The sequence below is a fragment of the Microchirus variegatus genome (assembly GCF_963457635.1).
Source record: "Microchirus variegatus genome assembly, chromosome: 2".
Lineage (NCBI taxonomy): Eukaryota > Metazoa > Chordata > Actinopteri > Pleuronectiformes > Soleidae > Microchirus > Microchirus variegatus.
The window spans coordinates 36072995-36140462 of record NC_139803.1 but is presented as its reverse complement, the minus strand read 5'-3'; the positions used below and the strand labels follow the sequence as shown (position 1 = coordinate 36140462).

The 67468-nt window shown below is 39.9% G+C and overlaps 1 protein-coding gene across 1 annotated transcript; it reads left to right on the top strand.

The window, feature by feature from the left end:
- Positions 1-11809: 11809 nt before the first annotated feature.
- Positions 11810-61046, top strand: mta1 (metastasis associated 1). The gene is made up of 18 exons (XM_083910745.1): positions 11810-11839; positions 26688-26755; positions 30503-30596; positions 43133-43259; positions 45887-45950; positions 46672-46789; positions 48375-48477; positions 49298-49397; positions 49820-50008; positions 52273-52347; positions 52509-52567; positions 52713-53134; positions 54762-54913; positions 55627-55816; positions 56176-56265; positions 56673-56828; positions 58997-59141; positions 60699-61046. The coding sequence occupies exons 1-17, from the start codon at positions 11812-11814 to the stop codon at positions 59104-59106; spliced, it is 2145 nt and encodes a 714-aa protein (XP_083766871.1). The 5' UTR covers positions 11810-11811; the 3' UTR covers positions 59107-59141; positions 60699-61046.
- Positions 61047-67468: the final 6422 nt, after the last annotated feature.

Sequence of the window (67468 nt, the reverse complement as noted above, 5' to 3'; positions counted from 1 at the left end):
TAATGATATGACAACAGCAAGAACATTTAAAAACATTTCGGGTGGTGCAATTTTTTTTGGATTGACAGCGAGACTGATTTTATGCTCTGGATTTCAGTGAACAGATGTAACGAGAGGTAGGAAGACAAACATGCTAACAACTAGCCACAAGCTAAAAAAGCAACCGAATTGTACTAACAATATTATACTATTAACAATATTTAAAAGTGCCATATGTAAGAATGTGGTCAAAAACAGTTACTACATTCAAATTCAAAATACAGAGGTCTTTTAGGTTTAGTTTTTTGACATAACTGGCAACCCGTGGTTCCTCGGCAGCGGAGACTCTACTGACTGCAATGACTGGTAGACGGCGGTAGGTGGCGCCACATGCCAAAACATGATTTCAAAACATAAACATGATTTGCAGTCTCCAAAATATGTTTTTATTGCAAATACTTTGTATGTACTGTTGTTGTTGGTGAGTTCAGTTTGTTATGTGAACATTATTCCTGAGTCTCTGTGACATATTAGGAGGATTTTATGGCCAGTTGCTTTAGATTTATTACATAATGCACCTTTAAAGCCAACTAACTAACTCTATTAAATCCAATATTTAACATAACAGCAAATGTTTTCTACATTCCTCACTTTTAAAACCCCGGTGTGGTCAGTTTTGAGTTTGGCTAATTACACGTTTGCGTCAGCAGCAGCATGTTGTTGAAGGGTGAGTGACTGATGATCAATACATTCTAAAGACGTCTCATTCAGCAGATACATCAGCGTTGATTGTGCTGTGTGAGCAGACGTCAATCTGGACAGACAGTACTATCGTCTGAATAAAGGGACAGTTCTAGCATTTTTGGAAGATGCACACAAAGCGTTTAATTTGAAATTGAAGTCGGGAATAACGTTGGGCCTAAATAAACAACACAAACAATCATTTTGGTGCAAGCTTTCAACATACAGGTAGTATGGCATTTTTTCTCTCCCCATTATTTTATGAATATTTGACATATGAATTGATTCTCACTGGAAAACCCCTGTCTGTCCGGTGCTTCCCTCCACGTCTGTACACACACACACACAGTAGAAGTCACTGTGACAAGGTCTCGCCTGCTTGACCCAGAGTTTATCATAATAATTAAAAAAAGAAAGAAACTTGTGTCAGAATTAAACAGAGAACTGTCTGTTTCATCCACGCAGTTGAGACTTTTCTTTTTTTTTTTCTTTGGCAGTTTTGGTCCAAGTCAAACTGACTGTAAAACATTTTGTTCCACTTGATGTAAAGAAACCCGCTGTGTTTCTCTCACTCAGGCTCTTTAGTGGTGTATAATTAAACCCCTCTCGTAATGGGCGGCTCTGCAGTGGAAAACAAAGCACGCGCTCTACCGGGTTTCTCCCAGGTTCAGGTGTTTCAGGGTTATTAATATAACAAAGTTATCGGTTTTTTTTCCCCCTCTCTGCCTGTTCTCTGCGGGAGAGCAGATGCGACTGATATCTGTCAAAAGCCACCATTCTGCAACGACAGGAATCGTCAAACATGTCCAGAGCGTGCAATTCGATTTATGTGTCAGCGGTGGGAGTGGAGGATGTGTCAATCTCCTTGGCAGATGCACTCACCTCATCATGGGCTAATCAATAGAGATATTGATCCTCTCAAAGAGGCTTTTCAGATATGACACACATCTTTTTTTTTTTATATAGTGAATCATGATACTATCTTGTGGTCCTGTCAGTGTGTTGAAAGAATTATCTACACAACGCTACGTCGAGTTACACCATCACTTATTACTAATTTGAGAAAGCATTGATCATTTTTCCAAATTTACTGGTACACTACATTTAATGTAGATTTATAATCTTGAATATAAATGACAAGGTTACTGGAAAGATGCAGGCTGTCCCTTGTGGCACTTCAACACGTACACTACCGCTCAAATACATTTTTTTTGTGTTTTTCATTAAAAGTCACACTTTTATTCAATAGAAAATATAGTCAAGACATTGACAAGATTAGAAATAATGCATTTTATTCAAAATAATAATTTTGCCCTTTGGTCAAAGAACCAGCAAAACTGTTTTCAGCTGTGCTAACATCATTGCACAAGGGTTTTCAAGGCTTTTCTAATCATCCAATAGTCTTCTAACACGATTAGCAAACACAATGTACCATTAGAACACTGGAAATGGGCCTCTATACACCTATGTACATATTCCATTAAAAACCAGACATTTGCAGCTAGAATAGTCGTTTATCACATTAACAATGTATAGAGTGTATTTCTGATTCATTTAATGTTATATTCATTGAAAAAAAAGTGCTTTTCCTTCAAAAATAAGGACATTTCTAAGTGACCCCAAACTTTTGAACAGTAGTGTATCATGAGCCATTGAATCTTAATTTTCCCATAATCCTAATCATTGAAATTCCCAACGATCCACCTATAGTGTTGCTGGTTTTTTTTTATCATGATGCAGACATGGACTGTGCCACAAATGATCTTCTCTTTGCCGGTTGATGACAACTAGGAAGCGAGAACATACTGAATAGCCACCAGGGGGTGACTTTGCTGGTTGCAACATGACAAATTTGTTTCCCATTCATTTCCCACTTGGATGCACAGTGAAAACCGATTATGGTCCCTTCTCCGGTGGTTGCCATTAAAACTATGTGACAAGCTGTTGAATCTTTCCCACGTGGCATGAGCTGGTGCAGCTCCAGCTCCATATTTCATCCTATAATTATGACAAGCACTCTCGCTGGACACAGACTGAAATTCAGTGCACGGCTTATTTGAAGGCGTTTGCCATTCCATTGATTCCTTTTTCATGTCTGACCGTTGTGCATTTTCCCCCTCACACACTCGTACTCTTACCATCTGCCACTGTTTGAAGATGCAGACACGTTTGGAGGGTCAACAGCTGTTTTCGCCCAAAAATGTGTTGCTCTCGCCTGGTGGCATACAATCCTGAAGTGGTGGGGACTGCACCTTCAGCTGGAAGATTCCCTTGCAAGGTGTGGCCTGGGAACAACCAAGGAGTGACATTTTTTTTTTTATTTTTTTTTTTATTCTGTGACGGCTGTGGTATCAATAACCCACAAGTGCAATATGGTTAATTCCTTTGGATTATGGCCAAGGTAAAGCTTGAGTGTCTCCATCTGTGTCATAACAGATGCCACGATGAAAGACATCTCCCAGAGGCAACACTCACTCCAAACCAGCCGTCTACCACACGACCAGAGACATATTTTTATTTATGTTTTTTCTTGAGGTCAACACTCAGCCCTTATGTTAAGTCACTGCCAGCCTCCCAGAATTCAAACGAACTCACTAAACTGTCATTTCCGCTGTTATGGATGGCTCCATCTTTGGCCTTTTCCCTCTCCCACTGCATGATGCTTTTCAGGGAGCAACTGAGGACAGTGGGCAGTGGATAAGGCTTTGTAGGCAATGACCCCTGCTGGTTAATTGAAGAAACTGCATCTTAAATGATCATGTTTTCAGACTTTTGAGCATCGGGCCACATGGTTGGTTCTCCGGTTTCCTTCCACAGTCTGAAAACATATGGGGAATTAGGTCAATTGGACACTCTAAATTGACCATAGCTGTGAGATATGGTTGTTTGTCTCTATGTGTGACCCTTTAGCCCTATGTCAGCTGATCATGTGGAGGATAAAGCAGTACAAGATGAGTAGGTGGGACTTTTGAGCTTAAAACTGTGGTATGTAATATTTAAATATAAGCAAATGTCTGTTACGAGTGTCATCGTCGATGCTGATTACACCTAGTTTCTCAGTGCAGCGCTGTTTAGCTCTTGTCCTGCTCTGCTCATACAAAAGTGATTTGTTTTATGTGGAGACAGACAACATTGTGCAAGTAAAGCGAGACGACGACAGATTATGACTGAAAACACAAAGAAGCTTCCACGAAAGTTGAAGTCCGCTGCTCAAAATACCCTGTCGTTCAGCAGTTTGTGAATATTTGCTAACAAAACAAACGTCTGATAGTTTTGCTTGACACAGCATACAACTGAATTTAGGTTATTTCTCCTGCATATGAAGGAACTTCACACACATTTTAAGTGACTGAATGATCTTCGGAGTACACTGAACATCGGTATTTAAACTTTCATAGTTCTTAAGACGTTTTTTCTTTGTGTCTTTGTTGGTGTGAGCTTGTGTGAAGACAAGGAAACCAGTTATCTGCTGGTCACCAGTGCAGGTTTTGGTGGGAACAGGAGGTGTCGGGCCTGTTCACAAACACTGAACAGAGGCAGAAAAATAACATAAACAACAAAAATCACAAAAATTACAGACTGCAGCTTTAAATTTGTATCTTTTTTCCACCTAATGGCAATATATAATGAACAAGAATATACTGTTCTGTATACTCTAACTGTGCATGATTTGAGAGCATATATCACTCCGTCTCATCTGATTATGTTGTCAAAAGCAGGACAATGGCTCCCCCTGCTGTTGCTTTTATGCAATTACAACCTGTGTGTCCTCAGCAAGTTTTTCCAGACGGGGGAAATGTCTGCACAGTTAGTGATATTTTTAGCAGTGACATGTGTCTGACAGATCCCCTACAGCAGAAATTCCCAATTAGCAGAGTCAGCAGTGCCTTGTGCCAAAACTCACAACTCATTATCAGGGAAGTCTGCATCAACACAGTCAAAAATTAAGACTTGCGCGACTCGATTGTAGAGGGGTTTTATTATTTCGCACATGAGCTGTGGAACATATGTTTTATTGAAGGTTGTATACCAGAACAAACGCACATGACTGTAACTTAGAGCTCATTAGATAAAGGTAGAAGAGGCACAGACTGAACACATATAGCAGCAATAACAATCAAGTCATCAGAACCATAAAATGTCAACAGCTTTTTTTTTTTTTTTAGCAGATTTGAAAAGTTGTTTTTAGAAGTGCCCCCCCCAAAAAAAGAGAAAAAAGTGCTGCAGCTCGTCACGTCATCGGGCAGGATGTTCCACTTATTTGCAGCAGCTGCAGAAAAAGCTGACGTCCCCAAGGCAGCTGTGCGTGACAAAATGGCACAGCACAGTCAAAAGTAAAGCAGATAATCTGGTGGATGTTATGGAGGTTTTACCGCGGCAGATGTGTACAAAATCTCAACGTGGGCGACGGACAGGCCAAAGCATTTAAAACTTTATAGATCTGAGAACAATCACACGTTCTCAAAGCGGAGTCTTTTATGTTTCCCTCGTATCAGACAGTGATGGACATTCATCTTTATCTCTAGATCGTGTATTTGTTATGGATTTGGACTGTTGAAGAACATATCCTGTCCTTTCTTTTTAGACATGATTAGATAAGATTTTGATTTATTTGATCTTTTGGAACCTCCTTGACGATCATCTGCCTCCATCCTTGTTCCCTCCCTTGTGTCCTCATTGCCCTCCTTCACAACATCAGTGAACCTTCTCTGTGGTCTTCACCTTCTACTATCACCATCCCTCGTCTCAACCATCTTCAATTCTGTCCACCCTGGTCATTCGCAATGAGAATCTCAGCATCTCTTCAGCTCTCCACGGCATACATCTCAACCATAGAAAAAGTCATACTGGTCGACCTCTAGTTCGAAGGGATGTTACCCTGTAGAGACTCACAGATCATCATCACGCAGGCTTGCTGTTGTCCATCAACTTCTGTTCCTCATTATTACACAGATCAAGAGAAATACCAGCCATTACTGCAAAAATGTTAAAATACAATTGAAAACCTGAACATTAACCCCAAACGTAAACCTAAAACTGTCTGAGATTTGGCATAAATTACAGATGTAGTTGATGTTTCCAGCCTTTTTGTAAATCATTTCCAGGGTGTGCATTAGGTTTGCAGTCTTCCTCCCAGTAAAAAAGAAAATCACAAATGAGGAACCACGATCAAAGATTTGGGAATGGGTTCTGCCAGGAAATAAGTCTAATTGATTTCCTTTGTCTTTGCTTCTCCTCGAGCATCTGTTTCACTGAAGTAGTGGGAGGGGGAGGGGGGGGGGGTGGAGAGAGAATAAAAGGAGGATGGATGAGATGAGGAGGGAGACGGAGGAGGAGAAAGTAGGAGAGGCCATCACAGGTCATCTTCCGGGACTGCAACCAAACCGTGGGGAGTTTCTGCTGACACACTTTGCCTGAGACTAATCCAGCTCTGCAGAGCTGGGATTCATCGGGGGAGAACACCTGTGCTGTGCTGTGCTGTGCTGTGCAGAGTTCTGCCTGCATGCTCGCTCTCTCGCCCGCCCGGCTGTCTGTCTGTCTCCATGACTGCAGCAACATCTGGCAAAGGGAACAAGTGGATTCAAAAACATCTGCACAGCAGCGAGCGGCCGAATCAACAAACTGCTGCTAATGAACGTCGTCACAGTTCCCAAATACAAGGCCGCACTGTTGACCACCCCGTGTTCCCCCTTTAATTAAGACCACATTACGTCTTGGCACGGCTTCCCTCCTCCGGCTCACAGGGGGACATTTGCGGCGTATTTAAATTAAAGGCAGCTCACCTGTGACAGCTGTTATATGACATTATATCACGCAGTCTAAACTGTATATTTTTCTTTTTTTGCAGAGTTGCCAAAGAGGAAAAGACAATCAGCAAGACGGGCGTGTGAAATCAAGTGTCCTATCGTGAGCATAATGGATAATGGCTGTGTATTTTTGAAATCAAGTGAAGTATATTGGGCAATGTAGTGGGAAAAATAAAATCTGCATTGGTTAAAGGTGCATTATGTAATAAATCTAAAGCAACTGGCCATAAAACCCTCCTTATATGTCACAGAGACTCAGGAATAAAGTTCATATAACAAACTGAACTCACCAATAACAACAGTACAGACAAAATATTTTCATTAAAAAAATATATTTTGCAGACTGCAAATCATGTTTATGTTTTGAAATCATGTTTTGGCATGTGGCGCCACCTACCGCCGTCTACCAATCATTGCAGTCAGTAGAGTCTCAGCTGCCGAGCAACCACGGGTTGCCAGTTACGTCAGAAAACGAAACCTAAAACTCGGTATTTTGAATTTGAATGTAGTAACCGTTTTTGGCCACATTCTTACAGATGGCCCTTTTAAAAATTGTTAATAATATAATATTGTTAGTACAAGTCGGTTGCTTTTTTAGCTTGTGGCTAGTTGTTAGCATGTTTGTCTTCCTACCTCTCGTTACATCTGTTCACTGAAATCCAAATCTTTAAACCAGGGTTGCCAGTTACGTCAGAAAACGAAACCTAAAAGACCTCTGTATTTTGAATTTGAATGTAGAATGTAGTTTTTGGCCACATTCTTACATATGGCGCCTTTAATGATGTGCTTTAGTTTCCTTCATTTTCTAGTTTCTGACAAAACAGAGTTTTTTTTGTTCACACTTGTATCTTAGTGAGGACACATCCTTACCAACCCCAACCCCAACCCTAACCCTAACCCTAAATCCAGGTCTTAACCCTGAAAAAAGACCTTTCATTTTGTAGGGCCCAGAACAAATGTCCTCACAAGGTCGACATGTCCTCATAAAGACAGTTTTGTACGTGTTTTTTTTTTTAAACACACACTGTGTTGTTCTTCAGAAAAGAGCCTTGAGACACAATACTGGATCCCTCTGATGCAGCAGCAGCAGTGCCAACACTGAGGCTGCACACTTGAGCAGGAGTGCGTTTACTGTACCGCGCACGCGATTGGCTCGCCGCGGGGTCACGTGACGCGCAGACTGTAGTCCCCTGTGTAAGGCCACAGTAACTGAGGCTTCCATATGGTATAGATCAGATGGAGCCTTCGCCACAGCATTCCTGCAGTTCTCTTAGTTCCACGCTGAAAACTGAGCCCGTTGAACCGCTTCCACTGGAACGACTGTGTGATTTATGAGCCCTCCCTTTCACATTAAATCTTAATTATTAGACACTGTCAGCTTATAATCAGAACAAAAGTCGTGTTTTGTAAACAAACAGGACAGAGTATATTGGAAATAGAATCTTATAAAGAGAAAAGCAGTGTTTTCTGTTTGGGAAATTGTGCTGCTGCTCTTTGTTGCTGCACAAAATGGCCCATTTTTTCGACGGTGGATTACGCCGAACAAAACCGAAATCTGCCCACCGCCTTTTTTTTGCCCACATCCGCGGAGGTTGGTACAATTAACTAAGTAGGTCGCTGTAATAAGCTTGATTGTCCTGAACCTCACCCGCTGCTTCCAGGATCCTGTGAATCCTGTAATATTATACCATCACTCACTGCGTATTTAAGCCCCGCGCCACACACTGTGAGGATAATGTGTTGGCGCATTTGATGTTGTGTACAGAGCTGGAGTAAATATATGAGCAATGCACAATAATGGACTAATGAATTAATCTGCACTGTTCTGTGTGCATCACTGACTTGGTACCACGGTAATTGCTCGGGGGGGCTTTTACACATCCATAATATGTTATTTTTTTATGTGCTAAATGTTTGTTTGAAAAGGGAAACTTAACAAACTGAAATGAATTTCAATAAGCTTTAATAGATTGAAAAGAAGAAGAGATATATCCAACTTTACTTTGAGATACAGCCACTATAAACACTCTGGACTCGGTGAACTTAACTTGATGTTATCTTTTAACATTTATCTGGGTTGCCGTCCCCATGGTGAGGAAGCACTCTTGCATACATTCATTAAATTTAACCGAGCCTACCCACACTTTGCAGTGTGGTAACCTGCAGAGGCCCCTGCTCACAGCCCCTGGACCACAGACGTCAACGGACACCACGGAACTGAGGGATTTAGGATCACGGCGCTTTAATAGGATGAGATGTGACGTGAATGCTTGAATTTTTTTGCATCAATTACCAGGTAAACGGATTCGTACGTTTTTATTTGTGGAACTCATGAAGATGAGGGTTAGTGGATGAGACTTGATTTCTTGGATCCTTTAGTTGAAAAAAAGCAGCAACACTTTTACATAAAAGGACTCAGTTAAGTCATTTCCAAAAAACCAAATCGTAAGGAACGTTTTCCAAAGCAGAAGCATGGCTCATGCTGCCAAGAGTGTGAGAGATGACTTTATTATTATCACCATACTGTTATTATTTTTGTTGGCACAGCTACGTTACAGTTTTGTGTAAATGTTTTTTTTACACACAGTCAAACTCAACCTGAATCAGTGTAATCACCAAACTGACTACATACAGTGTCTTATATAATATAATATAATATAATATATAATGCATCAAGCTTTATGGGTTAATCTTTTGTTTCTTTATGTTAAAAAAAAAAAGTGACACAAATGGTACAACTCTGAACATTTGGACATATAAAACTGTAAAAATGTTATTTTATTTGACTGTATTTAATTTCCATTAGGGCTAAATTGACCTCTACGCATGTCATTTTCATTATTAGAAAAATCAACCATCTCCTTTTAATGCGGCACTATTTTAATTGTGATTCTATTCAGAGAGAAATTCTCTGGTTTATTTGCATAATTCACATGAATCTGGAATCTTTCATCTCTCAGCACCCGGGAATAATAACATTTTTTTTTTGCAAAAGTGCCAAAATTTTACTTTTACTTTTGCATTAATCATACGGCGAGTAGTGACATTGACATTTTTTTTCTTTCAATAGACAAAAACAAAATATTAAAACATAGAAGAATGTGTGAATTCTCAAAATGCTACGACCGCCTCCTCTTACCTTACAAATCAACATACCACAGAAAAAGCAGCTGTGAATCCTGAGTCGTCGTCGTCGTCTTCTTCTGAAATAATAATAATCCGTCAGACTGTACACTCTGAGGTGAAACGCTAACCCTTAATCAAAGTTCCTAATCGCAGTCGTCTGACTTTGACTCATTGTCCTATAATGAATGCACGTTTTTGTTCTCTTTGATCTGCCTTTTCTGCCTTTGATCTGCCCAGAAAAGGTTGGAGAAAAACTTGCATTTTCTGAAACATTTCACTTTTCCTGCAAGATAACACTAAAGATTGGATTGTCTGGGGTATGATGATTTGTAAGGAAATGTTTTTTAGGGACTGAGTTGAGCAGCATGGAGTAAAACCTGGTGGAAATTGACTAAAAAAGGTAGGATGACCTAGCAACTGTGGATAACAACAACAACAACAACAATAATACACAAATAATGTAAGTTTTTTTGTTGTCTTTTTGATGTACCGCTGCTGACCACTCTGACTTACCCACAGCAAATTTACACTGGTTTGTTTAGTTTTCCAAAAAATGCTTCAATGTAAATATAAATGTTCCACTTAGGGCTGAAACTAACAATTATTTCCATAATCCATTAATCTGTTGATTATTTTCAAGATAAAATGTTGAAAAATGTTAATGGAGTTTAGTATAGATTAATCGTCGATTAGATTGAACAATCGTCGCAGCCCTAGTTCCACTTATGTTCACTGTGCCTCATTTAAAACAACCTCATACACTCATAGAAATAAGGGTTCCAAAAGGGTTCTTCTACAAGCGCTGAGGTTCTATCTGGAACCATTTGCTTCTGAGGGTTCTTGGTAACACTAATGGTTCCAGTAAGAACTATTGATCCAGAGAACCCTTTAAAACCCCTTTCCTGAATAAAGGGTTCTTGGTAACACTAAGGGTTCCAGGTAGAAACTTTATAAAATGTTCAACCTGGAACCAAAAAGGGTTCTCCTATGAGGACAAGACAGAGAGCCTTATATGGTTCTACTTAGTATTTTTATTTCTAAGAATGTATACTTAGTGTTGAATAACCATTTTTAGTTTATTACCTAACTTGTAATTTATTGTATTGTCATATTAACCCTCAGGCTTCAGTGTAATTTATTCCCCTCTTAAGTCATTAAGGACAAAAATGTCCACTTCCAAGAAATATTCAAGATATTAGCATCGTGTATTTAGACTGGCGTTTAAAGCATTAAAATCCTGATCATTATTTAATATTGTATAGTTTTTATCAGAACTAAAGTTGATCACCCCCAATTGAAAATAAATAAATAAAAATCTGTAGTATTTTTATATCAGTTTTTTGGAAGTGGACATTTTTGTCCTCTAAGGACTTAAGAGCATGGTAAAATAAAATAAATCACAGTGTTCTATTGATCTATATGATCTATTTTTTGAGAATAAAGTTGAAATATTACGAGAATAAACTTGTAATATTAAAAAAAAGTCAAAATACTATGAGTACAAATGTAGTATTATGAGAATAAATTCGTTATATTCAAAAAACGCAATATTACCAGAATAAAGTGTTAATATTAAGAGAATAAAGTCAAAATATTATGAGAATAAAGTCGTAACAGTACGGGAATATAGTCATTATTAATAAGCAAAGACGATCAGCTGGAACCTGTGACAAGATGAGAGCAATTAATTTTAAAATTAAATGAAATAATGATACAACATATCGTAATATTACGACTTTATTCTCATAATATTAAAAGTTTATCCTTGAAAGATTAAATTGTTTTTATTTGTTGTTTGACATTTAGGAAAAAAAAAATAGATTTTTAAAATGTGTCAAGAGAGAGACTATCTTACAAAAAAATGCACTTTTTTCGTTTTTTCATTGTTAAAGCCATAAAGTGTCACATGACTTTAGTTTCTTTTGAATTGTGCCGCCAATTTTTTTTGTTCGGGGGGGGGGGGGGGGGGCGTGGCCACTGGCCGACGTATTCCGGTGTTACTGTCTCTTTAAGAGCTCTCGGCTGCTCCGCTTCGTATCGATCAATCCTCCATTTTCCAACACAGAGCGGCGGCAGTGCTAACACACAGCTCCGGCAGCGAGAGCGACCACAGAGCCACCCCTCTACCTGGAGAGGAAGCCAGGGACCGGGGGCAGACATGGCAGCGAACATGTACCGGGTTGGAGGTAACAACATTTGAGCAGCTTCTCCTTCACATTGTACGCTTTTGTGTCGGGGAGTGAGTGTGGCCACGGTTTCGCCGCGGCTCTTTTATGAATGTAGAGAGAGAGCGTGCTCCGTCTTTTTTCCCCTCCTGCCCTTCTTTTATTTTCCCTAAAGCTAAAACAGCCGTGAGCTTCAGCGGCGATGATGATGATGATGATGATGATGGTGGTGGTGGTGACTGTGTGTGAAGAGGAGGATGGTGATGAAGAGTAGACTCGTTTCTCGCGTGGCTTTTTTTTTTTTATGTGATAACTTCGTCCCCAAAGCTCTAAACTACTACCTGAGTGTGAACGACGCAGCTAAAGTCATGTGCATTGTGTGTCTGTGTGTGTGTTTATAACGCGGAACATGTTCGCAAAAGTTTTCCTTGTCCTTCTCGTGCCAGTGCCCGTGTTTCTCTTTCATAACAACTTGTGAAATGGACTTAACCTGCACACAACCTCCTCACAGTTACACTGAGGAGTGGATGCTTTTGCGTTAAAAGTCCTTGAATAATAATAATGAAGAAAAGTTAAGGGTGGCTATTTTTTTTTGTAATAACAGCTGAGATGAGGACTACAACACATTTTTAAGAAAATATAATTTGGCACATCTTTTTTTTTTTTTTGTGCAGGCAACTACAGTTAATACCTAATTAAGATTCCTGTTCTCCCCTCCCACTCATGTTCAGCTTATGTTGCTCTGATTCAACATCATTTAAACAAAGCACTCGATTCATCAAAAATAAATATATATTTATATTAAATTGGGTCATTAAATTTGATTCTTAGGTCTTGTTCTGACTATTTTTTTTTTTTGCATATTTACATATGGTCCTGTTTAGTTTTTTAAAGTCTGGACACCAAAAGCAATCACATTTGGACACTGGTTGAAATTCGTAGAAGTTTAAAAACAGTTTCTTCAGTAACATCTCAATTTGTATAAGATTAGATTTATTTAGATTAATTATTGTCTTGACCTGCACTCATCACATTCGGCAGACTGAAGACAACATCATTTGTTTCTCGCAGATTTACACAAATATCACACAGGAATCATTTTAACCCTCTTTTGACCTTCTTGATAATCAGACCGCCTGGATTTATTTAGACTTTTATAGCTGTAGAATTGTCAAAAAGTGTTCTGCTTTAGGGTTGGGTTGGCTAACTATAACCCCTTTTTCCAAGATAGAGTTCAATATCTGGCAGTTATTCAACCGTTCAGGAATTACAGTACAGTGCGACACACTGGTGAATCTGGTCTGTGTCTGCAGAAGTCCTGAGGTTCTACCGTAATGACAAGTATATGGACGCAAAGCTCTATTTCTCTGCTTTCTGCTATTCATCCATCCATTTTGGGTATCACAAACGGTCTAGGAGAAGCATGCATGCCAAATCCTGTCGGCAATCGCAATTCCTGTCAAAATAATCGCAATTAGATATTTATTCAACATGGTTGGCTACTCTGCTTGGATTTCAACGGCCTTTTGGACGGCTTACGGACACGCTGAACGTGTTCAGTCAAACAAAAGTCCACCCCTGGGTGTACAACTCACGTGGCCGTGACGACTGCACCGAGCATTGCGAAATATATCGGTCTCCTCTGTCACAGTCCTGCACTTCAACTTGTTTAGAGAGGCCGGTGATGGAAAAACACCTTTTTTTCCTTTCACCCCAACCGGTCTAGGCAGACACTGCACATCTTCGAGTCTTGTAGTGGTACCGTTCTGTCAGAGATTTCTTCTTGTTAAAAGGGAGTTTCTTGCCATTCGTGTGAACTGTTGGGTTTAATTTCTCTCTATAATATTGTAAAGGTGTCTGCCTTACTATGTACAGAGTATTGAGATTGTGTTTGTTGTGATTTGGTGCTGTATAAGTACAATATAATTGATACCAGGACAACCTGTTTTTAAATAGGTTGTTTTGGTAAAAATCAGGGCTGAACAATTAATAGGAGTTTTATCGAAATATGGCTTTAGGACGTTAACGCATCACACATTTACGTGACTCCCGATTGTTAAAATTAGTCTCTAAAGTAACGAAAAACTGCGTTACTTTAGAGACTCATTTTAACAAATGGGTGTTACGTAAACATGACTACATACTCGTCTTTTTCCCATCAGTCGTCATGGAAACGCTTAATGGCGCTAACGGTAACACTGTTAACGGCCAGCACTACTTTTAAATAATGATGTAAAATGCCTCCATTTCCTCTGATCACAATTTCAGTCAAAAATAAACGCAAATGTGATATTTATTCAAACCCGAGTAACAATGTAGGGAGTGTTGATCATGGTCTACCTGAAAAAAGATCTGATTAGATAAAACATCCGTCTGAACATTGGGTGCAAAAAGATAGTGCTGCACATCTTTCACTCCACACAGAGTAATATTAGCTCCCTCAAACAAATCTCAGGGTCAAAAAGTGTGTCTCCGACATCACATTAGAACAGAAGAAATGAGCACAATTTGGGCCAAAAATGAGCCTCGAAATTGACTTGGATCTCCTCCTGAGATCAATTCAGTGCAACGTGAAAACAAAGCAGAGCCCTTGGAAAGATGGCCACCACTTTGCAAGACAATGCTGGATCATCTTGGAAAAGCAATGACTTCCCTTGTGAATGAACCGGGGGGACAAAAGCTGGCTTTGTAACCCTTGATGTCTTTGTTTTCACCGTTCAGGCCACAAGCCACTCTTCCGGTGCCTGCAGCTCTTCTTCCTCGTACTGTATCCCATGCACTCAGAAAAGTAAAGACCGAACCATGAGGCTGACCAACTTAATGGTGTAAAGGGGGAAAAAGACGCTAACCCAGAGCAATGTGCACAGGCGAAAGAAGTTCTAAAAGTTTGATCCTCTCAAGGACGATGTACTGCTCAAAGAAAATTAAACCTATGAGGCAATAAGTGAAGAAATAGTTAAGAGCTGAACTTGAACCCTTTAAAAAAATAGTTTATGTTTTTTTTCAGGTCCGAACAGAAGTCCTTTTGAAACAAGTTTTTGCTTGATGCAATCATTGTCTCCTCTTCACACAAGCTTTTGGAGGATCTCATCATAATGCATTTCCATTGTCAGTGATGAAAGGACAAAAATCCATGGTCGCTGGTGTGTTGATGTATTGAAATATGATCCAAAAATGTCCAGTTTGAGCAACAGAGCTGTGACCGTTAAAGCTGTGAAGCAGTTCCTGATAATTAAGACAAGATTATTAAAATTATCTTGATGGTTTTTTTTTTCAAGGTAGAAATACTGCATTTTCATTAATCTACCATGAATGTACACTTATGTTTAATGCAGCACCTGTAGCCCAAGTTATGTTCGGTAGGCTGCGTCGTATGTTCTCTTATTTGTCAGGCAATCGCTGGCTTTACTTGTATTAAGGGATGTTCCGGTAACACTTTTCTTTTGTATATACCAATATCACAAACTCGAGTATCTGGCGATACCGATATCATTTACGAACTATGACGACACATTTGTGCCGAGTCATTTCAAAGACCTCGTTCTCCAACTGTGCAACAAAAAGAAGACATAAACAGCCCAAACATGACTCGGCTATAAATGCTTTTGCTCTTTTTTTAATTTAAATTTTTACAATCTGTGCATAGTGAAGCATGCCATACATAGGATTTTTGGATTGTATCGGACCGATTACCATCCCTACTTTTATTGTGAGAAAACTGCTTCCTCTCTGTCAACTGATCCCTTATTTTGGCGGAGGATCAAACCTATATCTCGTCTTTGAACTAGTTTAACCCTCATGGAGCCTGCCAGGTATTTAATGTAAACTGAACATTGACTCATGGGTTAAAATGAAACGAATGGTCACTCTTCATGCATCACTCTGATGTATGTTTATAATGAATTTAGTCTAAAGAGGTTAGAGTGCACTCGTTGCCCTGTGACTGATGTTGTTAATTGAGAGATAAAATGCATTTTTCCCCCCCGCGCATCGGGTGATTCATCGTTGTATAACAACATCTAGCATCTGTTCAACCATCTAATATTTGGGTAATCTTCCTCTCCCTCTCTTACCCTCTTCTTCTTTGGGTGTCATTTCATGCGACCAAGGTGGTTTTGGCTGACTATAGGTTGAACTTTTTTTGTTGGCATGGCGACCCTGTGTTTTTCTGCTGGTCACCCTGCTTTGGCACCTCGACTACAACAATGCTCTGTACTCGAATGAATCCCCGTAGCTCTCCAGATTTCTTATTTTCTCAGCAAAAGTTTTCTCTTTTGTTGTGTCTATGTTGGACTGCAGTGGAGGGATATTTTCTGATAAAAACACATCTTGGAAGAGCCACTTTTGTGAAACGTTTAAAGCCTGTTCTATCTTTTGGAAACTTAATGTTTTTGCACAGAGTGAACACTGTGGGCTTTATTTTACTTCACTTTTCACTGAAGGCATTTCTCAATTTCTTTGGGGAATGCTGAAAGCAATCCTTTTTTAAATCTGAACTTGAAAATGTGTGCACCTGTCCTTTTTTTTTTAATCCCTCTTTGTACTGTGGTTATTGGAGTTTGAAAACTCTGGTGCAGAATGTGCTTAATGCACGTGTTATATACTACCCTGAAAGGCAACAGACCTGATGTCAATGCCGGCATTTCTTTTGGTTGCTGAGTGGTTAGGATTGCCTCCATGCTGCCAGTAATGATTCAAAACCTGCTTGGAGGTGTTGCAGTGTTTACTAATCTTCAAACTGACTCGCTCACAAACTTTGACAGTGCCCACACTTTGTTTGGCTGGTGGCTGGTGTTAATTGCCCACATTGGCAGTCGCGTCTCTCACAAATCTGGTGGCTGTTATTCACAGAGGGACGATCTGAGGGGCCTGTCTCGCTGCCACGATCCTCCCAAACGCAGGACGGTCAGTTGAACCGATGCATGGCGGCTATTAGGGACACTTTTGTTGAATTAATCTATCATTGCGTTCCCTTTAGAGGCCAGAATGCACAGTGCACATGCTGTTCATCCATCACAATAAACAGGATTTGCTGCAAGCTAGCAGTCTTGTGGCATCTTTGCAGGACCACAGTTATTTGGAATTCAAGATCTGGTCGTCTAAACTGCTCTGAAATAGTTCTGTGAGAGAGGTTGCTGTGGTTGCTGCAGGACGGAGACATGGAGTTAAGTTTGCTATTTATTCAAATCCTGGTTTGCTTAAACGTCGTTATACGAAACATTTTTTTAACCTTAGCTTCTTGTTGTGGACTGGAGGTCAGAGTAGAATTGGAGAGCAATAAGGACGGTCATCTGCAGTGTTGACTGTGAAATAGAGGTTTCCCTCACCTTATGCAGGGCTGATAAGGGGAATCAATAGGTCAGATAGCCAGATGGAAAGATAAATGCTTGGCTCTCATTCTGCGCAGATGTGAGCAGCTTGGTCCAGGTCTGATCGCTGAAAGTAAGTTGTATCAAAGTGTGAAAAAAGGGTTCAAGATTGATTCAGACGATTAAATTACCTGCCATTGCCATAGAAACCTCCATCTGACTCATAATCTCCTCGGTGGTTGCTGCTCACAGTGAAGGACACACCCCTCAAGCCTCTTTCACACTCCGGCGAGGTCGAATGTGACACGCTGCAATAACGCAGGAAGACAAACTCGTTTACTGGCAACAGAAAATAATTTGACGGGGCTTTTCACCTGTGTGTGTGTTTGTGTGTGTGGGCATTCGATGGGATGCCGGCAGTGGAGGGGGTCATGTGTGCATGGACACGCGTGGGCAGATGTTTACACTCATGCGTTTCCTGCCTCTTTGTGTCCCCCTCTTTGCCGTAGCCCTCGCCAACAACCGTGCGCTCGCTGTGGTTCGCAGAGTTTTCAAATCCCAAAATCAACTGTGTCTGTGTCATCACCTGAAATTGGCTTTGAGGTTTAATTTCATTGTAGCACACGTTCTTGGAAGGTTTTGGCTTCATTTTCACAGAAAGAGACAAACTAGGGCCCCCAGTGTAAACTACCAAAATGAGGATTGTTGGGGGAAAAACAGGTTTACTGAAGCCACCAGCAGAAATGGTTATCTCAGGCGACATTAGCAAATAGTGTATGGAGAAATGTACTGCACATCTGAAATTACTTTTTCTTCACAAGTCAAGTTCTCTGCCATTTGTTTTTCAATTCCAAAATTGTGTTTTTGTAAAGCCTCTGTAGGTAACCAACATTCTGAAACCCAAAAATGTTGACGCCTCAGAAAAGTAGTGAGAGCTCTAACTGGAGAATCTACAATTAGAAGTAAAAGAAAATGAGGTCTAAAATTCTGTTATTAAAAATGGTTAATCTTACTTTTTAGAGCTGAAACATTAATGGATTACTAAATTAACCGTCAACTATTTTGATAATCGATTAATCAGTTTGTAGCTTTTTTTCATTACTAAAACAAGATTTCTGATTGTTTTAGCTTCTTAAATGTGATTATTGTCTTCGTTTCTTTGCTCCACATAACAAAGAAATCATTCAAACTGAATCATTTTGGTTTGTGGACAAAACAAGACATTCGAGATCATCGTCATTTCCAGGTTTGACTAAAACTGATCCAACATTTTTTTTAACATTTTATTGACCAAACGATTAATCGAGAAAATAATCGACAGATTATTAGATTACGAAAATAATCGTTAGTTGCAGCTCTACTTTAATTCCTTAATCCATAAAACCAATCTATGCGTCTCTAACAGTCTGTGGAAGCACTAATAATGCTCAGGTCAACTCTGGTGTGTGACAATTACCTCCCTTATCTCATTTCAATATTCTTTTACGATATGAGACACTTAAACTTTACAAAAAGCAACATTTTAATCACAACATTTAATCACAACAGGTGGTAAATAATCAGACCAGACTGTATATTCCTATTTCGACAACTTGATCATTTCAGGAGGAACAACCCATTTCCCTGATGTGTGTCATTACAGCCTGTGGTGTTTATTTTGTACGTTGTGTACTTGTGTGTTTCTCAGGTGGCAGCACGTGTCAAAACACATGATTTGTTTTTTTGTTTTGTTTTGTTTACAACTCGCATGATCCTAAATTGTTCAGTTTTGTCGTGTCGTTTCCTGCGTTGACTTCTCAATGTATGAAGCCGCTCCGTTTCAAATGGCAAAGATGGGAACGAGCGAGTTGGGTGTGCATATGTACCATACTGCTCAGGGCCACAACCACAGATTATTTCCCCAATTCATCTTTTTGTCTGTAAAATGTATGAAAACGGTCGAGAAAGTGCCGGCTATAATTTCCCCTCAACCCTAGAAGATGCACTCAAATTGCTAGATGTAGTTTGCCAACCCTCCAGAGCCACAAAATACTGAGTCTTCGTTCATCTTTGACCAAGCAAAGCAGCAAATTATCACATTTTGAAAAGCTCGAACTGGCACATTTCTGGAACACTTGCTTAAAAGATTATAAATTAATTACTGAAATTGTTGCAGGTTGTTAATGTACCCGTTTGTGGCGTTTCATCGCAGATTTCCCCCCTAATTTAATTGTCTTACTCGTTTTGCTCAATTATGTCCATCACCCTGTGTGTGTGTGTGTGTGTGATGGCCTCCTGTATCTCTCTCTGCTCAGACCCAGACTCCATCACTTTATCTGGTGTTTTTCTTTCTCCTGACTGTCTGTCTCTCTCTGGCCTGGTTTGAATCAGCCCCGCAGTCTCTCTCTTTTGGGGCTCGGTAACATGCCTTGATTGGCTCGCGCTAAGTTCGACTGCACCGTGACATCACAGCCCGCCGGGGCTAGCTCATTGGCTGACGTTGTGAGCGGGGGATGGAGAGCAGTGTGTGTGTGTGTGTGTGTGTTTGGAGGGGCGGGGGGTGGTTATCCGCGGGTTGTGGCGGCAGGAGGGCTGATGGGAAATGGAGAGAGTGAGTGACGCTGCTCAGTGCCTACAGGCCTTCTCTTCTCTTTCTGCTGCTCTCATTTTGGGTCGCTCTCCAGCTCCGGCTCTCCACCAGGCTTCAGCTCCTCACACACGGTGGAAACTCCACCACTTAGAGCCACCCTGCTCTTGACTGTTAATGAACAGCTTTCCTCCTATTTTCTCCTTCTAGAAGGGGACACGCAACAGGGAATTACAACAGAGTTACTCCATTTTGGGGAGGGAAAATGGGACACGGCGTTCTGTTCCCGTTATGTCCCACCTTAACGGCGACACCAGCTCGAAAAAAACAAGCATCTCAGTGTGTGGCAGCAATTTTCACCCAACTCCACACCAAAACTGAATGTTCGACATGTGGTTGTGCTTCGGTTTCAAAATGGTCATGATGCATTTCTGCTCTTAATTAATGGGTGTCAACGGGCAAACTTTGAAGGCCTCAGTTAAACGGCAACATTTCTGTCACTGGTTTGACATTTCCCCTGTTTTTGAGTCTTCAGTGAAGCTTTAAAAAGAATCATTTCAGTCTCCTGCCCACAACATATACGGTCCTATTCATGTCAAATTAAAGCCTAAGCTGCCTTGATTATTTCGATAATTCATTCCCGTTTCTGAAATGTAATGATTTCCCTCTGCTGGGGTTGTTTCACTCTGTATTCAATCGAGAATACTAGAGCTGAAACAATTGATCGATGACTAAATTAATCGTCAACTATTTTTGATAATCCATTAATCAGTTTGAAGCATTTTCATTATTAAAACCAGATTGCTGATTGTTTTAGCTTCTTAAATATGAATATTTTCTTTGTTTCTTTGCTCCACATAACAAAGAAATCATTAAAACTGAATCATTTTGGTTTGAGGACAAAACAAGACGTTCGAGAACATCGTCATTTCCAGGTTTGGCAGACACTGATCCAACGTTTTTTAACATTTTATGAACCAGACAATTGATCGAGAAAAGAATTGACCGATTATTCGATTGTTGCAGCGCTAGAAAATGCTGATTAGAGCTCATGAACCTGTTAATTTGACCGTGTTCTATTTTGCAAACCGGCAGTGTATTTTTCAAACGTTATTGATAGAGCACAAAACGACCAAGGTGGACCAATTTATCGATTAATTATCCTTCCTGGAAAGGATCACAACAGGAACGTGATCAGTAATGACTCTCTGGGACCATCGTTCTACATTAGTCAGCCCTGTTGATCTTAAGCGATTTATTACCTATTGAGAAATTGATTAACTTTCATTCATGCTATGTTTTGTCTTTGTTTAAAGACAAATTATGCCAGCTGTCTTGAATAAAAGTTTATTTTTTTTGCAACCTTGGTATTTGGAAATGGCTGATCAATCTTTCACTGTAGTCATTCTATCAAATTGATTAATTAATCAATCGGACTGTAATTGATAGATTGGCAAAGGTTTTAATTGTTTCTTGCAGCCTTTATACACAGCTGAGCAATACTACTTTAATCTTAACGTTTACTATGAGCTAGAACGAGTAAAACGTGAAAATAATGTTGTTTCACCAGTCAAATGTTATTTATTTCAGTAACCATTGTAATAAAGATGCACTGGAAAAACAAAGGTGACACGTTTTGTGTGGCAATTTCTGTGGGACCAGTATTCCTTAACCCTAAATATATTTAGGTTACATTTAACCGATAAACATATATGATTTTTAATGAAGAATTTTAACATTTGTGGTTATCAGATTGTCAAATTTGCATGCTTCTGTTGCGTTTCTTTTACGATAAAACAAGGAGCTGCAGATGATGATGTTTGATTCATCAGTATTTTGACTAGTTGTTTAGCTCCGTTGCTTGAGGTTGTGCTCAATAAACGGATTTCGTCTGGATAACTTTTCCGAGGCCACGCTTCCACATGCAGCTTGGTGATCCTGACCAGTCACGCGAGGCCTTCTCTGACCTCAAGGCTGGGGCTCTCTCCCCCAGCGTGTTTGAAAAACGAGCAACTCGGGTATCTTGTCTTCATTTTCCTTCCCCGTGCCGCTCCATTTGGACTTGTCCTGTTTGATATTCAGCTGTGGGAATGAAGATGTCACAGTCACAGTGGAGTCTCGCAGCAAGCTGATACTGGGCTGAAGAGCAGATCAGTGTGATGTGACGATCTCTCCCCCCCCCCCCCCGTATTTTCTGTTGAGGAGCAAATGCGTTTCCCGTAGTTGCCAGAAGACGCTGTCACAGTACTGTGTTTGCATGCTTTTGTTGCTGCTGCAGCTTTGGTTACCCCACCAAAGAGGAAATGCTTAGTTCTTACATCATTATTTACTTGATCATTCAGTGTATACAAAATAATTCCTCCTGAATTGTTCCTACTGTGAGTCAGCCGGGCCTCTGCAAATCTCGAAAAGTTTAAAAAACAACAACATTGAATTCAGTTCAATCAGATGTTGGTTTGATTAATCGCTTGGGCCATAAAATGTAAAAAAAAAACCTTGCTCAGTGTTTGTCAAACCTGGAAATGATGATGTTCTCGAATGTCTTGTTTTGTCCATAAACCAAAATAATTCCGATGATTTAAGAAGCTAAAACTAAAATAGCTAAAGCTAAAATAGTTGACGATTCCTTTAGTAATCGATTAATGGATTAATTGTTTCAGCGCTAAATATAAATCAGAAAATATTCAAGCTTAAAGGTTCATTTTTTTACTAAAAAGATAGGAAAAAGTTATTTTGGTTCCATATTTTTGTTGCAAATCAATGCATAAATAACAGTATATCGACTAAAATCTTAATATTCCCTGCTCAGATCTAAATAACGTAGGTATTATGGAAACAAACCCATCGACCATTAACGATAATGCTGTGCATGTCAACCTAGCATGACAAATATTCCTGTTACGTGATTGGTTCAAAGCTCTGTTTCTCTTTATTGTCATCGTCTGTTGGGTTGTCTGGCAGTCACGGATGAAATTCTATGAAATCGAAGTTCTAGCCGGAGTCGAATCAACTGTCCACTTTCGTTTTGTGTTGAGGAAAAGTAGGGATGCAACGGAAGTTCGCAAGTTCTATTGCTGTAATTATCATGATCATTTTATCGCTCTCTGTCCTATTGAAAACCGTTAGAATTTATTCAAAGAATGTCCTTCACAAAGGCCTGAAATATCATTTCTTGGCTGCTGGAGACACTCAATAGTAGTTTTAATAATGTTCTTTCTATTCATAACGAGACAAACAAAGTAAGTGGGTTATGCTCTCAGGGGGCAGAGGCATTATACTGGGTTTTCTTATTATTGCAATGTTTTGCAGTTTTTATTAACAAATGAGCTTGTGTGATAAAGGGGGGGGAAACTGTCCATTTGAGCCAAAAAGCTTGAAATAATTACAGTAAATATTTAATCTACCCATACATTTTGGGGGTCTAGATGATGTTTAATTGATTTATAAAAATCCCCAAGCTTCCTGGTTATGCACAGCCCAGAAGCACTGAGAAGATTTGAATCAGCTTTCTGCTCCAGAAAGCACTCGGTGTGAAAACATCAAGCAAGGCCACTCATTGTTTCTTTTTCAATGGCAATACTTTTTACATCTAACAGTTTACTAACATCCCTACAGATGTTCAGTAAAATGATCCCTTTATGTTTTGAGTCGGTGCTCACAGACTCAAAAACGGTAATGTATGTCTGTGTTTTAAAAAGCTGTACGCAGCATACTAATCTGATATTAATATTGGTTTTGTCGGCTTGTTATTATATATATTTTTGTCACTGGCTCACTCACTGCAGACATGATGAATACAGCTGCAGAAGAGTCAGACTAACACACTGCAGTCTCAAGGTCACATAATTGACTCTCTATTAGAAGTGTATACAGTCAAACCAAACCTGTGTTCCTGTTAGTCATCGTTTTATGATGAGCTGCAGAAAAGTGTGGATGGACGGAGAGATAAATACGTCCGATTTTGTCCGTTTCTTGACAATTAAACTAAATAATACTGAAGTTCACTGACGATATTTCAGATGTGAAAAGTTGATTCCCAACATTTCTTTTCCTCCTTTCTTCATATTTTGTTTTATTTTTTTGGTTGCCATCTCCGACATTTTTCAGACAATTCCAGAAACCAGGCTTTCAACTAGAGCTGCTGCTAACGATTATATCGATTAATCTGTCGAGCATTTTCTCGATTAATCGAGTAATTGTTTGCGCCATAGTCAGAAAATGTAGAAATAATAGTGATCTTTCTTACTTGGATGTTATATTCCAGCTTGGCTTTTTAAAGTTTTAATCGTGATCTTGACTGGAAATGGTGTCAATCTCCTTCAATATAATTCTAGTACAAATAACAAATCCATGAATTGTGTAAAAGTAAGTTAATACAAAGAGCTGCTACAGGAAATGGCAAAAAAGTTCACAAATTAAACACAAGTCAGTGCTAATAAGAGAGACAAAGTGAAAAGGAAACATACGTAATACATAATTATACATTTGACGATGTCAAAGTAAACCGTAGCTGCTTTTCTGACAATTAACTGTCAACTCAATTGGACATAAGCTAACAAAACAAATCTGCTCCTTGATTAACAATAAACAACAGTTTGATTGTCACGAGCAACCCTGATGGAGATTGACACCAGAGAACTGTGAACGGTTTTCAATATAAATGTTCTTAATGTTATAATATTACTCCTAAATGAAACGGTGTCTTAAATCTGCAGCCAAAATCAAAGCAAACCCTAAAGCAGAGTGGTCCAAACATAAAAGATGCATGACTGATGGATGTTTAACAAACAGTTTGTAGGTGGGTTTTTTTTCCCCTTTAACTCTGCCAGGAATAGAAATGGAAGGACAGCTCTGGATGTCTGTGCAGATCCTGGGTGTTCTATCACGATGGATGAATGCCTTAACCAGTTAGTGTTGGATGTACAGTCTGCAGGAAATAAAAACAATAGTTAGTGTGTATTATGGTTATGCTGGTGGAATTTTTTTTGGACGATCTTTGGCTTAGTTGGTCAAGAAGACGAGGTGGAGGGTGGGGGGGGGAGCCTTTGACTGGAGGAGCATCAGAGATGGGAGGGGGAGGTTCAGGGTGAAGGGAGGATAGCTCCGGCTCCAGGCAGCCGACCAAGTGTGGGGTATAATCTGACAGCACTCAGCCAAGACACATGCAGGGCTAAGACCAGGCACCCTACCAAGACTGGGGCCTGTGGGGATATCCTGGTGTGAGCTAATCCTCCAATGGGCCTGGAGCAGTGCCAGGAGCCACACGCACACACACACACACACACACACACACACACACACACACACACAGGTTAGTGTAACTATTCTTCTCAGGACGCTGCGTTCATTTTGGACCGACTAAACAAAGCTGACCATAAAAGCTAACCATGACCTTAAAATAACCACATTTCAAATCTTAGCCCTTGGCCCCAACCAGTACCCTCAGGAACACGGTTCTGCCTCGTTTAGGATCAGGTTTGACCTTGCCAGGCCTGACAAGGTCAGTGTTTATGCCAGATTAGGTCCTGGAGAGGCAACAAAAACAAGTGTGCACACACACACACGCATAGATGCATAAAACCACACATGTGGTAAAGCTTTTGCAGTCCCTCATTCTCACCCACACAACACACCATGCATGCAAACAACACACACACACACACACACACAAGATGGTGGGTGAACTGGGAAATAGGACAAAGAGAGTATGAGCGCTGAGGAAGTACACGGCTGTAGTCTGGAGAGGCTGTTTGTTAGTGTGAGTGTGTGTGTGTGTGTGTGTGCACTGGTTTTTGGTCAGACCTCCCAATCACAACTGGATGTCCTGTGTTACAAAATTAGCTCAATACATGTGTGTATGAATTAGTGGCATCTACTGGTGAGACTGCAGATTGTCATAAAACTACAGGACTTCCTCCCTCTCCCAAGGTCGTCGGGGAACTACGGTGTCCCGCACATACCAGAAAGTGTGTTGTACCCTTTTCTTTTGCATAGTAAACTTGACGTATTTGTCCCTTCAGGCTTCTGTAGAAACATGGCGGCATCTGTAAATCAAGACCTTGCAAGTCTATATTCTAAAACAACATTAGTTGCATACTTACGGTCGGTGTATTTCAATTTCTGCTCATTGACTCTACTAACTGTTGCTTGCTGGACCTTTATTTGTTGACGTCTTTCTGTTGCGCTTCTCTTTTGGATTGAAAAGGCATTTTACGGAAGCGGAATTGCATTCTCCACGAGATCCGAGTGTTCTTTCCATCCGAAGTATTACTGAAAGACAAGAGAATATCTCAATGTCTCAAACCCAAAAGCAAAGTAAAACTGGGGCATCTTTGCTTTCAATGAAAGCGATCAAGACGAAAAGATTCTCCGCTATCTAATCCACTTCAAGCCTCAAATCTCGTTAAAATACCGGTTTTTCTCGTTAAAAACAGGCCCGGAATCCATAGAAAATTGGAAAATCTGAATTTATGTGCATCCATGCACCGCTGCCGTGCAGACGTGAAGAATTGGACGTAAGCAGCAGTCGGTGGCATCAGATGAAGAGGGCACGGCGAGATGATGTAATTAAACAGTGCCAATCAAGACGAATTAAAGCCATATGTAATGGAAAGGTTGGGGACTAATTCCAAGCTTGATTGAGTTTTTTTTTTTTCTCTCCTCGATCACAGCTCGAGTCATATTTAGGTCGTGTGTTTGCTGTACGTCATCAGTTATTTGCTTAACCTTGTTTCTGTAGCGCTTAATTACATTTTCATTTGACTTTTTCCACGTTTTTAAGCGTGAAGAAACTTTTCTTTTTTTTTTTCCCACCTCGAATTTCCACCATTTCCACATCTTTTAGGATTTGTATGCCCAAACTGAGCTGGAAAAATACTGGTAATCTCCTTGAATAATTGGAACACCTTTTCAATGTTGACTGACAATGATGTCTTTTTTCTTTTCTGTTCTTTCTCCACGATCCCTCTCTCTACCTCTCGCTGTTCCTCTGCAGATTATGTTTATTTTGAGAACTCGTCCAGTAACCCACTGCTGATCAGGAGGATAGAGGAGCTGAACAAGGTGAGCGTGTGTCTGCAACTCAACCTCGTACAGTCTGACTGCTCAGAGATCGAACATGCGAGTTGTTTTATTCTTAATATTTATTTGTGTGTTCCTAATTGCGTCTATAAATCAGATATTTATCTTTGCAACTGCCCTTTTCTCTTGAGAATATCTGTATTTGTTCATATTTTTCCCCCCATTTTTGGTTGTGTTTGTTTTAATTGACTTGAATGTTACACATCAACACAACACATTACTGTTGATTTCAACATGCTACATCCACATTCACAGCAAATTTTGATAAATAAAACATCTTTCTGCAAAAGACAAAAAGGCAAAGTCTACACTTGTCACTTTCAGTTTTTTGTTGAGATTTAAGAACAGTAAATAAACATGGTGGTAACACTTTAGATTAGGGAACACATTCACCATTAACCAGGTGATTACTAACATATAAGTAGCATACTAGCCTTTTATTAGTTAATTATTTATCATTAAGCACTTATTAACACCTTATTCTACCTCTATTATGACATGATTTTTCCTACATAAGATGTCAATACATGACTCATATTTACTAATAAAGGGCTAGTACGCTACGTATATGCATGTTAGTAAGCATCTAGTTAATGGTGAATATGTGTTCCCTAATCTAAAGTGTTACCATAAACATATATATATGTAGGAAATAAAAGACCACTCTCTTCCACAACCAATGTTTTTTTTTGTCTGCCCTTTGTCTTTTGTCACAAACAAGAGTGTTTAAACAGTCAGCTTAGCCACACGGCTAATGCTAGCCACAGCTGGCAGGCTAACAACAAGCAAACACTTTTTGAGGTTTTGAGGACTAATTACTTAGTTTGTTTATCAAAGCAACATTAATAGACAGCTCTTACTATCATAAGATCATATTTTAAAAAACAACAAAAAAACAATTTATTGTTTCAACCTTTAAATGTGAATGTTTTATGCATTTCTTTGACAAACTTCTATTTTAATTGATTGCTCAGAAATGAATGAGACGGAGACATTGGTTTGTGAAATCAGAAATTGTAACATGGTTGTGTTTTTTTTTTTTAATTTTACTTTTTATTTCCTGGTGTTTTAGAAATAGAGAATCAGTCAAAACATTCCATTTAAATATTTTGTGTGGCACTGTTTGATGATTCATCAAGGTCACCGTGGAAGAAACTAAATTAGACACAGACGTTAACCAAGCATTGATAAATGTTAGTTCACCATTATTATCATAAAAGTAGTGACATTGCGTAGCTTTAAATGCACTGTGTTCCTCAACTACCACGACTATACATTGCAGTGGAGGCATTAAATAATGTATGATATGTTTATAAAATGATGATGATGTAAAGGTGTCAGGTGAATGCCAGCCTGCAGTTTGCTCCGTCGTTCAGTCAAAGACGCCGGGGGAGAGAGTCGTGTCTCTGCAGACTAGTTACTGGTGTTCATGTGTCCCAGGCCTGTGCTGGTTTATGTAGAGGCTGTTTAACGTGATTGACACGGGCGCTCAGAGTGAGCGCTCTATTCTGTCTGTCACTGTCAGTCTCTCTGCTCCTCTGGGATCTTTGGGCTTTCTTTTTCCATAAGGTTTGAGATGAATGTCTGCAAAGTACAGCAGCTGCTGGAAACCAATGAGAAATTAGTAGACGTGTATTTATGTATGTCTGTGATCAAGTTACACATTTGTTGAGGTTGTATTGTATAACAAGAACATCGGTGTCTTATATTTATTAATATTAAGGTAAAACATTTTTTTTATCAGTGTATAGTAGGGCTGAACAATTAATCAGAAAACTACATCGAAATTGCCTACTACAATTTTCAAACCGCAGGAGGCGCAATATTTGTTAAAGCCAAAATGTGTGGGGAAAATCTGTTTCTCACAAATCTGCATAAATATCACAAAGTAAGCATTTTAAACATGATTTACATATCACATATTCATTCATAACTGTTCAGACTTTTTGCTGATACAAGATATACATTTTCCTTGACCCTTTAACACGTAAGTGTCAAAACAAATTTTTTTTGTTGCTTGTTTTAACCATAAAAGGGCCAGAAAGTTTATTTACAATTTAATGCATGTTAAAATAGTGTATTAACAATTTAAAATGAAGAAGAAAAAAAAAAACAGGCCAACAAAATGTAAAGTACGTACATGCGTTTTTCCAACTCTCTCCTCTCTGGTGACAAAGACGCTGTTTCGTCGGCTTCCTTCAACGGCGCAAGTGAAATTACCGTAATGACCACATTGACGTGCAACCTCTCAGCTTTCAGGAACCGTTTAATACACTGGTGTTTAAAAATGAGATGTGCACAAATCATCAATAAAAAGGTGTTTAATCATTACACTGCTATCTTGGTCCAGGACGGAGAAGAGTTTCATTTTATTATCATATTTGACAAAAAAAAATACCATAAAATGTATCCAAACTGAAAACCAGAAATCAATATTATGTTTTCTTGATCATCAATTTAATTCCAGTTTAATGATCAGTTTTCATATAAAAGATGTCACTCCCTGACTTATCACAGACTATCCCAGTTTCAACTTGCATGAGCATATCAATATTTATGATTTTACAATTATGGAAATACAAAAAGTATCAAGATCTTAAATCTGCTTTACTTTGCTTTATTGAAATATTAAATAACTATATAAAAAGTGGTGTTGGATTAACTGAATTAAAATGTCCTCATATAGGCAGTAATGGGATTTTTATTTTTAATTTCTGATTGAAATTGAAAACTGCAAAATATCCCACACAATCCTGTCAATCCTCCGATCTTATGCTAAATTTATATCTGGACCTTGAAATAGAAACGTTTTAATTGGTTCATCCATCCGTCTGTCCATTTCCTGCAGACGATCCAGATGGAGGTTGTGTTAAATGATTGATTAATCAGAGTTTTTTGAGGAATTAAATAGCTGTAACACGCCGACAGAAATACTACTTCATTGTCAACGTTGACTATTGTATTCATCGATATATTTGATTAAATGCTATATCAAATTTCCTTATTTATAACTCCAGTGGTATCATCATAATCATAATAATTGTGTAAGTCCTCCTCATTTCATTGAAGTCATGCTTCATTTGGAAATAAAAGTGTTTATTATAGTTCGCTCTCAGAAGTGATTAATAATGAGGGAAATTCTATCCTGAAACCTAGTTTTCTCTTTAGATATCACAGTGGAAAATTCTTTTTTGGGGGGGGGGTGATTATCAATATTGCATGTATGAAATAAATATTACACTAGGCCTATAATCAGACACACATATGATTGCCAATACATAAAACACTAGACTCACAGGTCTATCAATACTTGAATTTATTATCTACACTATATGTTGTGTAAATATAGAGAGATTAAAGCTACAAATGAGTTTTTAAACCTTGTTGTTTTCCCCTTTAATAATCCATTGTCATGCACTAACTAATTTAAACGGCAATGTATTATAACTTGGGAAAAAAAAATGAGTGTTAGGACTGCAGTGACACTCTCCACCACGCCTTCCTGTCCTGGTAACTGCAACACTTATTGTCATTTTTGCAGAACACTGCTGTTGACTAACATGGCGGTTTTTTTTTTTTTAAGCCAAAGTAAAAAAAAAAAAGCCTCAGTAATAGGGTTTTTATGAGTGTGTGTGTGTGTGTGTACGTGCATGCATGCATGTGTGGGTAGCTCTGTGTGCGGCGGCACCACTTGTTGCCGTGGTAACGCCGATTGTCTCTGGTTTGCAGACAGCCAATGGGAACGTGGAGGCCAAAGTGGTGTGTTTTTACCGGCGCAGGGACATCTCCAGCACACTCATCGCCCTGGCAGACAAACATGCAAGTGAGTGACCGACCACAACCCAGCTGGCAAACACCATTTGACTGAACGCACAGAAAAAACACAACACTGGTGACACTTCGCTGTTCACTGCAAACTTCCACTCGTTGAAGATTCCCCTTAATGTGGAAAATGCTCGACGAGCAGATGTTTATGAAGCGGTGATGTACTGTACGTTAAAGTCGTTTGTGTGCAGAAACAGTCCAGACGGCACCTCCTTCTCTGATGGATGTGTTTTTCAGACGGCTCAAATCGTTCAATCTGCTGCGTTGTGTGTCAATATGACGACACCTGAGTGTCTTCAGCATGAGCTCTCTTTCTGTCATCCTGTGGGTGTGTGTGTGTGTAAGCGTGTTGTGCACATGAATGTTAGCTGCTGTTCTTGGAGCTTGCGAGTAGCGTTTGCAGTAACTAACAGCAGGCACTCTTTGAGTGGACTCCAGCAGCATTGTGTGGATTTTTTTTGTTGTTGTTTTTTTTCCCCAAAAAATGTACCAGGTACCAGGATGTTTTTGCAGAGGTAAAGACACTGAAACAATGGACTAAAACGCAGCGATTGGAAAGAACGGACATGGAAATGTAAAGACCACAAAAAAGACTGAGAAAAATGATTTTATATATATATAAAAAAGAGGGCAAATGGAAGACCAAAGTACATCGCTTAAAGGCCAGAGCTGTCCTTGAAGGTCTCCCTAGTGGTCACTTGGAAATGACGCCCTCGGGCTGAAGAAGCAGGGATGGAGCTTGTGATTTCATTCCCACTGTATCACGATCACTTTTGCCTTGAACATGGCCGTCTTAAAAGTGTCAGTTTTGTGCAGAGCTCATTTAATCTCATCAGTAATCTGTTGGCGAGGACGCGTCGCGAACCTCGTCTCCGACAGCGAGACATTGAGATTCCTAAATGAATCTCACATGAACGGATCGAGGTTTCATTTATTCTTATTTGTAATTGTAGTCGAGATAATATACAAACACCCACGACACACATCTGCAGCCAGTGCATATTTTAAAGAAAAACCTTCATGTGTATCCAGTCTTGACTAGACAATGTTACATCATTTCTGCTGTCTATTTACATGTATATGAATGAAAGTGTTTTCTCATCACCTGCAGATTTTTCATGGGGAAAAACATGCAAACTTAAGAATTGCTTTAATATTGTATTTCAACATTCACCTATAGATAATGAAAGCAAGGCTTATAGGGGATAACCGGGTACCGTTCATAATTGAACCAATATGGTACCGGTATTGGTATCTGGAATTTGGTACCGGTACGAAACGGTACCTTATTATGGTCCTTTTAAAATATCTTTCAGTTGTACAACAATGTTTCTCAGTTTGAGTTTTTTATTAAGATTAAAGAACCGTAAATAAATAAATGTTAGTTAGAAATAAATATAGAACAAGACCTTCTTGTTATTTTTTTTGTCTGCCCTTTGTCTCGTGTCACAAGTGTTTACACATTCAGCTGTGGACTGTGAGCTAACGGGCCAAAAGTTAGCCACACGGCTAACGCTAGCCACAAACGGCAGGCAAAAAACGACAAGCAAACACTTTTTGAGGAGTTACGAGTCAGAGGCTGACCCCGTCCGACTAGAATGCGACATGTCACGGCTCACTCCAACAAAAAAAGACACACGCAAATGTTGGTAGCTGACGCTAGCAGTGCTAGTAGTAGCACTGTGCTTTCGACTAGCCATAATTTCTGTCGTGCTCCCATAGTCTCCCGACGCGTAGCTCTCACATTCTCGCGCGCTCGCCCAGGTATTTCAAGTACCGGAATTTTGAATTTGAATTCCGACCACAACTTTATTTGGGTTTGTGTGAGCAATGGTGCTCGCTTTAGTTGTGCAGGCTGTGTAGAAAATGAACACGTTGTCGTGCGTTCGCTGTGGACACTATTGACATGCTGCTTTTGAGAAAGTTGTAAGCTTTATTTGAGGAATACTAGAGCCTTTTGTCCCCCTCACAACATGACCCACTTATGTGGATTTCCGTGACCGTCGTATTGACGTCCATGTTGAAAAGGCCACAGGTGCCACAGATAAAAGGAGTGTTAAAAACCCCGTTTTGGGGAGTCCTCTCCACAGTGATACGGTCGAGTGGACTGTGTCTGTCCCACATCTGGTCATGAGTTGACCTGTGTGCGTCTGTGTCTCTGTGCAGTGGTGCAGCATGAGTAATGTCAACAGTGCGGCCAGACACAGTTTATGGTTATGTGGGCTTAAAGTGCACTTTTGTCGTGTAGTATAATCACGTCGTCTTACCTGTGCACATACTTTCACAGAGAGAGACGACGCGCTACGTGGTTTAATTTAAGTATTTGCACACAATTGACACCAAATAGAATCCCAGTAATAATTCCTAATACCATTAATCCCCCCCCCCCCAAAAAAAAACGAGTAAATCAAAGCACAGTGTGATGTAGCAGTCATTCCTGTAGTGAAAGCAGGAACACTGCCATCGTATAGTCTAAGCAGAACCAGCCACTAGACTTTGACTGGGTGTGGCCGGCTTAATGTCGGCTCCGGGTCTGTCTGTCTGTGTGTGTGTGTGTGTGTGTGTGTGTGTGTGCACGTGCACATACTTGTTTGCCTCTTGAGGACCTTTTCTGCCATAAACACTGATCTGTAGTCCTTACGGAGACCAAAACCTGGTCCTAATGAGGCAGAACCTCATTTTCTGAGCAACTGGTTTTCAGGGCTAAGATTTGAATTGTGGTTAGGGATAACACTTTGTTTAGACTGTCTAAATGAATGGAAATGGAGTGCAGTGTCCTCAGAAGAGTAGCTGTACAAACCTCTGTGTGTGTGTGTGTGAGAGAGAGAGACTTGACTGCAGAGTCCACAGCGGTGGCCTGGGGTTGTATCCATTGCAGAAGGGTATTGTTTGTTCTGTTGGACCACACAGCATCAGTATCACATATAGTATGTAGTGTGTGTGTGTGTGTGTGTGTGTGTGTGTGTGTGTGTGTGTGTTTGACTGTTCAATTTATTTATTTTTTCTACGATGATATTACGAAATTTTTTTAATCGACAAGAAAAAAAAATGTTGTTTTGTGTTTGTCTTGTTTCTCGCTGTGCAGTAAGTGGCAAGTAAATATGAATATTTCAGACACAGCATCATATCAGTACTGGTCCACTTGGGTTTGTTTTCTCAACCTGGGTTTGTTTTGCTTGTTCCTTCACTTTTTTTTTGGCTTCACTCTGCCAGCTGCAGTTTGGTTAGGGGCTTCCAGACATTTGCAATATGCAAAGGGAATAAGAAGAAGAAAAGCATGGCAGGAATGGCTGTACACCGCATGGGTGTGGGCTATATCCTGTGTGCATTTGTGTAGCTGCAGCTTCTCTGCATGTGTCCTTTCGCTGTGTTTATGCATGTGTGTGTTCCTGCGCATTGATGAACGTGAGTTGTAAGCGGTGGTCTCTGCCACAGGAATTGCTTTTTGGGGTACATGTAATACAGTTTGAGTTGGATTGCTGGAGAACGGCAATCGTGTGTGTGTGCTACATGTGTGTCTGCAGTGACTCATTGATAAAATATTTTTTGCTTGCAGAGATTCTGTATACTCCCTCATCGGGGGCCTCTGTCTCTGCCGTTAGCTCCTCCCCATGCGAGCGTAGCAGCCTCCCCGATTGGCTAGCGTCTGTGGTGGACTTGGCATTTTACCACCCTGGCCCCTCCCTTTTTTCTTTTTTTTAGGCATTTGAATTTGCCATGACTCAAACCTTTTTTTTTTCTATTTTTGAAATGTGGCTCCTAGCTACCATAAACAATAGACAACAATGTAGTTGTTGAAGTGAACAAAAGTCGAGTCAGTTCGCCTAAAGTCTCACTGGTCGTGGATTAAGTTCTGTATGTTACACGCACGTCTCCAAAGTGGATCATGTGTCCACTTCGTCACATTCCTTGTTTTTCAGATTATAGTGTCCCTATGTGGGAAATAAAACCTTCACCCTGCTGCTATAGTGCCATGTTGTATCACTTGAGTTACACACCCTTTCTCCATTTATTTTCCAGCAGTTATATGTAACAGTAGAACCAATAGTACAGACATAGAGTCATTTATGGCTATTATTAAAAATGGAATGTATTGTTAGCATTGCCTCTAATTTTAATGTGTGTATTGTTGTATTTGCAGTTTGCTCCCTTAATTACGTTTAAAGGTTTTAATTCCTCTTTTGATGACTACCTTATGATTTTCTTTCCATGCATGGCAGCAACAGTCCATTCTAAAACACTGTAAACTGTTTTTAGATGCAGTATTTGTCCCACATTTTTTAAAAACTCTGGCAGGGGCATACTGAATGTTAAATGTTTTTGTTATCTTTTTGTTATTTGGTAATCGTTGTGCAGGAGAAGACTTTTTATGTCTTTTAATATCCCCAGTTAAATGAAGTTACCATGGCTTGGGGCTGCAGACCTCAAAATGTCAATGTAATGCCTTAATTACAAAGTGTGGAATTTGAAAGAAGCATGTTTTTGTCAGAAAAGGAATCTCTGGTTCAGAGTGTTGGAAGCTGACCCCTATGATTTCAACCAATAAATAATGTTGACAGCCCCTGTAACATTATAAAACGGCACGATAAATAGGTCTACTTATCCTATAAGTGCATAGTAACTGATTCACAAGATTCTAACTATGTATTTAATGCATCCTTAGCAAAGTTGCAAGTGTTGTGCAATCAAGGGAAATGAGGAAAGCCTATGAAAAATAACTACAATCTGATGCTCGGAATAAAAATACAATCATGGTGATGGAGTTATGTTATTGATTACAATCTAAACTGCAAAATTTAGCATGGTTATATACTATACAAGTCTAAAAAACCCGTGTGGAGCAGAACTCATTCATTATGCACCAAAATCAAACTCATAAATGTGCAACTTGTTCATAAAAGTCATGTCTCTGTGTGTCAGGAGAAGGGTTTTCTTGGTTTGGCGTCACTTTATTTCTATGTTATTATTAAGATGATTTGTTGTTATGTGACTGGGAAAGCCTGTTTCGGTTTATTTATATGAACTTGAAGAGCCACATTCGATCAATCATACGAACCGCACTGTCGCAAGCGGCTCATTATGCTCGTCTTGGTGATTACGCAACTGGAATATGAAGTTCCCGTACCTGTTCATCCCATCTGGAGCACACTACCGTAACACCACACTTAGAAGGTTTTAACCTCAAGGTCAACTTTATATCACCGCTTTGAGAACTGAACAATAAACTGTGTGGCTCTGCAGTTGTAACCCCAGGACAACACAGCTGAGCGCTGACCAGACCTGAAGTCCCATTGTAGCCATATTCACATGCTAAATGACCAGGAGCACAGCGCAGCATTGTCCTGTCGCACTGTGATTGTTGTGCTACTGACTGTGCTGCTCTTGTTCTTACTCTTGTTTGGAATGTGCTGAGAAAGATGAAGAAAGTTCACGATGCTTGCCTTGACTTGGCCTCGACTGGACGTGATATATTCTACTTGTCAATGTTAACCGTGTGGCAATGTGTTGATGATGAGTATGGGTAATCTAATAGATTTATTTCCAAATGTATTATTTAGTCACATGGATGAATGTTGGAGATTAACACACGTTGTCAGGATTGTTGGCTGACTGTTTGACTTATTGCGTCGGATTTCTGTCACGGTGACTGTGATCAGATGGTGATCTGATCTTGATGTGGACACCGAAGACGCATGTTAATACCAGGTGTAAACACATTTTGTGAAACACAATCTGATCACAGAAAACGCATTCTAATGCCAGGTGTAAAAGGGGGGGGGGGGCATAGAAGACATGTATGACACATGGCAAATGTATCAGATCACCTGGGCTGCAATTACCTTTTTTATAATAAAAATAATCTGTTTTCATTATTATCTTCATCCATTTCTAAATACTAGGAACGTCTAAGCATCTTTTAATCGCATACATGTTGCTTGACAGGCTTCGAACTAGGGATGGAATCGGTATCGCAAAAATCCTATATATAATATATACTTCACTATGCACAGACTGTGAAAAAATAAAAATAAAAATCGGCAAAACCATTTTAGCTGAGTCATGTTTGGGCTCTTTTGTTCTTATTTTGGGGGAACAGCATTTGTGACACGGTTGGAGATGTCTTTAAAATGACTCAGAATCTCATAGTTCACAAGTGGTCTAAAATGACTATCAGATTAATATCTGTATTGGTAGAGTTTTTGATATCGGTATTGGATGCAAAAAAGTGGTATCATCTCATTCCTACTTCACAATTGGCAAGCTACTTACCGAGGGCATGAGGGTAATAATGCAACGGATATTTTGATCATTGAATCATTATTACATTCACTCAAACTGATATATTGATATAATAGTTGCCGATTCATTTGTATTGATTGATCTCCTCTATTAAGGGTTAATTGTGTCTCTTATTTGTTTACGTTGAACCGGTTGCCTCAGTCTCCAGTTGCTCCTCCTCCCACAGAAACACTCACTGTATCATAGACGGGTGCAGTCAGTTTGTTATGCTAATAACCGTCCACTCTGCTCTCCTCACCTCCTCTGTCCTCGCCCTTGGGCCTGCTCCTTCCACTGCTTCCTCTGCCTGCTCGCCTCCGTCTCTCAGCCCAGTAAGGCGACCGACCCATTCATCAATAATTGATAATTGGCTGGGACAGGTGAGATGGAGAGGCAATTTGTAGAGAGTATGATGCGCCTGCACTGCTAGGAGATTGGCTCCGAGAAGGATAAGAGGAGGAAGGACTGAAGGTTGGAGAGTTGACTTGCTACTCGAGGACACAGCCAGGGGCCAGTTGGAAGGGCCAGTCTACTGATGGGCCACTATATAACCCAGTGTGTGTCATAGTTTACCTGAGAGGCAGATTTCAGCCTCAGGACTAATGGTTACTGTTTAGCAAGTTGTGGTTTTTCTTAACATTACTTCTGCTTTGCTGCAATATCACTTCTTTTGTTAAGAGGCCATAGCCTCATTTATTCCAGGGAGAAAACCCGTGTATCCTTAATCTTATCTGCTTTCATGTATCTTTAATCATCGTGTGTGTGTGTTCTAACAAAGGTCCTTTCTGGAAGGTTTAAAGAATATCCCTCCATTTCTTAAGCCTCCATTTGTCTGCTTTTATCACCACATGCACCTAAATCACAGGGCGTCCACACACTATTGTATAGTGGACCCTGCTTTGCATGAAAGTCTTTATAAAATTAAATTAAATGTTAGGCTTGTTTTACTTCAGGTGTAACAAGCAGAGGTTCCTGATCATGCAGCAAAACCACCTCAGGCTTTGGGTGATTTCAATGGACACGTTAATCTTCTAATAGCCTGAATTAGGGACTAAATGAAAGAAAAGAGTGGTTCGGATGTGTAGTATCCACATAATTAGCAGATTAATCAGTTGATTAATCAGAAAATGTGAATTACTGTGTATTTGTGAGGAGTTGTCTTTTTATTTTTACTGGTGATGTTTGTATTTTGATCCATTTGGATCGCGAAACACAAACTTAACTTAAAACTGCAACTAATGCCGCAACTAACTTTTGTCTCCGTAATCCATTAATTCATTTCTTTGATTAGTTTCTCGATTAGTCTTAAATGTCTTTGCTTGTTCGCAAACCAGAAATGATTCGCATTTAAGAAACACAAACGGATATAATTGATTATTTAAAATGGTTACAAGATGAACTAGTAATCAGTTAACTGTTGCAGGCCCTTGCACTTCTTTTTTTTTTTTTTTTTTTTACCTCATTTCTAACCAGTTTCCTGTGGGAAACCCTAAATGACTCTTGGTGATGTTGGAGTCTTTGCTTCATAATTGTACATCTGGTTTGTGTTTTAGCTTTTTGTCCAGAGTGAACAAAAACAGCCTGGATAGTTTTACTGAATCTTGGTGTGATATGGGGGTAAATGCACATGTGTGTATCTGTATGTAGTTTGGCCTCCAAGAAAAAGAGAAAGTGGCGTCCAGCAGATTAAATTAATATTATGTAATCTCTTTGCACCCTTCCAAGTGTGTTGGAGAACATATTTAGCCTTCAGTTTAGGGTTGGATAGCGTTCAAATTTGAACCGATATGGTACCGGTATCTAGAATACGGTACCTGATTTTCAGGGACACGCCTCAAACCTGATGAAGCACCTGGTCAAACTCAGGATTTATTTAAACAATGAAGAATGAACTAATAATTGAAAATGTTATCAAAATCCCAATATAGCCTCCTGCAATTTTAAAATCACAGGAGGTGCAATATTTTTGTTCATCTAAAATGATATTTGACATCATTTTGGCTTTATTTGTTGTCTTGACCTATACAAATCTTATTCTACAGACAATCTTTGGTTCTCACACATCTGCACAAATATCACACAGTAATCATTCAAGAACTTAAACTGCAAATGCCAAGTATCTCTCTTGGTTGCAGTTGATGGAAGTTTTTTCATGTATTTATATGCAGTTTATTCTTTAAAAAAATACTTATAGGCTATATGAGTTTTATACATTTCATAAAATGTACAATAATGTTTTGTGCCGACCTTTAAAACCCCAGCATTAGTCAGGTTGTTGCTGTTGAGAAAGCTTACCGTGTCATTATTATTCTAAGGCTGTTCCTCCAATTCTTCTCCTGCATAACTTGTGCACTGCTGTCATTCATTTTTCATGAAGTTCATTTTCTCCTTTTTTTTGTCCTTTTGTTTCACTTGTTCCGCTGTGAAGATTGTGCAGAAGAGCGCGCACACTCCAGGTTCTTTTCTGTTTTTTTTTAACTACCTCTTCAGTAAAAACATGGTTTTTTTTCCCATCTGATAATCAAACCTCTTCCTGTGCAGTTTAAAGGTGATTCAATGTTGTCATTTATAATTGTTTTATTTTAACTATCGAAACATCATTGAAGTGAGAAGTTAAAACATGCAGATGTGTGTGGGCGAGGTTAACGCAACCCATATTTCCGTAATGACACACATGCGTCGTGTATTTGTTGCGTTTGCAAACACATGGAGTTGATTTTGCACACATGTTCACCTTCCTACAACTTTCCTCAGTGGCTTATATTCCCTTTAATGTCTTTTTTTTCCTCTCCCTGTATTAATAATCTCAGTCTGTATTTTGTTGTTTTCATGTGGCAGACGATGGAGCGAGGCCCTGCTGTGTGTGTGTGTGTGTTAGTGCATGTTAGTGCATGCTTTGCCTGGGCACTGATAGAGCCTCTGCTTGGTGCTGAGTGCTGGGCAGAGTGAGCGAATGAAGGAGTACTTATTGATTTTGGCCACACATCTCTTCTCCTGAAAATCCCTTGATTGCTTTTGTTCTGCTCCCTGTCTCCCTCTTTCTGTCTCACTTCCTCTAATGAAACTCCAAATGAATTGGCGCACGTACCGACTGCTTTCTCTCTCTCTCCCTCTCTCTCTCTCTCTCTCTCTCTTCGCCCGTTTAACTTCTGTTCTCATTGTCTTTTTTTTTTTACTCTCTCTCTCTCTCTCCCCCAGGTCTCCCTGCTGATTCCTCTATTGCTCCCCTTCCGCGTCTCTCCCCCTCGACGTCTTTACGTCCTTCTGTCTTCATCTCATGCTCCCGTGCTCTTTATCACTGTTGTCACACTCCCCCCCCCCCCCGTCCTCTTTTTTTGCCAATTCTATCCATCTCTCCGTTTATCTGCGTCTCCGTCCACCTCGCCTTAATTCCTTTCTTATCCACACAGATGAGGAAGAAGAGTACGGAGAGATATTGCTCACCCGCAGCGGCCAAATCTCTCCTTTATAGAATGATTCTGGCTCAAATGGGCTGATGGATCTTCAGGGGTCGCTCTGTTCTCTCTTGAGCTGGTTCTCACCAAGTGCCTTTGATTTGGACTTGTTTTTTTTTTTGTTTTTTCAAATGTAATTTGTGTGTGTGTGGCTAATGCTGCAATGATTAAAGCTCCCATAGAGTGGATCTCACATATCGCACATATGTAAGTTATGGAGCAGGGGTGGGATTTTTCTGTTTTTTTTCGGCCTGAAAATGAGCCTCACGTGAATCATGGAGACTGGCAGGTTTTTTTGCCACAAGTCTTCGTTTCACTCGTAGAATCGTCCGTTATTTTAGCTGACGTGCAGGCTTGGACTGGCCATCGGGCGTACCGGGCAATGCCGACGGTGCCGGTGGGCCGACCCATGTTTTTGAGCCGGTCCGGGGCTTATAATAGTCATAATTTGATACTTAAAAAGTATATTATTAGTGCTGATAAACACTGATCAACATTTGAACTATATTTTATGGAGAAAATAATTGACCGATGGATTTTAAAACTAAACAGTATATTTCATTAAACACTGGAAAAGACATCTCTTGCAGTGTTTCTTTGACAACCAATTTTACTTCAAGATAGAAATTGTGGCACTGAGGCCATCTCTCCCAAGATGAAAGTCTCTGAGTAGTGAAAGAGCATTTAGATTTTTTTTTTAAACATGGTTTAACGTTCTTCCATGTAGGCTACTGCGCTTTATTTACATTTTTGAAACGATACAATGCCGCCGCATCATGGTAGGTGCACCGTTTATTTTCCTTTTCTTTGTGGAGGTTTTCTTGCATACATTAACTTGTTTTTATGGTCAAAAACCTCCTAATTTCTGGAAACGAGCCGATAGAAATCTCTCCTCACTGAAGCTCTTGTCAGTCGCACTGTTTCAGACTGAAATATCACCCTCAGAGGACAGACTGTGTTGTGATTGGCCAGTCAACGTAGAGCTTTCCCAACTGTTTTGTGATTGGCCAATACCTGGAAGCGACGTAATCAGCACATCAGCTCTCAGAAGCGCAGCTCCCCCCTCTGGAAAGGTGGATGCACTGCAACTCATTATCAAAACATTGTTTTAACAATGTTTAAAAATGGATTTGTCACGATTCCCCACCACAGTCCCTTTTATGACTTTGACCTGGAGTCAGACCCAGAGTCAGAAGACACTGTCGTTGTGAAACACCTCAACAACGGACAATCTTCTTCTTCTTCTTCTTCTTCTGCGGTTCAATGTACGCAACTGGATGTGCCCGGACTAGTGCCCGGAGCAGTCCTCCTGCTCTTCAGGAGAAATGCTGTTTACGTAACCGGACCAGGTTTTTTCAGAAATCTCGCTGAGCCCGAGATTACAGTTAAAAAAAAAAAAACACAGCATTCTCAGCAGTGGCTGAACTGTTTGCTTCGAACCTCATCTGTCGATTATTTCTCGAGAATCGAGTAATCGTTTGGGCCAGAAAACCTGGAAATTATGTTCTCGAATGCCTCGTTTTGTCCACAAATCCAAAAATAATTAACTTGTTTTAATAATGGGGAAAAAAAAATTTAAACTAAGTGAAAACATTTTTTTTTAAACTAAGAAATTTTAGTTTGTGCACCAAACAGCTAATGAAGGAAACAATCAGATTACACAGGACACAATGATGTCCCTGTAAATGCAAGGCCCCAAGTTTAGAAATTGGATTTAAAGAAAAATCTCAATCTATGTCACTCCAAGACAAAGCGTTGCACCAGCAGATAATGATCAGATGAAATCAACAACTCGAACCTAAAAAGAAACTCCAGCAGTCCAACACTTAAAGGTCAGTTTTACCGCTCATGTAGTTTGCTCCTCAGCCCATGAAAACAATTGTGTGAAGTCTCCTGCGGTTCTGGAGGCTCTTTGTCGAGTCTGAGAACGTAACGTGGACGTTCTCTTCGTAGGACGAGGCCCGAGGTCTCACAAAGTGGTGTCCATGCTGTGTTTAAGAGGCTGTTGGCCATTGGTTGTGTTGTTGGAAACAAAAGAGCTTGACTTTTGGACTCTTTAAAGTCAAAAGCAAGGATGAAATTCTGTTTTAACTTGGTTAGTGCAGGATTATTGAAGGAGAAAACACATTTGTTCCGTTTCTTTGTCATTGTAACTCATGTTGGTTTTCTCAGTACTTTTGGTGAAGTTGTTGCATTCATTACTGTATTTCTTTAAATCATAAGATCAATATTTTTTTTATTTTTTTTTAAAGCTGACAAATTATATAAACTTAATTTCAGATGATCACTTTCCTAGAATAAATTACCTCGTTTTTGGCTCGTTAATAGCTGAAGACGATGAGTGTTTACCAGCTTAACATGGACAAAGTGACAAAAGTGATTAGTTAAATGTCAAAATATCAGTAAATCCACTCGTCATGTACTGTTTTGTATGAAGTGTGGTCTTCGGCCTGGAAGTGCAGCAGATTTCCCAGGAGTCGGGGGAATGAAATGCAGAACAGGGTGGAAAGCACAGACTGGTGTAGAAGGATTGATGGTGCATGACTCATGAGGACATAATCAGTGAGATTTTATGTAAAATACTGGTTTATATACTATAAACACAAGTCTTCGTTTCCTTTGGGACTTCATTGTTCTGGCTCATCAACTGTGCATCCTCGTGCTGTGTGTGTGTGTGTGTGTTTGTGGCTGCTGCCAACAACATTTGCCAGTTTTCCCCGTGGACGCCATTGTTCAGCCTCATCTGATGCACGTGTGTTTGACCTTTGCTCCCTTTTTTTTTTTTTCCCCCTCCACCCAGGGGAGCTGGAGGAGGAGATGGAGAATCCAGAGATGGCGGACCTCCCCGAGAAACAGAAACACCAGCTCAGACACAGAGAGCTTTTCTTGTCTCGCCAACTGGAGTCTTTACCTGCCACACACATCAGGTACACACCGTCAACATCGCTAAACGATGTCGCGCTGCTTTCTTTGTCTTTTTTTTTTTTGTACTCCACTTAATACAAAGAACTGATCTCAGGCTGTGACTAAAATGTCATGCATTTCTTTTGAACCACAGTTGAGTCTGAAAAATCCCAATTTCCTCAGAACAAAACAATGACGTGTCCTTAACATTTATTTTTTTTGTTGGCTTGCACCTGAGTCTTTTATGTTTGGTATCTTCCAATAATGAGTCAAATCCTGTATTAATTAAATGTTGATACAAAGGCTTGTGTATGTGACACATCGACACACCTTTACTCTAGTTAATCTATCGTACTCGGTTGAATTTTATGAGCTGCTTGCTCTAAATACTGAAAGTCATGGTTTAAAGTACTGTATGTAAAACACCATTACACCATCAATCTGGACCTCAGTGCTAAATAATTACACTGGGTTACAAAAAAAATAAATTGCAAGTTGTCTGTGTCTTTTCAACTGAATTAGGACCCTTTTGCACTGCTGACATCCGTTTTCCTCAATCAGGTCAGGTTTTTTAATGCTAATCTGATTTAGAAAAATTAGATCTTCTGACTAAATGGATTACATTTTTGTGACATTATCAGTTGATTTTCGTCAATATTTCTCCTCCAAAAAAGGTTTTAAGAGAAAAAAGAAAGTTTTCTAACAGATTCCTGTTGGGAACAATGGTGTATTCACGGCATATTTAGCAGAATACGTCAGGCTTGTTTTTGCAAGACCTTCTCGTCCAAGTTGGCACATGCAACATCTTCAGAATTTGTTTATTGCGGGAAATATAAAATAATTATAATAATAATACCCATACATGCAAACAAAAACTTTAAAAAACAAATATGTAGCTTTGTTCAGAGAGTTGACCTGATTGAGCCAAACCAACTGGATTTTTGGATTCACCACATCGAAATGATCCTAAATCAGCTAAACAATCTTAAACAATACATTTGGTGTTGACCAGTGTTAATCAGTCACTCAAATATCTATCTATAAATGCCTGGAACGTCTGTGTGTCTGTTATTCCAATATCTCTCGATTGATTTCAAACTTAACAGGTGTCTTGCTACGTGCACGAGTGACTGCAGCGTCAAGTTTGGCGTTGTTTGGATAAGTATTGCAAAAGATATCGTTAAATATATGCGGTACAAGAAGCACACATTTGCTTTCGCTGCTCTACTGTAGCCACTCCCCCTCTCCCTCACATAGCACTGTGGGCTACCTGAGAGGATAAGCAGGCCGTTTTTTTAATATGGCAATTTTCAAACGACTCACAAGTGCTTTATAGATGATTGACAAAAACGTGGAATCCAGACTTGGGGACCAACATGCTAACAAGAACGTAATAAAGTGAGAACATGGTATATGACTTATAACTTTTACATGGGTAATCAAGGTTGTGTATTCCACAGTCAGACTTTTGCTCTGCTGTGATGGTACGACGCCCGTCGCTATCTTACAGGAACCGGGATTCATTTTGCCTTTAGCAAACCGTGACGCAGAATAATCCACTTATGTTCGGTGTGCACGTGGAGCAGTAAATGTCAACAGGAAAAAAAAAAAAGCGGTTTCTACTAATAGGACTGTGTTTGCTCATTGGTAAGCTCCAGGCAATCGCGCTTAATCATCGCCATATTATTACCTGACATGTCTGAGGAGGAAACCGATGTGCTCCAACAAAAATAACTTGTGTTTAGATTCAGAAATTCAGACTTTTCAAACTCCAGTGTGCAGTGAAGGTTACTTTTTGAGGTTCTGAGTAATTGGCTGATAAATCAATCGTTTGTATCCAGACCATAGCAGTTAAGAGCTGGAGACAGCGACTGGAGCTTGATCAGATTATAGTCTGGATGAACTGTAACTAAATTCATACAATTGCTGCTTTCACAGTTTCTGCACTTGTGTAACCAGTTCACCTTTGGATTCAATGAGTTCATGTCATCAGGGCTGAAACTAAAGGTTTTTTCATAATCAATTCATCGGTCGGTTATTTTCTGGATTAATCTGGCACTAGTTTGGTCCATAAATGTCAGAAAGTGTTTGTCTGTGATTCCTAAATCTGAAAATGATGTAGTTCTCGAATGTCTTCTTTTGTCCACAAACCAGAATGAATCGGCTTGAATGATTTCTTTGTTATGTGGAGCAAAGAAACCAGAACATATTCACATTTAAGAAGCTGAAAAATCTGAAAAAAATGTTTTAATTATTAAAAACAACTCTCAAACTTATGAATCGATGATCAAAATAGTTGCAGCCCGAGACGTGATGCTGATTAAGCCTCTAGGTCTAGTGTTACCTGGCGACATTTTCACGCCGCACACAGGAAACGATTAGCTTGATGTCTTCTTGTCCCCGCCCACTCCTGCGCTGGCAGTGCATACAAACAAAAGCTCCCTTTTAAGATGATGGATACAGCATATTAATCATTTTTCATGTTCACAAAGACCAAACTGAGGAGTAAAAGTCACCATAAATTACATATATACACTCTTCCTCGCTTCCTCTCACACCTGCCTGTCCTTTGACTTACCTCTTTAACAACGATTCAACCCTGCGACCTTTCCGCCTCCTTATCCCTCCTCTGTTTTGTCTTGGACTCCAGGGGAAAATGCTGTGTGACGCTGCTGAACGAGACAGAAGCTCTGAAGTCATACCTGGAAAGAGAGGTGAGTCGTCATGTGTTCGTGTTGCGACCAGGATACGATTGGCGATAGACGCGACAGATCACATTTACAACAAAATGAAACTTATTTCCTCACCTGAAGAGCGAGATTTTGTCACACATTTCATTGGATATTGCACTTGGTTGTGTCATCGACACCACCTTTATTTTAACGTTTAGAAAAGAAATACACATCCCACATTTTACAGTCTGTGCTAAGGGAGGGATTTATGTGAAATTAAGGGGGTTTTGGATTATATCGTATGCTTCACAACAACAATATCCTCTAGTGACTATAAAATACTAAACTGTCCTAAACTATGATTAAAGTTTCCAGATTCAGTGTTAAAACTCAGAATTGTCTTTTCATAATACGCAGAAAAGGAACTAGTAGAGGTACAAACATCTGTGTATGGTTTGTTCTTTGGTTATTCCGTTTCAAAACCAAATTGGTAAAACAAACAAACAGAAAAACAATGTTTGTGTAACACTTAATAATAAGTACACACTATCAATGAATAAATACTGAAATCATCATTTATAACGCGTCAATTCTCATTAGTATGTAGTTTATAAACACATTTTCCAATTTGATTTTGAAACGGTATAACCAAATTACGACCCATACACGGATTTCCAAAGAATAACACTCCTGTTTCACTCTTTCCTCTCTCGCGTTTCCCCGCTCCCTTCATTGCATTCTCATGCCTTTCTGTATTTCCCAGGATGCCTTCTTCTACTCGCTGGTCTATGACCCTCAGCAAAAGACGCTGCTGGCGGATAAGGGGGAGATCCGCGTTGGGAACAAGTACCAGGCCGACATCACCGACCTCCTGAATGAAGGTTCACTTTATTTTGATTGACGCCGTTTTTTTCCAAGAAAGAGGTTTCCTCGCCGAGTAGCACATTCACATTTTCCTTCAGGGGATTTTTCGCCCAGCTGAGCGCCGAGATGTATTCTTCTTTTTAAAACAAATTCTTCAGAATTAATAGGGCAAGCAGCGATCAGACAGATTATTTAACTCCTCATGTTTTGCTGCTCACTTCTCTGAAACACTGACAAAGCTGTAAGCAGCGCTTTGTTGCCTGAAGCCAGTGCTTACTTTTGTTTTCTACAAATAAAACTACAGGCAAAAAAAAAAAAAATCTCAACCCAAGTTTCCATGGCAATCACAGTGTGGCAGCATGATTATACATAATCAGAGCATTTAAGATAACGGATCACTGTCTGTGTTCTGCACAATTGATTTGCTTTTACAGTCACCTAGAGAACATTCAAAGTATGAAGCATGAAGGTAGTCATTTGAGCAAAAGAATGTCATTTTACTTTTTTTTCATGATTAAAACAAGATTGCTGATAGTTTTAGCTTCTTAATTGTGAATATGTTCTTCGTTTCTTAGCTCCACATAACAAAGAAATCTTTAAAACTGAATCTTTTTGGTTTGTGGGACAACACGAGACGTTCAAGAACATTGTATTTTCCAGGTTTGATAAACACTGATCCAACGTTTTTTTAAATTTTCTGAATCTTAATAGAGAAAATAATCAACAGATTAATCGATTACGGAAGTAATCGTTAGGTGCAGCTCTAAAGAAGGACACTATACCACCAATCTATGATTCTAATTTGCATGTATGTATAATAATAAGCAGAATGAAAAAGTGAACTCGTTGTCCAAAAAATGTCAAAAATAGATGTCCTCAAACCAAAATAATTCCGTTTTATTGTTGTTTTTCTAATCTGGAGCAAATAAACCAGGAATCATCCACATTCAAGAAGCTAAAACAAATCTGAACTTGTTTAAACATAAAAAAATGTATTAATAATCACTTAAAAGTGAAGTAAGTCGTTTATAGTGCCATCTAGAGGAGAGGCTAAAATTTACAACAACAAACTGCTCCTCTGCTCACCCCCTCCCTTCCCTGAACGCTACAGTATCCTCAGCCGGTCAAATGTCGTCCTTGTCGTCTTTCTATTATTTCTATACAAAAACTATTATACAGCGACTAGACCATGCAGGAGCACATAATATGTATAAAAAGTGGATTTTGGGTCATATAAACCCATAAATACTACACAGTGTCCCCATTTAATCGTTGCAGCCATATATGAAATGTCTCCAAATGCTATTTGATATTCATCCATTGTTCAACTTCAGATGTGAAGTCTGTTCTGACAGATTTCAGGGTTTTGATGACAAAACCTGTTAAATTCCAATTAGGGAGCTGTTGGGACACTAAGCTCTGTAATTAACGCCATGCTAATGAAATCCTTTTATGTGTTAGATTTTAAAGCTGCCTGTCTGGTTGGTTGCAGGCGGCCAAACTGCAACTTTTCTCATCAAAGCTTCACACGAGGGAGTAATTGGGAGCGGGAGGGAAAAGGATGTGTACATGAAAATGAGGTGTGTTTTCTGCTCCGTGTAGGTGAAGGCGACGGCAGAGAACTGGAGAAGCTGGAGGAGAAGGTCTTTGACCCCAACAGCTCACTGACGGAGAAACAGATCGACCAGTTCTTAGTAGTTGCTCGGTAAGTCGTCGCAGAAGAGGAAAAGCGTTAAAAAAAAAGGGGGGGGGGAACAATATTGATACCACTTCCATCCTGACTTCCTGTGGTTTATGTGGAAACTTTGTGATGACGACAAGTCCCCAGAATGCAAGCGTGTTCGACCATGAAACATTTCCCTCCCGTAAAACTTGTTTTTTATGGTAGTTGTATGTACACAAACACTCACACTGCCTCCTCAGATGTGCACTAATACAAAAGTAAACAGGAATGTGGCGCTAGAGAGATGAAGAAGTTTTCCACTATACAGTTATAGCAAGACTCGATTCTACCCAGGTTTTGTTTTTCCATTAGTGATAGTACCTGGTGGGTACCTGCTCTGGCGAGGTTCCACGCGAGCTGAGCCAATACTAAAATGTGACGTCAACAGAGTAGAAGTCTTCTATTTGATCTATCTATATCGTTCCTTTCCAGAATGTTTCAAACCAGCCTCTTAAATCCTGGAAAGTCTTGAGCACCACCTCTGCCTCAGGAATCAAATCAAACAATGCCGAACTGTAGATCAGTTAAAAATACTTTTAAAAAAATCCTGAAAACGTGCGTTAATCATCAACATTTAGCAAGGACTCAGTATTTAACAGTATTTTTTTTTGTGTTTTGTATGATGTTTCTCTGTAATGTTGTTGTCTTGGTGCTGATATGGTCTGTAATGTTTAGTCTGTGTTTTTTGTGGTTCTTTATCCTTTTAGAGCTAATCAGCTAACAGTTAGTGCTAATAGAACGGCACCAGATATGTATGTTCAATGTTAAACCCAGCGTTGGTTTCTGTTTTTGTGTCCTGCAGGTCGGTCGGTACGTTTGCCAGAGCGCTGGACTGCAGTAGTTCTGTGCGACAGCCCAGCCTTCACATGAGCGCTGCTGCAGCCTCCAGGGACATCACCCTGGTGAGTGATACACACGTGAGCGCATGAATTTGGCCTGGGGTTAAAGTGGCATCGCACCACAGCTGGGAGACGAATGGGGCAACTAACCAAAAGAAAATACCTGCAGTGCACAGAGTGTGTGTGTGTATACACTGTGAATGTGTTTGAGGCCTTTGTGTGTGTGGTTATCTTTAACAAGCATTTGGCCATAGAAGCCTGGTGTTGGGTCTATTCTGCCCTAGATCTTATCCTCATATATAAAACATAGATGAGAGGCCTTCTAGCAACACACACACACACACAGAGACAAACTGAGTCTGAAGCGTTGCACAAGAGGCTGTAAAATGCAGCAGAATATCACGAAAAACATCTTCACATAATGGACAATGCGACAAACTCCTGAGACAATATTCCTACTCGTGTGTGTGTGTGTGTGTGTTCAGTTTCACGCCATGGACACCCTCCACGCCACGGGCTACGACATGACCCGAGCCATCGCGGCGCTGGTGCCTCAGGGCGGGCCCGTCCTCTGCAGGGATGAAATGGAGGAGTGGAGCGCGTCGGAGGCCAACCTGTTCGAGGAGGCGCTAGAGAAATACGGCAAAGATTTCACCGACATCCAGCAGGATTTTGTGAGTAATTAACCAGTGTTTTTTTTTGGATTTTATTTCCATCTGTCAGCCAAGGGCTAGTTAGTTTTAGCATTAATATTAGATGGGTAATGCTAATCCCAAAGCTTTCTGGTTGCTAGAAATACCTGCTTTTAAAAAAAATAAAATACTTCTCTTCAAACAAATCAAATGATTTAAATAGTACAGATAGTGCTGGTTCAAGGATCTGTCATAAAATCTCATACATAATTGAAGAAGCTAATACGACAATAACCCTTTAATTAACGAGTTCAGTGATTGATGAGGTTAACCTGAGGGAGAAGATATTTGATCGATTGGATTTTCTTTTTTCTTTTAATTTAATCATATAAAATGTGTTCTATTTATGTGGAGAGAAAATGAGCAGTGGAAACAGATGTAAGTGATATTGAGGTTTATTAAGTTGTGGTGAGGTGTCACAGTTACAATGTACCACATGTGGTCAGGGTCATTTTTTTTTCTCCTTTTTTCAAATGCATTTCAGCTTTTATGGCAGAGTCATACGTGGAAAATATATTGAGTTCGGTAACACTGTAGATTAGGGAACACATATTCACCATTAACTAGGTGCTTAAGTAGAGTACTAGCCCTTTATTAGTAATCATTATGCACGTATTAACACCTTATTCTACATAACCTTATTCTACCTCTATTACGACACAAATTAAGATTCCTACATAAGGTGTTAAAAGGGCCAGATGTAGCTGTAAGACAGAGTAAATGTCACTAAATGTAAACGCACCCTCAGAAAGACTTTGAAGCACTGGTGATTTCTTCAGCCACAATAAAGCTAGCTTTCACCACCGCATGGTTTTTAGGTTATGGCTTCTGTGAACACATTCTGCTGCGATCGCAGTTTGCCTTTTAATTCTTTGACAATTTGTTGTTTTTTCTTGAAGGCTAACTTTGGCATACTTGGCTCCTTGTTTGGTGTCAAAATGCCGACGTAGTTTGTACTCTTTGACGACCGACGGTGCCTCATAACACAAAAGACATACCGGTTTTTACCGGCCTTCCCATCTTTCTTGAAACTGCCTTCCATCTGCATCAATCTTTCTCTTCCTGGACATTTTGGGATCATTTGTGGATATTTTACTCTCAATTTCATTCGTCGCATGATGCATTTACAATGATACACTGCAAACTAGTGGCGGGATGCCGTCACTTCACAGGGGTAACACAATCGCCATGCATTGTGGGAAATGTAGTTTATGGTCAACACACGCCTAAAAGCAGCATAGACCTCGCTGGCCACATAAAATTATGTGGCGGGCCACATCTGGCCCCCAGGCCTTGAGTTTGACACGTGACCTAGTTAATGGTGAATGTGTGTTCCCTAATCTAAAGTGTTACCTTGAGTTCTTCTACATATAATTTGCATGTGGACTCTCAAATCTAATTGAGAGATGTATTCAGCACTCTCATTATTGCTGCTTATGAGTGCAGAAACTGCAGAATTAGAGCTGCATCTCTGCAGCTTTTTTTAGTTATTTGGCTCATTGGGTTTTTATACAGTGAACAATCGTCGTCTAATAAAGTAAGTGTGAGTATTACATGAAAGCAACTTTTCCTCGTTGCTGCTGTCGTCCTCTGAGTCTCGGGCTGGAGAAGCAGGATGCTGCTGCTGCCGCCGCCTTTTGTGGACCTTCTCCACCTCGTGTTGTGCTCAGCTCTCAATGTGTGCGTCACTCCACCACCTGGTGGCCGCCCGCCGTTGGTGCTGCTCACTCTCTGCTCTCAAACAACAGGACTTACACCACCACCATTATGGGTGGGGCCACTTCTTGACGGCTCCTTTTGCTTTGAAACTTCTCCGAGGGACTTTTGTCACTCGTGCTCTCGCGTGTTTACCTCCGCTCTACTTGTTTATGATTTACTCAGTGTTGTTGACATGTGTCACCGAGTCTGGTGTTATTACAGTGTCATATTTAGCTGGGAATGCTGAGTCAGCTTTTTCCTAGTATAGTATATTCCCCCCCTCCCCGGCTCACTCGGGACATTCCCATTTTTATTTCTTGTTTCGTGCAGATGCTGATCGAAACAGAAGTGTGGTTTGTGCTTGTATGGGTAGCCATGTGGTTTTTTAATATTTATTGACTTTAATTGTAACCAAACATGCTTTTAGTCTAAATTGTACCAATTTTGATGTATCAGGAGCTACAAGTCAAACATTTAATGTTCACTCCTTTTGTGCAGATTCTTTTTCTAATCAGTCCATCGATTGCACCGCTTTTCTCCTCCTGCAGTTGCCCTGGAAGTCCCTGACAAGTATTATCGAGTATTACTACATGTGGAAGACCACAGACAGATATGTACAACAGGTAAAAATATACATTTTATCTAATTTTTAATCAAAGCCTGGTCCGATTTAATGTAAACCCTGAATGCTATTGATTTATTTCATGAATTCAGTCACTCTTTTTAAGCTCAAGTAGGTGATAACTTTCACCTCTTCCTCCTCTTTGTCTGTTTTTTGTTCCAGAAACGATTAAAAGCAGCCGAGGCGGAGAGCAAGTTGAAGCAGGTCTACATCCCTAACTAGTGAGTCGTTTGATGCACAAGTCTCTGTGTGGAATATTGACTTTAATAATCATATTCATGAGAATTTGTTTCTTGCTTCTTTGCAGCATTTCTTCTATTTCAAAGATGAAACTCAGTTTTTCTTCATTGTTGTTTTCCTCCACAGTAACAAGCCAAACCCTAACCAGCTGAGTAACAACGTAAAGCCACCTCTGGTGAACGGAGCAGCAGGTACAGTCGTCCCAGGACCTCTGGGCACAGGACCTCCGGGCACAGGAGCTCTGGGCACAGGACATCTGGGCACAGGAAATCTGGGCACAGGAAATCTGGGCACAGGACATCTGGGCACAGGACATCTGGGCACAGGAAATCTGGGCACAGGACATCTGGGCACAGGAAATCTGGGCACAGGAAATCTGGGCACAGGACATCTGGGCACAGGACATCTGGGCACAGGACCTCCGGGCACAGGACCTCCGGGCACAGGACCTCCGGGCACAGGACCTCCGGGCACAGGACCTCTGGGCACAGGACCTCCGGGCACAGGACTGACCCCCGGCCTGGGCAGAGCCTGTGAAAGCTGCTACAGTGAGTTCACTTGTCGTATACTGTATCTTTCACCTCAGAAAAGCTGGAAAAATCCATTCTGATTTACTATGTGAAAACAAACGTCTTGTACTAAACGCAAAGAGAAATGTACGTGCGCTATTAGAGCCCTGATACACAGGCTTATTTTAAAGTATTGCAATTGTTCGTTTTCCCATGTGGACACGAAAAAAAACCTATATTGGGATAAGAAAATCATCAGTTTACTTCATCTTGAAATGATGAAACACACTATCAACTCGATCTGGTGCTGTACACGCATTATTTGATTTATTAAACATTTTTTGCAGTTGAATTTCCGGCTAAAATCTTGTATCTTGACAAGTAAACACTGAATTTATCATCCGGTGTTTAAAGTGTAATGCTCAGTGTAGTATTCTCTGTAATGTAATACAGCCCCGTGGTGGAGGACAGCTGACTGCAGGAGTCTCAAATCGAGCTCTGTCTCTATTTAAGTTGCTTGTTTTGGAACTGGATAACCTATGATGGTGTGCGTCTCCCACTGTATGACTATATTTTATGTATGGGTTGGTCCTTTTAAAAGGTCTTAAAATGTCTTAAATTAAAATCCGGTTAATTAAACTCTTGAATTGTCTTACATTTGCTGTAAGTATTACATTTTCAGACGGTGCGTTTAATGTCGATGGGAAAGCACAGTGGCCCACCATACAACATCTAATAGTGTGCATTTGTTTGATTAACTTGTAAATGAGAGACTCCGCGTTTGATAGCCCTTTTTACAGTAAAAATAAATTGAGTATTTTCTCCCAACAAAATTGTTTTGACATTTTTGGGTTTTAGATTATATTTGGTGAGGTCTTAAAAAGATCTTAAAAAGCATTAAATTTGACTTTTAAAGTGGTGCTAGAATGGCGCTTACGCATTTGTTGCATTTGTTCCATATCAAATTTGATATGGCATTAATTGAACCTGCTTTTTACCTTTTCATTTTGTATTTATTTTAGTGTTAAAGGTGTCAGCGTTGAAGCACATTAGCGCATGATGCGTTTCCGTGACGACTGACTGGAAAAAGAAGCGCATGACCTCATGTTTATGTGCCGCGGCACCGGATTCCAGGCACTGTTTACCAGTTAGCTCCGTTAGCTGCATTAGCTCCTTTAGCGCCGTAGCGTGCCTACAGTTGAATTGCAGCTCTGTTTTTAAAGATTAGCGTTACTTTAGAAACTAATTTTCACAATCGGTAGTCGCATAAACATGACGTCACGCATCTTTTTCCGGTCAGTCGTCATGGAAACGCGGCATGCTAACGTCGTTAAAATGCACAGCACTAATTTATTTATAATCTATAATTGTCCGGTCTGTTTTTCTGGTGCTGCTGTGACACAAAAAACACCACTGATTTACTTAAAGGGCTCAAATTAAGTCCATTGTATTTGTCCGTGATTCACATTTTAATTGCACGTTTAAGGTGGAGAGGAGAGCGAATGGCAGCATCGTATTGTCTGACCTATTTTAGTGGGTTGTAGTTAATGCAGTGATGGAAGATTAAAGGCTGTGCACATGACAACATCTCCATGATTATACGTGGATCAGGAATGCGTGTTCTGTAATGCCTGAGTCCTGTTTGTTTGTCTGTGTGTGTGTGTAGCCAGCAGCTCCTACCAGTGGTACTCATGGGGACCTCCCAACATGCAGTGTCGCTTGTGCGCCTCCTGCTGGACCTACTGGAAGAAGTACGGAGGGCTGAAGATGCCCACGAGGCTGGACGGAGAGCGGCCTGGACCCAACCGCAGCAGCTTGGTAAACAAAATAAATAAATAAATAAATAAAAGCAAACGTGCACTGCTGTGAATAAACATGGAGTTATTTAACCTGTAAACCCACAAACACATTGTACTCATTTAGAGCCTCTGCTCCTTGAGGGAATAGTTGATTCTCTATGGAAAATCTACAGTGCATAAAATCTGCAAAATACGTTTTATAATGTGTGATATATATTCTTTATTTGTTGGTATTTAAATTCATAAAAAATACAAAACACGTCTTCGCAGAGACTAAAGGGACTTCCCGAAATTGGTTTTCCGATGTGAATCTTTTAAAAAAACAAAAACAGACTTTCTCTTTACGTTCCTTGTGAGTCATATATGATATTTCTGCTCACAAATTAATCACAAAGATTAATTTTCCCTTCATTGTTCACATAAAGCTTACAGTGAGTTTCGATAATCATAACTGATATTAACACCTTAACCGGGGATCATCAAAACAGTCTGTAATATATATAATAATAAGCCAAGTCAAGTGACATTCAGAACCGCCTACTAACCTAATAAAGAATGTATGCTGTTCCTTACATGTATGAAGGTACGTTTTTTGCGACTTAGTAACTTTGTTGTTGTTGTCTGTATTCGTTAGTTTGTGCTCTAATTAGCTCAGTTTTTCCTCTCAGTATCTGTAAACACCTGTTTCTACATCCACACCACACTGACTCGTTGTGCCGCCTGTGTCTCCAGAGCCCCCACGGTTTGCCCCTGCGTCACAGCGGCAGCCCCAAGTTTGCGGTGAAGACGCGACAGGCGTTTTACCTTCAGACCACCACGGTGACGCGCATGACTCGCCGCCTCTGCCAGGACATCATCAGACCGCGGCATCTGGCCAGGCATCCGTACCTCCCCGTCAACACAGCAGCCATCAAGGCAGAATGTGAGGAAGCCGAATTCACCCCCAAAAAAATACCTTTTAAGCTCCAGTGTGTGAGAATTAGTGACATCTAGTGGTGAGGCTGCAAACTGCGACAAATGGAGGACTCCCTGACTAACCCGTCCTTTTACATATGTATATTATATATTTATATATTATATATATTCACTGTTTTGCTAATAAACCCGACTAAATGTTGCACACTGAACATTTAAGTCCTTTTTTTATGACAAAAATGTACACGTTAGGTGAACGTGAAGCAGCAACATGACGGATGTTTCCTTTTCTCCTGACATCTCTCCTCTAGTCGAGCTTTTATCGTCTGAACCCGTGCGATTACCTTTTTTTTTGTCTTTCTTCAGGTGCTCTGCGGGTGCCCGATCAGCCAAAAAAGCCGGTGTCACTGAAACCAGTGGACCGTAAACCTCTGGAGTCTGTGGTTCGGTATTTAGGTAAGAAGACGCTAAAAAAAAACATCATTATACAACATTTCGAAAAACTTTTTCAAGGAGGGATCATTTATTATTTTTAATGATTAAATATTCATCTCTCAACATTATCCAAAGGCTTTGGGTCTGGATTCTCTCACAAATTGCAGATAAACTTGAGATCATGAGGGCCTCTCTGCTAATCCACCGCTATAAATATGGCTTTTTATTTAATGAGTTAAAAATAAGCCATTAAACTCAACATAAAATGTGCCACCGCTGCTGTGTTACAGATTAGATTAATGAGTCACTTACATTGATTTAATTCTATTTTCTGTATCCCTCGTTTGCTCTTTGTTATCCTCTCTGCTTAACAACCGGTCTTCTCTCCTTTCATCTCTCTCTCTCTCCCTCTTTCTCTCATGTTTCAGAAGCTCATCCCTGTCCAGTGAAGCCCAACCCTCCCATACGAGGAGGCTCCATCTCTACAGGCAGCCTGACGCCCATTAAATCCTCTCCCATCCTCAACAATGGCTCACCCACCATCTTAGGCAAACGCACCTATGAACAGCACAACGGGCTGGACAGTGAGTGTGTGTGTGTGTGTGTGTGTTCTTGTCTGTGCTTCTTTGTGAGGACCAAAAAAAAAAAAACATACAAACTAAGAACATGTCCAAAAAGAAAACGGTCTTTTTCTTTGCCGTTTTCAAAAATTCCCCCGTAAAGACGTAAGTGGCGCTGTAACGTTGCGCCAAAAAACAGAGAAGAAGACGTTGTACACTTTACAGATATTATTAATAACGGAAACAGAGACAGAATGAACCGAGCCAACGGGAAAGAAAGGGAAATGCTGTTTCCATGTGCACATTTAGCGATTTTTCCAAAACCCTGACACTTTTTTTTTCTTTTTAAAACAACAAATCTACCGAATATCTGTCATAAACTCAAATCATTTATGAGAAGGAAATGCACAATTTCACCGCACGAGTGAGATCCATCCGTGTTTACTGTGGGCGGAGTCAACAATCGCTGATCTTTTTTGTGTATTCAATTAAAAATAGGTTTTGTTTTCGATTTAGATTAGGGAACACAAGGTTAACTAGGTGCTTACTAACATGCATTTAAGTAACAAACTAACCCTTTATTAGTAAATATTAAGCACTTATTAACACCTTATGTTGGACAAATCTTAATTCATGTCATAATGGAGGTAGAATAAGGTGTTCATACATGCTTATTTACTAATAAAGGGCTAGTATGCAACTTATATGCATGTTAGTAAGAACCTAATTAATGGTGAATGGTGTGTTCCCTAATCTAAAGTGTTACCAATAGCATTAAATATAAGCATAAAACTATATAATTGTGTTATGTCTGTGAGTGTTCTAAGAATACTGCATGTCTGTCTTTGCATTTTTAAGCTTCAAAACTCCTTGTTTTAAAGGAGAACTCCACCGTTTTGATAAATTTGTCTTATGAGAAGAGCTAGGTTTGGCTCTATAATACGGTACGACATCGATGTCACGTCCTTTAATTCCTACTATCAGTCCAGTATAGTCTAATGTACCAATTTTACAATCACTCATTTGTTAATTTGTTAATAAAACATATGTGCTGATGCACTACAATCGGCCGCTTCACATTATCGGATTTTACTTTTACAAACAACGCAGCATAAATTTGCCGCTTCCTTAAAGTAAGTAAAGTGGACATAAAAGACACACGTACAGTATTATTGCTGCTTTTCACCATTTAATTAAATTATTATAACTTACAAAAATATATTAAATTTAAAAAAAAAAAAAAAAGCTTTAAAATCACAGATAAACCTGAGTAATGAGGATATTTAAGAGATTAAGAGAAAGAGAGCGAGCGCAGGCCCGTCCGAGCTCCCTTGCCGAAGGGTTAAGAGTTTGGGAGGTTCTTTTTTTTTTGTTTGGGTTGTGTCCCATTTTTCTCTTTCCCCTGTGAAACGAGAGAGGGGAAGAGACAGACTGTGAGATCAAGAGAGTGTGAGAGTATGCCAGGGAAAGATGGAGAGAGGGAGAGAGAGAGAACGGGGATTGGGTCGGTCTTGCTGCTTTAGCTGGAGGCTACAGTCTATGTTGTCATGGTAACTGCAGAGAGGAGGAGGAAGAGGAGGAGGAAGAGGACTTGGTAAGTGTATCCTGAGGGGGAAAGCATCTCCACTGGTCTGTGAGTCCACCTCAGGCTGAAGCAGGGAAAAACACACCACGAGGAGATTAGGTGTGGGACTGAGGCAGGATCCAGGATTAGGGATTTCTTCTTCTTCTACTTCTTCTTCTTCTTTTTTTATTGAAACACAAACTTATCAGCTTAGTCACTCACATTGTGGTAACTTGGCGGATGACACCTTTACATGCTACAAGTAAGGATTTATTCATTACAAAGATGACGGTAAAGTCCTGTGTGGATTCAACTCCTGTTTATTTGAGATCATATGTATGTATTATATTTATATACAGACAGAATTTTAGGGTTTTTTTTCTAATTCATCCTGATTCCTTTTATATTAGTTTCAAAGTTCATTCGCATGGCATTTTATTTTGAAATTATTTCTCATAGAAACTGCTGGACATTAACTGGAGAAAAAGAAAATATATATATATATATATAGGGAGATAACTGAAAGTATTTAATGCAGCCACTAGAGGGCAGAAGATTTTATCCTTCATACATGAGGCAGAGGCAGTGGACTCATGCACTTCCTCATCTCTATCTCTCTCTCTCTCAGGCTCCAAGTCCAAAATCCTGGCTCCGCAGTGGGACATCATGGCCAAAAGGATGAGCGAGGTGGGACGACCATCGGCCTCGCTGCAGGACGAGATCCACGAACTGGACTGAAGCATCTGTGGGGAGACCAGCAAAACCACAGAGTGGTGAGACATTTTCTGTCCTCCTGCAGCAGCAGCAGCAGCAGCAGCAGCAGCAGCAGCAGCAGCAGCAGCAGCAGGGGTTTCTTTTCTGTCATACATCTCCTCTGTCCAATTGTGAGTGTTGTCCTGTATTAGCACCTCCCCTTTTTCTTCTGCACTACTTCAACTGTGGCATAAGAATTTTCGTCAAATTCTAATGTCCAATCCAACTTTATTTATAAAGCACTGCCGAAACATAGCGCTGTACATCGGAGATGAATAAAATATAAAGACATACGACCTAAGAACAAACAGTTTAACATGCAATGAAACAATAAAATACTGTAGAAAGTAAGAAAAACACAAACAAGTCGTACAATAAAACTGTAAAAAAAAAAGTTCCCTATTACGTTCTCCAGTTCAAAGACGAGCTGGAGACGTGAGAGGGACGTCTGTCTGACTTCAAATTAAAGTGTGTTGCAGTAAGTATAGTTTAGTAGTATCTCTTTAGGTCCACCTTAAAAAAAAGTAAATCGAAACTTAAGGGACAGGAAATGACATCAGCCACAGAAGCTACTGGGAGCTAACAGCAGTTAGCATTTGCAAAAGTGATCATCTGCAGGCTCTGGCAGGCACATTACTGTCATATATAACATGTATCCACTGGACAGATAAATCCTCTGAGGCTGGAAGTTGTGTAGAACTCTGTGCTGCACTGTGGAGCCAAGAATAGAACTTTTTCACAGAGTTCTAGTTTTCAGATTCTATTGCCCTCGCCAGCACTCTCAGGTGTTTTACGGATGAAGCGGGGCTTTTGATTTAGCGCCTTGTGACGTCCCAATGAGCGCAGAAGTCAACATCGTGTGTTTTATCTCCTGTATTTAGACTGAGGAGGACCACAAAAACACAAGTGAGTCATATTTTTTCACACTTTAGCGACTGAAAGGACCTCCAGAGTCCCAAATATAAGGATTTCAATGATTTTAAAAGTTTTTTTTTTGCATAATATATTTCCTTTAACCAACTTGTACTTGGTACTTTTTTTTTAGTACCTGCTCTGGTGAGGTTTGAAACTAAAATATGACGTCGTCGGAGAGTGTCGTCAGTGGAAGAGTCATGACTGCGACGTCCGACACGAGAATCAAACCGAACGATTGCGGACTCTAGATCGGTTGAAAAGACTTAAAAATCCTGAAAACGTCCGTTAATCTTCAACAATTAGCAAGGAAATGTCTAAAATCTCAGTATTTAACAGAGGAGTCTGGTGTATTAAGCGACAGCACTGCGATCGTGAGCCAAATCGCAACCCGTTAGGTCGTATTTCAGTTCAGTGACTGTGTCGGAGCAGGAAGTACTGAACTAATCTTCTGAATTAACTGATTCTAATGATACATGGAAAAAACAACTGATTTACTGTGGCTAGTTTGGGTCACAATGTGCTATGATGACTCCACCCACTTTAAGGAGGTACAATAGTAATGGAAAACACTTTTGTACACCAAAAATACACGTCTACCTATAAGAGGAGAATCTGAATTCTTCATAATCGGTTTCTTTTATGTCTTTGTTGTGTTTTGGCAGCAGAGGAGGGTGGAGCCACAGACGAGGGCAGCTGAGAGGCGACGACGACGTCATCCACGTTTCTTCAGCAGGCGCTCGTCTGAAAACCCAGTCGATAATCGATCACTTTAGCTGTGATCAATCAGAAGACTGACTGTACAGGACTGTGTTTATTACTTACATTCTTGTTATTACTGTCATTGTAATTATTGTTATTGTTATTATTATAATTTTGTTTGTTTTGTTTTTTACCAACTATAACTCAACTTGTTTGTCGATCAAACGATGGAACTTTTAAAGTTTCGTAAAACAACAACAACAAAAAAAAAAAATGCTTGCAAAAACCCTGTGGAAAAGGGTGGAAGGACTGTAACATAACGCCACTCGCATCTTCTGTGTTTGTTTGTTTTTCTCTTTTCTTTAACAATTTGAAAAATTCAACGAGGAGACGCACTTTCATTTCAGTGATTCATGTTTAACTCCTTGTCTTTGGTTTCATGAAATTTAAACGCTTTACGGGGGAAATCTTCGGTTTTGTGAGGCGGCCGCGCTCTTCGGGCCAGAGAGGTTTAAATTATTGAGAAGGACTCGCTGTTTTTTCTACCTTTTTCACAAGTAATGCATCTATGCTTCGATGATGTAATTAAAAAAGACAATTGATTTTCCCTCTTCTTTTGGTGTCTGTGCACGAAAGGTCGAATATCGCGCCGATTTCTTTCGCGTGGTATTTACTCACAGCAGGACATGAAATCATGTTTTTAAAAGCTAGTTTCTGAAAACCTCGGTATGAGAAACAACTTAAAACACACAAACAAATTTCTTCTTATTTTCCCTCTTCAGCCAAAATAACACGTTGCGGTTCAATCAGAAATGGTGTGCTGCGATTTTTCTAAGCATTTCGAGTAACTACGGCCCATTTTGGAGCCTCGCTGTGTCGTCACGACGTGGTTGAAACCTTAAACAGGTCACATGACTTGAGACTTTTCTCACCTCAATCAAAGTTTTGATACACATAACGCTTTTTAAGTGACCACAATTAAATTTTGTACTATCTTTTTTTTTGCCTTTTCAGATTTTACAATGAGTAAAACACTGACACTGAGCGGACTCTTCTCCTGCCCACAATTTCCAACCTACACAGACAGTTTTTTTTACATAAAAACGTTGCTATGGTTGTTTTCTAACCCTGTGTGTGTTTTCACTTTAATACGACTTGCGTTTCTTCTTAAAATCAACGAAAAGCGCACACTGTTCTGGTCAAACCTCCGATTGACTCCCATGTTAAAAATTCAAAGTCAATTCACACCTGTTTTAAACAAAATGTAAATGTGGGAGCTCCTGAAAGCCTCCATACGCACACAAACCAACATTTGATCTGTATCCTCAACCGTTCTTTAAAACATGTTACGCTCTCTGTTTTTCACCGGTTTTGGACAGTTAGAAAACAGGTGTTTGTTTACATAATTATTTTGCATTATAATTTTTTTTTTTCTTTTATTGTGAAAAGTTGATGGCTCCATTTCAAATGAAACACGTTTATTAATGTGGCATCAGAAAAGAAAAAATTGAATATAATCTCTCAAATCTCATATTGCCCACCCCATAGTGAACAGATTTATTTATTTTCTTCCCCCAAACGTTTTTTATACTTTTATACTTATTATAATTTGCATACCTTACTGAAACAAATAGCCATAAACTTTTGATGCATCTATAGATAAAAAAAAGTGTGATTTAACATTTTATAAAACCATTATTATTTGTCTAAAAAGGTCATTTAACGCCTCACGTTTAATAAACTAGGATTTGAGTTTTGTTTTACTGAGTAGAATAACCCGCGTTCGCTGAAGGAATTAATGTTGCGGTGTTATAAATTATTTGAAAAATTAATTTGCTTTTGTTTTCTTCAGATTTTCCCTTTTAAAAGTCTTAAGTCAAATCAAACTTTATTTGTGCATCACTTTAAACTTTTAAAAAAAGATCACGAAGAATTTTATCTCCCAGAAAAGACCTGAGGAAACACCAGAGGTGGATAAATACATATTCAGTTATTCAATAAATACTAATCAAATCCTTGTAATGAAAGAAAAACTTTGGTAAAATACCTTAAAGAAACAACAAAAAGAAGCGGTAAATAGACGTGTGTGTAAAGGAACTTGTCTCACATGTCCCTCTCCTGAGTCCACCAGTGTTTTCTCAGTGGGAGTTCTCGTGGTCGGTGTCCTCTTCACCCCGGCGTTCTGATCTCGTTTGTGTATCGGAGAAAATCGATGTTTATCGTATCTGCAATTTCAGCTCGTACTCGGACGAATGGTCCCGTCCTCACAGCGGCGGAGCGAGGTCGATGCTGATGGTTTTTGAGTGAGTGTCTCCGTCTGTGCTCTGTTTTTGTTTTATCTGACGTTAACGTATGCGATAGAAACGGATACGACTGTTAGAAAACTGTGATGCTAATGTGGAGGACGTTTCCCATTCAACCATTGAACCCTTTAACACCTAATCCTCAAAATGTCCATCTGGACTTTTTTTTTGTGCTTATTTTAATCATAAAAGGTCCAGAAAATGTCCTGTGAGTAAGTGATTTTGCCCATTTCTCCAGAATAACTTATCTGTTATTACAATATAATACAATATCTGATTATGTACAATTTATTGCACGTTAAAATGATGCATTAACAATTTAAAATTAAGTTGTTTTTTTTTTACAGGTGTTTTTCCAACTATCTCCTCTCGGGCGACAAAGACTCCGATTCGCCGGCTTCCTGCAACATCGTGAGTGAAATTACCGTAATAACCGCATGTTGACTTTGACTTGCAACTTCTCAGCTTTCAGAAAAAAATGTTTTCCCGTTGCGTAATCACGCTAACGCAAACCGTCGTCTGCGATACACTCGGTGTTGAAGGGTTAACCCTGGAAAAGGGTGGATTCGGTTATTGCTCTTGTTTCATTCTTGCGTCCTGTGAAACGGTATCGGGGGGGTCACGCGGTGGAGCATGTGGTTAGCGTTGTTGCCTCACAGCAAGAAGCGTCTCCGGTTTCCGCGCTCATGTCCAAAAACAATGGACACTCTAAACCCTGGCTGCTTGTTTCTATATGTTGACCTGATCCAGAGTTGTTCGCTGCCTTTGGCCCCAATGTCAGCTGGGATTGGCACCAGCACCATGTGGAGGATAAATCGATAGACAATGGATGGATATGTTATTGTGGGAAAGAAGTCTGTGTTGCTTTTGAACAGGGTATCGGCGGGGTCTTAAAAAAAAAAAGGCCTTAAAATGTCTTAAATTCTCCTAAAATCTCATAAAAGGTCTTAAATAGAATTTTGACGTGTCTTAAAAATCTATTAACGTTACATTTATTTAAAACGTGCATAAACTTCAGCCCCTATTTGAAATGTTTCTATTTTTTCAGAATAGATAACAACAATAACTACAACGCGGAACTAAAGTAGGCCACCTGTGCTGCCCGGTGAGAATAAACCGAGCACCACTAGCTAGTGTGCTGTGCGCGCGCCGCGGTGTTGCTTAGCATAGCAGCGGAGAAAACTTCATGAAAGCCCACAGTTAAGCTGAATTGTAAGTTAAACGATTTGTGGCTCCAATTTTTCCTTCGTGTCTTTTGTACTTTTTTTCCCAGTATGGATTTGAAATAGGTCTTAAATTGTATTCATTGTGGTCTTAAAAAAAAGTCTTAAAGTCTTAAATTTGACTTGTTGAAACCTGCAGAGACCCTGTTTGTAGCTGGTCCAAAAGTCATACCTATACTCACTAATTTAATGTTTTTATGAGATGACATGAGGAGGAGGGTGTGGAATGCTAACAATAGCAACACACACAGAGTTAGCCAAACGACAACGCTGTTAACGCAGCTTTTTGTTGTTGTTTTCGTTCATCGTTGAAATCATGTTTTGGCATGTGGCGCCACCTACCGCAGTCAGTAGAGTCTCCGCTGCCGAGCAACCACGGGTTGCCAGTTACGTCAGAAAACGAAACCATAAAAGACCTCTGTATGTAGAATTTGAATGTAGTAACCGTTTTTTGGCCACATTCTTACATATGGCACCTTTAATCTACTTCCTTTTAGCTTTTAATAATCTGTTGTGACGTTTTATATCTGACATCTTGACCATTATATTCATTTTTTTTTTTGTAAACAGTCTTTATTAGAAAATCCTTCAGGGAAAAGGTCAACACTTTTTTTTTTTAAGATTATGGACGTTTCCTGGAGTCCCGGCCCCACGTTCACATGGACTCCTGCTCTCCTGTTTCTCACAACAGACATTCAGCGACACACACACACACACACACACACACACACACACACACACACACACACACACACACACACACACAGAAAAGGCTTTGTCACTGGATACGAGCGAGCGTTCACACCTCCTCACACTCCTGAAATATTCATCGCCGCTGAAAACACAGAAGCTCCCGACACAAGGTCACGACTCGAGTGTGAAAAATGTGAGCGGCCTCTGAAACGTCCAAACGTCTTTGTGTCTTTTTCTTCTTCTTCTCTGTGTGACTTCAAACCACCGTTTTCTGCCTGTAAAGGTTAAAGGTCAGGGTTCAAACAGATAATATCTATCTATCTAAAACATAGTTGGAGTTGGCTAACGTCATGAGATTATATAATCAGCATTTTAGCGTCCTAAAATGACTTCAAATGACCTTCATTTACAACGTTTACATCATTGTGTCCTGTTTGCGCCTCATAATCTTGGACTTATCTCTGCTGCACATAAACATTAACTTATAAGGACGTGTTTACGTCCTGACGACGAGGTTAGACCCCGTCATGTAAGCGGCATTAAATCAAACTTTTAAAAAGTGTCTTATTCTTATGTTTGTTGGATTACGTGGACATTAATTTAATCAGATTACAATGTCCTATTACAGGTTTACAGCACTTGATGACACGATGTTAACGGAATAGGAACTTTAGGAACTCGTTTAAACGTCACATTCTGAACGTGTTTAGGCGCATAAACAATGATCAGATTAAGAAATGACGACTAATCCAATATTATTGAGCCGCGTAGTGTCTTATAATCAGATTATATCGGCGTTTTCTCCTCTCTGTTGCAGGAATTGTAAATATTCTTTTAGCAACTCATGAGCTCAATAATTTAATCAGATTATAAAGTGACAATCAGACGATGTTCTGTCACGTGTGAACAGGAATATACCATTCAAGAGAACAGGATTCTGGATAAGATTACACTCAGAATAAGCAATGATCAGATTAAAATTAAAATTAGGCTTGTTCAGATTGTTTATTGACATTACATGGACATGTGTACAACTTATTCAGATTATAAATGTCCCATTTTCTCAGCGGTGAATCAAAGAGTGTTAATCGGGCAATGTATTTTAATGTAATTTAATCCCAGAACAAACAATAATCAGATTAAAAAGACCAGTATGTAGCCACATTACATGGATATGTATACATTTAAATCAGATTATAATGTCCCATTTTCTCAGCGGTGAATGCAAGAGTGATGATCAGACGGGAATATTTATTTTTTTGTTAGAAAATCACGAAAACGATATAATCTGAAAAAAAGTTAATCTCAGAATAAGCAATAAACAGATTAAAATGACGAGTATTCTGATTGTCTATCCACTTTACGTGGATATGTGTACATTTAAAGCAGATTATGTAGTCCTGTTTTCACAGCAGTGAGTCTGATATTGTTTCTGAGGTCTTAATCAGATTATGCTGTCCTAGTGGAGTTTTGGTAGCAGGTATTTCTAATAATCAGACTATGATCTGTCACATGTAGATCGGATTATAAAGGAAACATTCTTTATAGTTTTTAGTCATCTGTTTGTTTTAATAAAGTTAATTATTTACTTCTATTCTTTTATTGACCAGATTAATCGGATTACATGTGACCACAGTGTAGTGGGTGGGGGCGGGGCTGGTGACTCCTCCTGTCGGTGAACAAATGGTTAAAGAAAAGATGCAGGATCTGCGTGAGTGTTTCTGAGCATGTGCATGTGCTGATGCTGCTGCTGCTGCTGCTGCAGTGAAGTAAAAATGGTCAAATCTCATCTATGAGCAGAGAGTCGGTGCAGGAGGAGGAGGAGAAGAAGAAGGAGAAGAAGAAGTAGCAGCCGGGCACAGGGAGCAGAGGGAGCAAGCAGCAGGAGGAGGAGGAGGAGGAGAACAGCAGGGGGCATCCTGGACAATCAGAGCCGGTGTGGAGCGTGATCACCCGGGGCTGTGAGCTGAGGGAAACACCGCAGAGCCTCATCATCCGAAGGTAAACACACGCAGAAAAAGAACCTGCTGCACCGTGTGGATGATTCATGTGTGTGTGAGTGTTAACCATCAGTGTGTGTGTGGAGTGGTTTCAATTTACGCAAGCCTTTCACGGGACCTTTGCCGGATCGCAGCCGCGCAAGCGCGTATTTAAACCCGCATCACCATTTTAATGCGTTTTAACAAACGCTCCGTGCACCGACGTGCGTTTTAGTCTGCACGCCGGGTGAATTATCTTCTATTCGGCGTGCTTTTATGCGCAGTCACACTTGTTAATAAAATATGGATAAGTTGGCGCTGTGAGCTGTGATGAGGACACCGGTGTCTGTAAGTGACTCCTGTGGGTTACAGTGAGCTTTAAATGCAGCAGCAGGAGGAAGAGGAGGAAGAGGTTGTTGCTTATGGTCAGTTTGGGGGAATAAACCGTAAATCACGCTGGATGCGTAAAAAAACTGCTGCGGCTGCGGAGTCCCAGCAGCCGCGCACGCGCACTATGCGCACTGACTGGCCCGTG

What these genes read in the sequence shown, in the direction of transcription:
- mta1 (XM_083910745.1), top strand. Translation starts at nt 11,812, where the DNA reads ATGGCAGCGAACATGTACCGGGTTGGAG. An exon ending in CAGGTCTACATCCCTAACTA is followed by an intron (nt 52,568 to 52,712) that starts GTGAGTCGTTTG and finishes TTTCCTCCACAG; the next exon opens with TAACAAGCCAAACCCTAACC. An exon ending in AGCAGCCATCAAGGCAGAAT is followed by an intron (nt 55,817 to 56,175) that starts GTGAGGAAGCCG and finishes GTCTTTCTTCAG; the next exon opens with GTGCTCTGCGGGTGCCCGAT.